The 72089-nt window shown below is 34.7% G+C and overlaps 3 protein-coding genes and 1 long non-coding RNA gene across 10 annotated transcripts in view; 2 read left to right on the forward strand and 2 right to left on the reverse strand.

Annotated features, from left to right (window-relative positions):
* Nucleotides 1–3980: 3980 nt before the first annotated feature.
* Nucleotides 3981–14494, reverse strand: LOC136210942 (probable disease resistance protein At4g27220). Of its 4 annotated transcripts, XM_066002418.1 has the most exons (6): nucleotides 12643–14494; nucleotides 12205–12549; nucleotides 11841–11916; nucleotides 9967–10045; nucleotides 4466–4665; nucleotides 3981–4176 (listed from the first exon to the last, which is right to left on the reverse strand). In XM_066002418.1, the coding sequence occupies exons 1-4, from the start codon at nucleotides 14442–14444 to the stop codon at nucleotides 9989–9991; spliced, it is 2280 nt and encodes a 759-aa protein (XP_065858490.1). In that variant the 5' UTR covers nucleotides 14445–14494; the 3' UTR covers nucleotides 3981–4176; nucleotides 4466–4665; nucleotides 9967–9988. The 4 variants fall into 4 exon arrangements, with proteins under 4 accessions (XP_065858490.1, XP_065858488.1, XP_065858487.1 ...); XM_066002416.1 differs by having other exon boundaries at nucleotides 4466–4547; nucleotides 12205–14494; XM_066002415.1 differs by having other exon boundaries at nucleotides 12205–14494.
* A 3820-nt stretch (nucleotides 14495–18314) lies between these two features.
* Nucleotides 18315–21779, forward strand: LOC136210944 (uncharacterized). The gene is made up of 7 exons (XM_066002420.1): nucleotides 18315–18538; nucleotides 18617–18823; nucleotides 18913–18992; nucleotides 19792–19867; nucleotides 20263–20394; nucleotides 20483–20667; nucleotides 21497–21779. The coding sequence occupies exons 1-6, from the start codon at nucleotides 18419–18421 to the stop codon at nucleotides 20627–20629; spliced, it is 762 nt and encodes a 253-aa protein (XP_065858492.1). The 5' UTR covers nucleotides 18315–18418; the 3' UTR covers nucleotides 20630–20667; nucleotides 21497–21779.
* Nucleotides 21097–23394, reverse strand: LOC136210943 (uncharacterized). The gene is made up of 3 exons (XM_066002419.1): nucleotides 22937–23394; nucleotides 21771–22146; nucleotides 21097–21661 (listed from the first exon to the last, which is right to left on the reverse strand). The coding sequence occupies exons 1-3, from the start codon at nucleotides 23336–23338 to the stop codon at nucleotides 21474–21476; spliced, it is 966 nt and encodes a 321-aa protein (XP_065858491.1). The 5' UTR covers nucleotides 23339–23394; the 3' UTR covers nucleotides 21097–21473.
* A 48455-nt stretch (nucleotides 23395–71849) lies between these two features.
* The window catches only part of LOC136210945 (uncharacterized), a 6641-nt gene continuing 6401 nt past the window's right edge, over nucleotides 71850–72089 (forward strand). For 3 of the 4 annotated variants that reach the window (XR_010678254.1, XR_010678257.1, XR_010678256.1), the window contains exon 1: nucleotides 71850–72060. This is a non-coding gene — a long non-coding RNA (uncharacterized lncRNA). The other variant, XR_010678255.1, reaches the window with a different exon arrangement.

Consider the following 72089-nt stretch of genomic DNA (forward strand, 5'->3'; position numbering starts at 1 on the left):
AAATAGGTCTTTAATTGTGTACATAAACAAGCTCACAAACAAAATTTGCGAATAAATAAACAAGATGCTTACAAATAGTTCGTCTATTACTCATTTATTATGTTTGTAAACGAACTCGTCTAATAGTAAATGAAATAATATTAAGTTTTAGATATCTGTTAACTTATACAAAACTATATAGTTTTCTACAAATCTAAAATTTATTCATAATTAAAGTTAACACCGATGGGGCAGCAGGCTTGACGGGAGCAGGCGCCGGCGGAATTTTTCGGACTTGCCATGGTTTTCCTTTAGCTTGTTTTGCGCATCCTTTGGGACAATAACAAGCTTTTATGACTGAGTTGAAAGCGATGACCATTGCTATCTTCAAAGCAGCTGAGCGGAATTGGTTTCCTTTGTGTATTGAGAGTGACTCAATCTATGCGATTAAGTTACTGAAATCGAGATCGAGAAATGTTCATTGGAGCCTTCTCTCGGATTGGTTGATTTGTCTTGACATTATTCGTACTCGTGCAGTTCGAATTTCTCATGTGTTTAGGGAGGGAATGTAGTTGCAGATTGTCTTTCCAAGTTTGCTGTCACAGTTACCTCTGACTATTGGTGGAACTCTTTTCTTTATTTTTGCTCTAATACTATGCTTAGAGATGTAAATAGGACATATTATTTTCGCTTTGTCAAGTAGGCATTTGCCTTGATTGTATTGTACTTTTCTTTTTCCTTTTAATAAAGTTTTTTGGTTTCTTGGTCGGGGTTCAGTTGATTGGTTGGTGCCAACCTAGTTGAGATTAACCTTCTTCATTCCCTCCTTGAAACTTAGTTTCACTCAAAAAAAATTGTTCATAAATTTTCTAATCGTTTTCAAGTCGAGTTTTAGACTGCTCAAGCTCAGCTTGTTTACGAACCGAGCTAGTAAATCGTGCTCACGAACGGTTTGTTTACAAATCGAACCAAGTCAAGTCGAGTTTTTATCGAGCCGATCACCGAACCGTTCATGAACGGCTCGGGTCATTTACAGCCCTAGCTTTAATCCTTGTATTTTAATAATATAATACATTGTTAGTTTTAATTTTATTCAACGTTTTAATCCATTATAAAGAAAACTGTTAAAAAAAAACTGTTTAATTTAAGTACTTGAAAAATTAAACTATTGAATATAAAAGAAATTATGATTAAATAATTTTATTTAAAATAATTTTATTAGATAAAAATATAAGGACGAATAAACTTGCAAGTCTCTAATCATTTGTTTTTTATAATATTATGTTTATTCTCGTGACATATCAATTGTAAATTAAAATGCGTAGTTATATTTTTTTAATATATTAAGTGGTGCTCACGTAACGTTGAGATGTCACACCAATTTCAATAAAAAAATGACTGAAAAATATTCAAAGTGATATTGAAATAAAAACAAACTTAAATGATTTTATTGAGACAGACCTTTTGAAAATATTATCCAAACTTTTATAACCATCGAGACTAATTAGACTTCCTTATTTTATTGTGTTATCCCTAAAATAAATATGGGATGATTGAAACTTAAATTTTTTATTCAGGTCTCATCCTTTTTATCCTCTATACCAAATACCCAGTAAATATAGTTCTTTTTTAAATAAATGTGTGAATATAGTTAGGATCGTTAAATTTGAATGTATATTTTATATTTGATATAGTTAATGTGCGAGACGCAGTAATAGAATGCATGACAGATTTTCGTGGAGACTCCGACTAGCGGAGATGGAGAATCTCAATTTACACACATGCACGGATACGGAAATTTTCTGAAATATTCAGGAACAGAAACAGAAGAACCATTTCCAGTCCCCCGCCTCACCTCATTCACAATCATAACCAATCAATTCACACAATATTTTGCAGCTAAAATATCATTTCTAAATTACGAGGCTCGCATATTATTATGTCTAAGTGTCTTGAAGCGACGCAAGTAACTTGTGCCGAACAAACACACGACGCAAATGAATATTTTCTGATTTTCGGATGAATGGTGATACAATTGAAGGTCGAAGTGTCAAAATATGCAGAGGTGTTTTTGGTTGCGGTAGGTTTATGAAGATGATGGTTTGCAATTACTTTGAGTAAATTGATCCATAACCTTTGCAAAAAATGAAGTTACATACAAGTGATAAAGTTCCACCAAACATCAATTATGTTTAAGATATTTAATGTGTTACTAACACGGTTACAAAAAATTCTACTAAATGTTAACAATTAGGTCAGTCTCATATAAGTTGATCACAATTTTTTTTGTCAAAATGTCTAAAATGTTTAATGTGTTACTAATATAATATAGATACAATAGTCAATAAAAAATATATTAAACTACTCAAATTTATCGACAAACTTATTTGAAAGGCTCGATGTGACAGTTAAATAACAGTCAAATCAGCCTTTTCAAATTTTCGGTAATATAGGACTAAAGTTGGGTCGCTTGGAAACATTAGGATTAAATTTATAATATTTCATATGTTAAGACTAAATCTGCACTTCTTCCAAAACGTTAGGATGAAATTTGGTCTTTATCCCTAGTTCATTTCCTGGGTGATGATAGGCATGAAATGAAGGATCTTTATCCCAAGGATTTGAAGCTGGTTAGTGGCAGGCTTATCTCCTTCGCTGCGAAGGAATCCCATGCAGTATGGTCTGTACAACACGTCGTATGGCTAAGCAGAAAGAGCTAGGGGGCAGTGGCTTTGGAGTTGTTTATAAAGGGGAGCTTAATGATGAAAAAAAAAAGGATAAGATACCAAAATAGGTCTATGGTTTTTAGGGAAGTATTAATTTAGGCTCTACTTATAAAATAACACTAATATAGGCTTAACGTTTAAAAAAGGTATCGATTTAGGCCTCGATAACAGATTGGACACATCATTTCTATTACTCCGTTAAATTCTGGTTTCTCTCTCCACGTACAATTGACAGAACTTAACGATATCAATAGCGTGTCTCGTTCCGTTACCGAGGCCTAAATTGCTACCTTTTTTAAACGTTAAGCCTATTTTGGTTTATTTTATACGTGAAAATTAAATTGATATTTCTCCAAAAATTGGTACCTTATCTTCTGAACAAAAATAGCAGTAAAAAGAATGGAGGCTGGTGTGATTTGCAGCAAAGCCGTGGATGGATTTGAAGTTGAGATTGATGTTCTTTCTTGGAAGAGGATGCTAAATAGTGTAGAGGAATGGATTATCTAGCTCATAGAAGCTTCATTCACAGAGATATTAAATCATCAAATATCTTGCTTGGACTTTTGGATACTTGGCTGCAGAATATGCAGTTTTCTCATTCTCTTCTGAGATTCCTTATAAAGGAGTGGCAATTTTGGCACTTGATGAGGACAGGCCAGAGGAAAATCAATACTTAGCTTCATGGTTCAGGCATGCGAAAGACAAGACGAAACATTTGAGAGTATTTTCACCATTGCTGAATTAGCTGGGCTATGCACAACAAGATAGCCTAACCAAAGGCCAGATATGAGCCATACCACTCGTGTAGAAATGTGAGGGTTAAATGCAACATTGGTGACCCAACTTAAATACGCGGATGTCACATTTCATTTCGGTCAGAGATATGAGTTGGCTCACGTTAACGTGTCACTCATGTCATTATTTTGATGAATTTTAATCATTGAAATCAACGGAGTGATCTAATTGAGACCAAACTCATAGTTGAGTGATCATTTTGCGATAAGCATGTAAGTTCAGTCACCAATGGTGCATTTAACCCTCACATTTCTACACGAGTGGTATGGCTCATATCCGGCCTTTGGTTAGGCTATCTTCTTGTGCATAGCCCAACTAATTCAGCAATGGTGAAAATACTCTCAAATATTTCGTCTTTCGCATGCCGGAACCATGAAGCTAAGTATTGATTTTCCTCTGGTAGCGATATTATGGCAGCGATTGTAGTCAGAAAACAGCTTTAGCAGGATGATACAACAATTAATTATATACAGCCAGCTATTTTACCACTTAAATTTTTATTTAAGAAGAAGAAAAGAATGATCAAAACCATCCAAAACAATAGGATTTTAATTCAAAATGCAAAAAGAACAGATTACCAAACTAAAAAGCTCACTGTTTAATACCAAAATAACGTGGGTTCATCCGCGTTCATACAGCACTATCATTTCGCATCGCAAAAATGTATCAGCAACTTCTGCAAGAAAATGAACAAAGAATTAATTCATAACAAAATGAATCCTTAAATGCATTAATCTACCGGAAGAAAAGTAATGGTTTGGGTTCTGAAGATCTAATAAATTCAAAGTAATTCCAAATTCCTAAAGAGGTTTCGGTCACACTTTAATTCTTTTTCCAAAGTTTTAAAGCGTAGATTAATGTATTAAAATCAACAAATAAAAATCAATCAATAACAATATAAATAATCATGAAACCCAATGAGTTAGAATTTTAATTAAAAACAAAAGGATAACTAAAAGTCTCACCATTGGACTTTCGAGAGACTATTTTGGCAGGACATGGATAGGAAATAGCCGCTTGATACTTGGACAACCTTGTATGAGAAACCTGGTAAGATTTGAGAAACAGGACCCATAAGGTACATTTCCTTCTATGCTGAAAAGCACATTCAAGTTTTTCAACTTGAATAACTCCATGTACCCGAGGTTTTCAAGTATACATTGGCCTGCCAAAGATAATTGACATAACATCTTAATCCATCACATTCCCTAATCGACAAGTACTTGAGTTTAGATGGAAAAAAATTGCACAAGCTTCTCGCTTCATTGCATTTCACAATTGTTATGTTTTGGAAGTAGCTCGGTATATCCGCTTCATTTATATTGCAATTATAAACCATACTCGAATCTTCCGCTTCTTCCACAGCAAATAAATCAGGATCCTCACACAACAATTCATTAACAAATCCAGCGTAAAGCATAATGCCTTGTCCTACTTCAAAATAAACTTCATTAACTGTGTTCGCATGACGTTGTTGTCGTGTGACCAGAGGTCACGGGTTCGAGTCTTAGGAGCGGCCTCTTACCAATTAAATTGGCAAGGGAAGGCTTGCCCCCAATACACCCTTGTGGTGGGACCCCTCCCCGGACACTCGCTCTGCGGGGACGCGTAATGCGACCGGGCCGCCCTTTTTTTAACTGTGTTCGCATGACGTGAACTACCAGTACTCCGATGAAACAAAAAGCCAATAACATAAGTTTATGTCAAAATGAAATTTAGAAAGTTTGAATACGATAATCCCCGATGACATGTTTCCTCGAGCTGTAACAAACAGAATTCCATTTTGGATCATTTTTCATTTCACTTATTCAAAACACTCTCATTTAATTTATTTTCCCCTTCTTTTTGAGTAATTTGCAGAGGACAACAAGGTGATGTCATCAATATTCCATGACACACCAGAGATGAAGTTTAACTAACCATTAATAATGACAATACTGTATGAGTAACAATTAAGATAAATTATTGGAAGTTTGACTTAATACTATTAATTAATTACTTACAATTCTATCATATGGTATTTATCTATTTATCTATCTATCTTTATTAGCAGGAAACTATCAGAGCAACAGAAATTTGACTAAAGTCTAGGAATTCAGTGTGTTGTTATAACAGACTATTTCAAAGTCAGAATATCCGAAAAGTCTTGCTATTTCTCTAGTGAAAGCTGTCAAGTAGCAGCATCTACTTTTCAATTCAATGAGAAAAGGAAAAAGGAAAAGAAAGAAATTATCCTTATATAAGGCTAAGCCTTAACTAGTTTATATTATCAAATAGTTGCTAATCAAATTATGATTTTTAAGCTAGGGTTTTACATAAGGATTCATCTTGAAGAGGTGACGCCGGGAGGAAAGGTTTGAGCAAAAAATGATCCTAAACATGTTGATAGTAGATGAAATGAACTGAATTCAACATGAAAAATGGAGAGAATGTCACTCTGTTATATTATGTAGATGTGAATGGGGTTTCAAGGAACTTAACTTGGGCTTAGGCGAATAATATTTACATATTGGACCAACAACTATTACAATTAGTATCAGAGTCTACTCTCCACATAGACGAACTAGGCAAAAGCTAGTGGGCATGTGATGACTCAATCATGGTAGGGTGACGCTTAGATGAAAGCCTGAGCAAGAAACGGTCTTGAAGGATAACAATAGGAGCAAGAATAAAATTGATCCCATGTCCGAAATTTAGTTGGATTAATCGCTATATTATATATTAAGATAGATTTCCAATACATGCATACACGTTTTAAAGTCACAAGCGATAAAGAATGAAACTTGGATAAAAACGTACAATATCTAGTAAATATATTATTTAAAGACGCTCCTTGCTCAAACCGTTCACCTAGCACCATCCTCACCGGAAATATCTCTAATCACTTCAGTCAAGTTTTAGTTTTAGTTGCAAATTTCAATTACTTGATGAATGACTAATCAACATTGAACTGGTCTAAAATATTTCAATTAACTTAAGTTCAATTTGTCTATCCTAATTTACAAAATAGAATAGTCTTCCTCTTAAATTTCCCAAATTTGCAAGATATTCTATATAGATATAGAGTGAATAGAAGCCACATCATATTAGAGTTACTTGTTATAGCTTGAGTAGAATTGGGAACACTAGAAATTGTTGAAATGAAAACCCATCAAGTCAAAATGAACATTTGTTTGTTTGATAGGTTTTAGTCTCTAACTCTTAATTAGGTGGGATATTTTTGGGGCAAATAAGGCTTCCACGAAAGCTCATATAAAGCACAAAACCTAGCAAGTTAACATTAAGTTTCCTTGAGCCAGCCATGTGGCCTACTGAGGAAGTTGTGACTCTTTAGGATAAAAGAGAAAAATGCTTTGATATAATGGAGCCACAGGCAGCAGAGAGCATAGTGTATAGTACTGAAGATATATGATATGCTACCAGTCAAAGAAGCAAGAGAACAAATATCCCAAAACATGTTTCTTTTTAAGAGGAAGATACACAAAATATTTAATGATTAAGAAAGCTAAAGACCCTGGTGTTAATATATGTGTTTTCATTTTCATTTTAAGCATTCAAAATAATCCCAAAATTAACCAAAATTCCCTCCCATAGGGATACCAATTCTAGACAAGAGCAGATGAATAGGGTAATTTCAATATCAGTAATAAGGCCTGCCTCCTATGATCTTTACGCATGGGTTCCAGGGTTTATTGGAGATTACAAGTACCACACTGTCCTTCACATATCCCCAGGCACTAATTATTGTATTGGAGATGTTGTATATGAGCCTCCAAGGAATGGTTCCACACTTTGGGAAATTGGAATACCTGATCGAACTGCAGCTGAATTCTATGTTCCCAATCCTAACCCTCTTTATGTTAACAAACTCTATCTTAATCACACTGACAGATACGGAATTATTGCCTCATCATTTTATCCTATATATTGGACTAATAATAATATATATTATCCTAATTACAGATTTAGACAGTATTGATTATGGGAAACATATTCTGAATTATATCCTCATGGAGATTTGAATTTCACTGTTGGCACGAGTGACTATACACAAGATTGGTTTTTCGCTCAAGTTCCCAGGTATATATGCATAAATCACCCTTATCTATCAGTCAATCTTCATATATGAAGAATGATGCGGGAAGAACAGTAACAACAATAGTAGATATGAAGGAACAACATGGTAAATAAAGTTCAACTGGAAATTTTGTAAAGGACAATACAATAGCTCGACATGGAATTCATGGGATATACAGACTACAGAATCAAGTGCAGTGGCAAAGGGCAGAGCACCTCTAATAGGAAGTTCTAGCAATGAAAAAGGAGGATATAATAAGGCAATGACCATACTTTGACTTTATTTTGAGGTTAGGTTAGGTGTCTTAATTACTACACTCTCTTAATTATAATGGGAATAAGTGATGAAACTCTTCTTTCTCCTCTCACTTTTTCAGCTTTAAGCTAGTTATGATGATCCCCCTATTACAAGCATTACACATGTATTGTCAAGAAATATATCAAACAACTACATCCCAATTTACACAAGTTGAGTCACATCTTCCATACTTCACTTTTGGCCTTCACAAAAGAGAGTTAAATTATACAATATTAAAGAGATACAACTCAATTCCCCCTATAGATCCCAAATTAACTAATTGCGCACATGTCTATGGAGTATCACAACAGTAAGACCCCTTTGCTAACCCTATAAACTACTGTTGTTTGCAACTCCATCTGGCACGTCTACCACATTATTCTCATTTTCCTCAAGCTCCACTTTTGTCTTTCTCCTCAATGATGACAACCTTTTTTTTTTGTCTCAAACACTTCTTCCTTATCCCCATCTCTTCTAGGTCTCGAATCTCTTCTTCTTCATATACTACCTTAAAATCATCATCCTCGTAAGAAATCCAAAAGAGGGATTTGGTAAGATGAAAGTAAGCCGAAGTGAATTCATTTTAGTGAAAGCAGAATCACAACTGAACTTTACTCAAGGAGAAAAAAGACAGATAGAGTTTGACCTCCCTGACTTCCAAAGGTGCCTAGAGGACGGGCAGATGCAGCAGAGCAACAACTAGGAGTATGAAAGCTTTTATTTGATGAAAATGATCCAAATTTAAAAAGTATCGGTGCTTGGTAGGGCTGGACATGTATTTGGTTGAGTAATTTTACACGTAAGCCCGTGAGAGTGGGCCCGGTCTGACCTGACCCATTAACAAATCTACTTATAGTATAAGACTAGTAAGGAAAATAGAGAGAATTGCATTTTCAATGTTTGATACAACAACAACAACAACAGAGCCTTAGTCCCAAAATGATTCGGGGTCGGCTAACATGAACCATCATATAAAACCGTGAAATCAAGTCGTGTCAGCGACACAAATTCGCTCCCTCCACTCCGTCCTATCCACTACCATATTTTCCTCAATTCCCAGTAAACTCATATCACTCTCGATCACCCTCCTCCAAGTTTGCTTAGGTCTTCCCCTACCCCTCACCACTACATCCCTTTGCCACTCTTCGGTTCTCCTGACCGGCGCATCAAGCGCTCTACGTCTCACATGGCCAAACCACCTTAGTCGATTTTCTCTCATTTTATTCTCAATAGATGTGACCCCTACTTTTGTCCTAATTATTTCATTACGCACCCGATCCTTTCTCGTATGACCACACATCCATCTCAACATACGCATCTCCGCCACCGACATCTTATGGATGTGGCCGTGTTTCACTGCCCAACACTCCGTACCATATAACAATGCTGGTCTAATTGCCGTCCGGTAGAATTTTCCCTTCAATCTATTAGACATGCCGGGGTCACAAAGGAAACCCGTAGCACTCTTCCACTTCGACCAACCAGCTTTAATCCTATGAGCCACATCTCCATCTACTTCTCCATCTGTTTGGATAATAGATCCTAAATACCGGAAACAATCCGAGGCCTGAACAACTCTCCCATCTAGGGTGATTGTCCCTGCCTCCCTACTCCTATGACCGCTAAACTTACACTCCAAATATTCTGTCTTACTTCGGCTCAACTTAAAGCCTCTAGATTCTAGAGTTTGTCTCCATAGTTCCAACTTCCTCTCCACTCCTTCTTTCGTCTCATCCACCAACACAATATCATCTGCAAACAGCATGCACCATGGTATACCATCTTGAAGTGAACTTGTTAGTTCATCCATAACGATGGCAAAAAGAAATGGGCTTAGTGCGGAACCTTGATGCACTCCAATCGTAATAGGAAACTCTTCAGTCGTCCCAACACTAGTACGTACACTCGTGCATTTTCAATGTTTGATAACAACAAAAAAGAAAAAACTTTGTGATGCAGGATTAAAAGTTCTAGTGTTGCAGAAAATACAGTTCAAGCCTCTCCTTCAAAATTTAAGTTTTCTTTCAAATTCTACATGTACACATAAATACTAATAAGAGATTCAGGCTTGGAGAAAGAAGAAAATATTACCAGTAGAACTTTAATTCAAGCTTTACTTTGAAACTGGATTTGCCACCGGATTCTGATCAGCTAGTGACAACTTCACTTTCTGTGGACAAAATGGTAACATAGAACACCAAATCGATGTTAAAAAATGCTGGAGAAAGTAGCACTAAAACATAATCAGAACAAATAACTGATAACCGATAACCAAACTGAACCAAATAGATGCTCACCCTATCATACATGATATTTAACCACACAACAGAAAAAAGAACGGCAGAGGCATGTCAATCTTTTCCATTAGTGTTAAATTTTTACAGCCACGGTTTACCTATTGAAATCTGCATATTACTATTAAGGAGATAAATTACAAAAAGGCCCATATTTTTGTCAGTTAATAGCAATTTTACTCCTAATTCTTAACACTATAAATGGTATAACTAAGAGCCTGCCGTTGACAAGATGTGTCAATTTCAATATCATTAACAGAGCTCTCTTCTCAGTTATAAATTTTGTTATTCCACTATACTTGTGTATCATGCTATAACTCATCAGAAACGTGTCAAAGACACGTGTACACATGTTGTATTGTGTAGATCTCAGCTTGTTTGAATTCTTATCACGGGTTGGGGAAGTGTTGAAAAAAACACATATTTTGTTGAGCTTAAAGACTTTCCATTTTCTTTCAGAAAAAAAAAAACAAAAAGACTTTCCATCCCAAAAATGTACACGTGTGTTTCACAGTTTCACCTATTATGGATGCATGACTGAGGAGAGGGTTTCATTGATGATGTATGAAACTGATTCAACTTACCAGTGTTAGGCTCTTAATAACACCGTTTATGACGTTAGGAATAAAGTTGCTCTACACTGATAGTAATAGGGGTAATTTTACACCCTTAAAGTCTCTTTTAAGACTTGATTTTCAGAGAGCTGTATGACTTCTTCCACATTTATACAACCTTTGAAGCAAGAATTCATCAACGAAATCTAAAACATTAGGATTCTTTGGGTCAACCCTAGTTATTTACTATAGTCTACAGATTAACTTTCCTTAACCCAAATTTTGAGCACAAAGTAAGTTTACGTCAAGAATGCACCATGCTGCCACCACAGACTTTTGAAATCTCATAGCCACTTACAGACCATAAGGACCCCTAAAGTTGTCCGTTTAGGTCACTTTGACCTTATATCTAATAATGCCAGTCTTACAATAATAATATTTCATCTGTCCCATGTGAGAGGAATTGCAAGGAATAGCCAAGAACAGAGAATTTCAGAAATCACAACTGCTTAAACTGTGTCTACTAGCTATAAAAGAACACAGATACATACAGAGAGTTGGAGACATTGGATCCAATAATCCGAAACAACTCATGAAACAAATCAAGTAGAAGTCAGTATTAACAGCAAATAGTATAGAGAAAGGGCCATGCATTGCATAAGCAAGAGGCATAATATGATCAAATTAATATTTGGGATTTTCAGAGATGAGAGAAAGGCATTCCAAATGCAGAAAGAAAAGAAAAAAACAAGACAAGAAAACCAAGCAGTTTTGATGTTTTAGGCCTAATACATTCTTAGGCTCCCAAATTTGTCCAGAAAAATCAAATGACCAACTTCGAAAACAACCGTTAGTTCCTTGAAGTTACTTAAAGTGACATGATTAACCGTTAGTCTTGCGCGGGTGAAAATTTAAACAACTTGGAACATGTAACTCGTTAAATAAGTCTACAAGACACTAGGTCACTTTAAACATATACAAGAGACCAATAGGTCGTTTTCAGAAGTCAATCGACTTTTATGGCTAACCTGGACGGGCCGTGTATGTATTAGGTTGATGTCTTATACGCCTCAAACTTCAAATAATCTAAGAGTCTATAATTTGTAAATTTTCTTACAGTTTCGCTGGGACATCGATTTAGGAACTTGAAACACTGGCACACTGCATGTTTTTTCTCAAACACGAAGCAACTTCTGCAACAAAATGAACAAAGAATTAATTCATAACAAAAGGAATCTTCATATGCATTAATCTACCGGGAGAAAAGAAATGGTTTGGTTCTGAATATCTAATCAATTCAAAGTAATTCCAAATTCCTAAAATGGTTTGGGCCACACTTTGATTCTTTTTCCGAAGTTTTAAAGGGCAGATTAATGTATTAAAATCAACAAATAAATCAATCAATAACAATATAAACAATCATGAAAACCCAATGAATTAGACTTTTTAATTAAAAACAAAAGGATAACTAAAAGTCTCACAGTTGGACTTTTGAGAGACTATTGCAGCACACTGCCACGCCATCGAGCCTAAGTTTTGGAGTATTACTATTTCTCGAGAAGCAGCTTACGGGAATACCACAAGTTGTTCGGCCGCCACAAAATCTCTTCAACTCAGGTAGATCACATAACATCAAAATACGCAACCGGGAGAGACACGGTGTTTCTTTCGTTTCAGCCATACTGCTTTCTTCTTCTTCTTCTTCAAATATTATCTCCTCCAGTAGGAGACAATCAAACACATACAACCGTTGAAGATTTTTCAGGTTTGGCAGGACATGGATAGGAAATAGCCGTTTGATACTTGGACAACCTTGTATGAGAAACCTGGTAAGATTTGAGAAACAGGACCCATAAGGTACATTTCCTTCTATGCTGAAAAGCACACTCAAGTTTTTCAATTTGTATAACTCCATGTACCCGAGGTTTTCAAGTATACATTGACCTGCCAAAGACAATTGACATAACATCTCTAATCCATCACATTCCCTAATCGACAAGTGCTTGAGTTTAGATGGAAAAAAATTGCACAAGCTTCTCGCTTCATTGCATTTCACAATTGTTATGTCTTGGAAGTAGCTCGGTATATCCGCTTCATTTATATTGCAGTTATAAAAACAAACCATACTCGAATCTTCTGCTTCTTCCACAGCAACTAAATCAGGATCCTCACACAACAAATCATTAACAAATCCAGCGTAAAACGTAATGTCTTGTCCTACTTCAAAATAAAGTTGTGGTTCCCTTCCTTTAAGCCCTTTCAGATAGTTGTTAAGCTCAACTACATCAGAAACGGTGCAAGTCAAAGTTTCCAGTTTGGTCAAGCATGCAAGCTCCTCTCCCTTAACTGGTGGTGAGTGAGGGAGTCTAAGGAATTGCAGATGGGAGAGTTTTGCTAACATCCTGGAGTCTAACCCCTTAGCTTCAGTGCCAAAGAGATCCAGATATGTGAGTTTTGACAGCATTGCAATATCTTGAGGCACTTCTTCTACTGCAGACAAACTGAGATCCAACTTCTTCAATGCCCTCAGTTTTTCCACTGACCCAATTTTTCTCAACTCTCTGCACCCTGAGAGTAGTAAGGTAGTAAGATTGACAAGGTCATAGACAGAACATGGCAAACTCTCAATATGTGAAAATGAAAGATCTAGAATCTTAAGTCCAGGCATTCCCTTAAAAAAAGAGTCTCCAATGTATCTCAGATCACGATTTTCACTCAACAATAGTGTTGTAAGCTTAGAACAGCTTGGTGAAAAACCTAAAGGAATATTCTTGATTTGATTGCCTTTTTGTGACACTCTCAGAAGATCCTCAGTCCAACTCTCATCATCTGGTAAGTCTGTTAAAGACATGTCATTTTCAATCATAACCCGTTGGTTATTTTCTTGCATTATTTGAAGGGCCATGCTCCGAATCACCTCATTCATTTTTACAACTTTGTCAAGCAGTAACGTGTTACTATGAATTTCAAGCAAGCCCACATCACGGAGAAAATTCAGCATTGTGTGAGCCTCGTCTAACTCTTCCATCCTACTATTCATTCTCTTTATGATCCCCTCATCGACTAAAAACTCTACCAATCTGTTTTTTCCGAACGAATTCGGTTGAAGTATTGATGGGCAGTATAGAAAACAACGTTGCAATGTTGTATCTTTCAAGTAATCATAACTAAATTTCAATTTCTGGAATATCTCCACATCAGCTTTCTTCTGGATATGCCCTCTCAATGCATTTCTCCATTGGTGTATATCAGTTACGCCCTTTATATTTCTGGTCATGATTGTGATAGCAAGTGGCAGACCTACACACCTGTCTGCAACTAATCTTGAGATCGTTTCAACCTCGCTTGACAGTGTTGTTTCCTTCCCGAGATTTTTCTTGAACAATTCATAGCTTTCATCTGGCGGGAGACATCTGATTTCAATTTTCCTTTGGCAACCTAATTGTCTGCACACTGCCAAGGCTCGTGTTGTAAAGAGGACAGTACATCGATCCACACCTACAGGAATTCCAACCTCTTGAAGAGAAATATAATCCCATACATCATCCAAAATCAAAACAGATTTCTTCTTTCCAGCCAACCCTTTTGACAATTGTGCTGCTCTTTTGTTCTCATCATCTTCATATGATAGTTCTACCCCCACTGCCTTTGAAATAGAACTTTGCATATCACGAACTCTAGGAGGTGGAGACACAGTCGGCCGGTTCCAATCGGGAGACATATTAGCCCAGAAAACATGATGAAACTTGTTGGGATTTTGAAGGAGCTTATTATTAACGTGAGCGGCTAAATACCGCACTCAAATTAGGGTTAAGATGTAAAATCCAAAATTATTTTTATTTCTTATTTTTGTCGAGCACATTAACATAATTTTTGTTGAACAAATATCCTAAAATCCATGATGGCATTTTAGGTTTGATTTTCACCAAGGATGATCTCAAGTATAGTCTTTGTTTTACTTTGCAGAAAACTAACCCAATTAGTTGTTTTTATAGAATTGGAAAAATAGAAACATGGAAAGAGATCAAAATTTGGCCGAAATTGATGTTCAGAAAGAAGTCCATGCAACAATTGAGCAATGTCCTAGCAGAAAACGAGGATCCACGTCAACTGCTCGGTGTCAATGTCCAAGCAGAAAACGTATATCCGTGTCAAATCCAACAAATATTGTTAAGACTATAGGCGTTCATTTATTTGCAACTGAAATTGTGGGTAAACAGTTTGATGAATATATCAAAGAGATTTGGTCTTGTTTGATGGATGATGATGTATTTAGAATTGGCATTCATGGGATAGGGGGAGTTGGAAAAACTGAAGTTGCCAAGTATATTAATAAGGGTATTGTTATTTACCGCCCTTAAATTCCTTACTACCGCCATCTTTTGACAATTTTACCCTTTGCATAATTTTTGATTCAAAATTTGAGAAAAAAATTTGAGAGAAAAATTTAAAATTTGGCCTAAACGGATGCGGCATCCATTCGGTCCATGGTGGGGGCGGACGCGGCACTCCGACCGACCCATGGCAAGAACGGATGGCGCATCCGCCCCCACCATGGGCCGAACGGATGCCGCATCCGTTTAGGCCAAATTTTAAATGTGCAAAATCGTAAAATTTTTAGTGACGAAAAATACTAAATCGTTCAATTTTTTATGACGAAAAATGCAAAATTCCCCAATTTTTTGTGACAAAAAATACAAAATCGTCATGAAAAATATGTATTATTTTCATGAGTTCTTTGATAAAAAAACATAAATTTTAATGTTTCCGACTCGTAATCGTCCATTTTCGTGGTTCAGGTTGTTACACATCAATTATTTTCATAATTTCAATTATTGTTTTTCGGGTTTATGATTTTGGAGAGAGAATTTTTAGTTTTTGATCAAAATTATGAGAAGGGCAAAAAAGTCCAAATGAAGGCGGTGATAGTAATTTGAGTGCGGTATTTAGCCGCTCACTTATCACAACTCACATTCATATAATCATACTTATTTTGTAGCTCAAAATCAAACCATGCCATCATACATAATTTCATCCTACAGTAGAATATAATATAATAGAAAAAGAAAAATTGCAGAGGAGAGATCATTTACAGATTGAAGGCGAGACGAAACTATGGTTGGAGCTTTTGCATTTCTGGCGGAAGAAGTTGGAATGGATCTGGAAATGGAAGGAGGTGAAATTGCAGATTAAATCAACCAGATCTCAAAATTTTAGCTTAACCAGATCTCACTAAAACTACGATTCTTTTGATAAAACGAATGTGGCGGTATTGTAGCCATCTTTCCCTGCAATAGAAATTGATTTCAAGTAGAATTTGTTATCATTCAAATCTTTTTTTTAATTATTAAAAAATAAAAATATAGCTTATCTAATTTTTTTGCTTTATCTAATTATTTAAAAGGAAAAATTGCCCTCTTTTAATGAACCTTATCAAGCCTTTGAGGATGGATTGAAATTTATAGATTTCTTTTTTTGAATTAAGTATCCGTGATAATTCTGAATACGAATGGAGTCTTTATGTTTAAGATGGAAATTTCCGTGAGGGACGACAGATTTTTCAAGGGCAATTGGCTTATACTAAAGTTAACCAACTGAGAATTTCAAATTGTTATAATTGAGGAATTATTTGAATTCAGTCAGTTTGAAAACTGTATAGACAAATTGCATGTTTAATATTATTTATAAACTGAAAATGACAGTGTTTTCTACTGGTTTATGGTTTAACTTTTTTATATTTCGTTTGTGGCCACATTGAATGGGCTAATTACTAATCTATCTCATTTGAAGGGGTCTATTAACATATTTGATCCATTTTGCTTTCATCTTACCAAATTATACACTTTCATCTATTTTGGACAAGAATACCCTTATTTCAATTCACCTTCTTCCTCAGACTCTCAACGTCTTCTTCGCCATCCTAAACCGACAAAAGCGGCATTACTGTCAAGTCTTGAGAGAGAAAAGACTGTGGTTTATAGAGAGAGAATAGATTATGTTTGTAGAAAGAGAAAAGACGGTGGTTTATAGAGAGAATGGATTATTTTTCGTTCAACCTTTGAAGAATTAGTTATGACAAGAGGATTAGGATGGAAAACTCCAAAAATGAGCAAGAAAAAAAATCTAATAATTGAACTGTTACAATGTCGCATTTGTGACGAATTCGTCACAAATGCGACAACAGTTGTCGTATTTGTGATGAAATGCAACAAATGTTATCTATTGACCACCTGAATTTGTTTAAAAATACCTATTAGCCTCTCGATGTTGCTTAGAGTGATATATTCGCCTCCTAAACTTGCATAAAATGGTATACTTTTTAATTTATCAAAATATACCCTCATTCTACCATGTGGACATAAGGAGTTAATCATATCATTTTATTTAGGGGGTTTTATTTAGGGGGTTAATGACTATAAGTTTAGAGAGTCAATTTATTTTTTGGGACAAGTTTAGGAAGTTCCTCACGTGTTAAAGAAAATGCCAAAAAGTAGAACTAAAGTTGAAACTATATAATTTACATTTTTTATATGACCTTTTTAATCCATTTTGACATATGATTGTCAAAACCGGATAGGTTTAAAGGATCCTAAAAAAAACTAATACTTTTAACGTGGCAAAATATCAATACAAATGTATACTAACAATTATGATAATATTCTTTAATATCTAAAAATTTAAAATTTTTTCTTAAATCCTTGATCGATTGATTGATAGTATATATTGAGATATGTCATAAAATTTGAAAGTCGTCAAGAAATGAAGAGAATAATTTATAAGTAAAAACTACAAAACTAATCTTAGAATACATATTGTTAGGCTGCAAATAGGATATACGAAAGAGAAAATAAAAACTAATCTGGAAATTATAAGTGTAGAATCAAAAATTAGAAATTATAAGTATAGAATTAGAAATTAGAAAGCAAAAAATGGTAATATCTTTGTATCAATATAGGAAAACCGAAAGATTAACTAAGTAATAAAGTTATTGACTGATTGCGGTACATAAATTCACAATTTTCCACAAAACTTATGTAGTAATTAATTTATTAATGAGTCATATTGATCCGTGAAACTCGTTAATCCATAAACAGTTTTTCGATTTAATATGGTTGAACCTGGACGGTTCAATGGATTTTATATGAATTTAAGTGATATTACGTCTTCAAGTATTTCCAAGGATTCTCGCAAGTGGAAGTCCAATCGGACTGTCTCAATGTGGTCCAAGCAATTCAACATTAGGACTATGATCTTTTTTTTATTTATCACATATTGTTCAGGATTGTTGTTTTCTTTTACGAGATTTGAACTTTGTTTCAATCTCTTATATTCGTTGATCAGCAAACCTCGCAGCATTTTTGTTTGAAAAGTCTGTTAGTTCTAGTTATGATCTCGGTGAATGGGCGTGTCCTCCACCATTCCTTTCCGATGTATTCGCTTCTGATTTAAGTTAATTCATTCATTCTTTAAAAAAAAATATCTCTAAACTCGTTTGCTTGTTGGGTCCGGTTTAATTGGGTTGATCCGACCGAACGGCCGGGGCCTTATAATATTTTTTTGACAGATTTTGTACCTATAAACATCAACAATATCAAGCCCATCCTTTCCAATAAGCGCGAAACTCAAGATTCTACCAACCTCCTCTGTCTCTCTGATCTCTCTCCGAGCTAACCGTGGCACCCCCGCTTTGTAGATATGCTAATTATCTGCTTCAGTTCAGTCTCCTCGTCTTCTACTCTGATATCTTTTAAGCCTCGTAGCTTCTCCACTTCACTGCCCAAACTTAATCACTATAATGGCCAAATCCCTAACAAGGTAATTGATTATTTGGTAGTCAGTAATTTGGTTCATTTCTTCTTCTTCTTAGCTGTTTTTACTTATTTTCTGGTACAGAGGAAGATAATTAAGAAATACGGAATATGCCGGGCGGAACTCTCCCGTGATGCGCCGTTTGCGGCGGCTATCGGTGCGTGTATGCTTAGTTCGCTGCTTTTGCCCAATACTTCTAGCGTAGATGAGGAGGATTCCTCCAGTGATTTTGCTGATGCGAGATTGACTGCGATGGCGATCATCAGTTTCATTCCGTATTTCAATTGGCTGGTGACCTCTTCTTCTTCTTCTTAGTTTTAATTCCTGTTTTCTATCTTTTGATCTGTTCAATTAATTTGGAATGTTATGAATTTTGATAGAGCTGGGTATTTGCTTGGCTTGATACGGGGAAACGGCGCTATGCAGTTTATGCTTTAGTCTACTTGGCTCCTTACGTCAGGTTTGATTTTCTGAGTGAATAATGTACTTGTGCTTTGTTTTTTTATATAGAGAATGGCAGAAATTGACTTGAAAATAGACTATAATTATCTTACAGTGGGAATTTTGCTGAATTTGATTGTAGTATCTGAGACTTGCCAATTTTTGAGCTTTGGTGCTTAGATTAGATGCAATACTTTGTTTCATAACGTGTCTATGGAAAACATGATGGTCGGCATTAATGTGTCTGATTAGTTGGTTTATGAAGCGATGTAAAATTCAAGCATACTAAAATGTAGGAAATGAACTTTTTGCATATCTTTATCTTAACATGAAGTGTTCTCCTTGACTCATGGCTTTTTGTGTATATTTGTCCACCTATATAAGAATTATTCAATGGCTGAACTAAATTTGCAAATTTTTGCTTCATGTGAAAATAAGCCTCGGGGGGGTGATAGTTTTAGACATAATTAGACCTGTTGCCTTTCACCTGCTAAATATGACTTGGAAATTTGAAGGTGGCATAGTCTAAGAAGCAATGACCATGATACCATAGGTTCTGCTATAGGTTAACGGATTGGACGAAGGAAGAGAAAGAAACGAAAAACTGGTGCGATGCTATCATACTTGAAGGGTGGGCATATTAGCAGCCATGGTGTTTGTCTAAATCTGGGAAATATTAGAAAAGTTACATTGTAATGGGGTTAAATAGTTTTGTTCTTTTTCATTTGAATGCCAAATTGACTTCATATCATTCAAATTTGTTATGTGAGATGGTAAAAGAATTTGAAGGGGTATTTTTTTTTTTCCTGAGCTAATAGGTCAAATATGTCATTGTCCCCTGAGGAGAGCTGGTTGCCTATTGCTAGCATTGTTTTGGGAATCATTCATGTGCAGGTACAACTCTTATAATTTACTGTTTGTCGCAGTTTTCTCAATGAGCTGTTACATGTTTGAAGTGATTATTTGAAGTTCATTGTTTGCATATTTAACATAGAGGAAAAACCTAGGATGTGATGTGATGTAACCAGCTATGTTGCACAGGCACTCCACTTCAGTAACGTTTCCGTATCTGTTTCAGTTTCCGTTTGAAAGGTATGTTTTAGAAATAATGCTTCCCGGTGTCCGTTCTAGTTTCCGTGCCTGTGCTGTGCAACATAGGTAGCCAGAATGAATTCAGTTCGCTGAGGCGCCCAGAGTTTAAATGGGTTTGAGCATGCATTTGAACATCATTGCCGGAGTGATGCTATATGGTATCTATGTGTATAACTAATGGTGTGTTTCCTTTACAGATTGAAACAAGTATTAAAAATGGAGATCTCGAGGGATTTCGGTTATTTGGGGAAGCTTCTAATTTTCTTTCATCCGTGATAAAACAAAAAGAGATTCATTCGGAAGATTATCAAGGTTCTTCATCTGAGGAGGTATCAATCAATAAATGCATAGCATTCTCATTTCATTCTTTAGAATCCTTATCTTTATATTTTATAGTATTTGAACTTCTGATATCAGGATGGACAAGAGCACATGAATTTTCCATCTTCTAAAGACCGGTTAAAAAATGAGATTGGGGAGTGGGAAGTCCCTACAAAGCCTCGAAAACATCCTGAGCACTCAAATGGTGATTGGGAGGATGATGATCTAAGGAAGAAACTATAGGAATCAACTTCTTAAATGATGTGTCTGAGTTGCAATAGGTAAATTTCCATTGTCAATCGAAAACTCGTAATCGCTCTTAAAACGATGTTTCTTCACACCCTTTTAAAGGTGCATACAAGTGTCTGGCAAAAATTTAACAACAGCATACATAAATTATGCTCAGTTGTAGGCAAGGTTGTAAAAACGTTATGTGCTAGTCGGGCGGACAGGGCCCTCGAGGATTAGTCGGGGATTAATCGGATTTGTCTTTTTTATTTGTTAATAAACAAATTATCATATAAATTCAATTAAAAATATGTATTATACTATGTAAAATAATAATATAAAATGGGTAGAGGCTAATATAGAAAAACATGTATATTTGTATATTTGTGACACATATCTTTAAAAATATGTCAACAGCAACATTTAAACAACTCAATCAAACAAGTAAAATATAATATGTATAAGTAATATCATGCAAACAAATAGGGAACACAATTAATCAAAATTATTTGAAAATAATAAACACAATTTACTCAAAACTATGAGACGGAACTTAAATGAATTATAACAAAGCAAAAAGAATATTTTTTGTTTGGACTGCCGCTGAAGAGACATTTAGGCGGACTCTAGGCATCCTAAGCGGTCAAAAAACAGTATGTGGACCAAACAAAGGCTAAGGGGCCTAGGTGGAAAAGTCTGAACAAAATTCGATTTTGATTGCCTAGTCGGCGGCCTTGTTTTTTAACACTGATTGTAGGAGTTTATGAACAATTTAACTAATACCAAGATTTCTTGAATGTTTGTCATTTGATAATGATCATTGGGACATTTAATTGTTGCTAGTACCATTATTGATTTGTCATAAATTTGTTTTCTTCACAGGGAAAGGGCTTAAAAGCCTCATCTGAAAGCAGAAATCCAAACTAACAGCAGCGAAGGCGAAGATCAAGAAATTCTCGGAAACATACACCGCCCCATCTATAGTGTGGGACAGTAAGCTTCCTGGAGTCAGCTCCAACGGCGATCCACCAGCCAGCATACCAAGACCTGCATTTTGAATCACGAGTCAGGATCAGTTTGCTATCTTATGTTATTCTTACTGTGATAAAAGACTTGATGGTTACATTTGCTTTTGAATTTGATCAAAGATGCATACCTTTAACAACTGCAAAAGCAGCAATTGTTCCTGTTTTCAGATGAAAATCTTTTAAATCCCTTCTAACTGCATATCGAAATGTTACTCCATATAATGCACAGCTAATGAAGGTGACTGCAGACGGAAGTATTAGGTCGGAAGTGGCAGTTGCCTGAGCAAGAGATACCGGGAGCGAAGCTAGAGTGCCTATAATTGCAGATATAGATGCTGCCTTTATAGACTCCAATCTGTCTTCATCTTTGTTAATCCCCTTTTGTTCTGAACTATTTTCCATTTCATCTCCATAGATATTTCCATCTATATTCTTTGATAAGTAGCTTTCTGCTTCTTCAAGCTTGGCTCTTGCCTCTAAGATCTCTTGCTGGCATTCTGCAATCTTCATTTTGAACCCAAAGAAAAACAAATATCAACCCTCCAAAAACATGAGATAAAATCTTTTGTGCACCATCCAATTGGATATCACTCATTACTAGGCAAGTGTTAGTTTACCTCTAATACAATTAAGAGCCTCTTGGTAAATTTGATCAATTTCAAATAATGTTGACGGAGTCCTTTCTTTAGTCATGAATTTTGTTATTTTACCTCATCTCTTACGCCGTGAATAGTACAATTAAGAGCCTACCAATAGTAAATATGATCAATTTCAAATATGGTTGAGGGAGTTTTTTCCTCATTCATGAATTCTTCAGTTATTTCACTTCTATAACTGTGTCATATTATCAGTCACTTATTGTCGTGTGGATTTCATTTTGACCGGATTTTTATTCCGTTCACAAGTTGGAAAAAGAACACCCCAAATTATGTTAAGCTTAAAAGAATTTTAATTTTAAACTTATTTTGAAATTGCTAAATATTTAGATATTTTAATCCCGTTATTAGAAATGGCTTAAAAGATTTTTGGTAAGTGTTAATTTAGCTTAAACATATAAAATAACATCATATCCTTTTCAATTTTTCTGAATTGGTACTAATTTAACCTCTTGCGAAAGAATTTAGGACCGAATTGGTATAATTTCAGAAACGTTGAGCTGTCAATTTCCGTTATTCAGTACTAAATTAGTACCATTTAAGAAACATTCTCATTAAAATAGTGATATTTTGTAAGTTGTGATTAGCTTTTTCAAAATCTTGACATCATTTGAAACTTAATGGGGGAAGAAACAAACCTCAGAAGCTCTAGTTTCAAGCTGGTTAACATAACTCCTCAATTTCTGAGCCTCGACCTCCTCTCTTTCAATCTCAGCAAGTTCTCTTTTAGCCCTCTCTACTCTTTCAGTTGCTTTCCCTAATCCATCAAGCAATACTCTATTCTCTTCTCTGCTCAAAAGTTCCTCTACTTGCTTCCCCACCACACCAGACAATGAATCCTTCAAATTGTTCCCTGGATCTCCCTTTTCTGAACTACGATTGCTACTACTACTGCATCTTACGACGAAAGGTTTTGCAGAGGTGAATTTGAGAAACAATCTTAGGCAATTTGGTGATTTGACGAAACAAGGTTTTTTTCTTAGAAGAAATTTAACAGAGCTTTGATAAGAGAGAGAAGTTGTGTTGTTAATGGTCGCCATTGAAGGAGTTTTGTAATTTGTGTAACCGTTTTTTCCTATCTAGAATACTGGTGCTTCGCTATTCGATTGGATTGGATGATGATATTTCTAAGTTTCCATCTTTACCCTTGCTCTCTTTTTTACCTTAAAAATTATGGATAAATTACATTTTATAACGTTTTAAGCGAAATACACATTTAGGTCTAACAAATGAAATACTATAAGCAAGATTAATTTTAGTTTTGTGCTATCAAAATTTCAAAAAGATTTGGTTTGACTGTCACATTGTATCTCCCAAATAAATTTATAAATGTAAATAATTTTCTATATTTTTTTGTTGGTTTTTTTGTAACTATATTAATAACATAGTAAATATTTTAGATGGTGTGACCCAAAAAAAAAATTTGAGTAACTTATATATAGCAGATTTAGTTTTTAGAATTTTAACAAAAATTTTATATATTTTTTTTTTTGGTAAGATTTATACTTTTATTGGTAATACATCTTAGACATGATTAATATTTTGAAGGTCTGAAACGATAGTTAAATAACAGTCAAACTAGTTTTTCTAATTTTTGATAATGTATGGCTAAAATTGATCTTGTTTGAAAATATTAGAGTTAAATTTACATAATTTTATATTTTTAAGGTTAAATATGCATTTTGCTTAAACTATTATGGCTAAATTTGGTCTTCATCCTTAAACTATATTCCTATTTACATTATAACTAGAAGATACTCTCGCTTTACCTCGGAAAAAAAATAATTAAATAATATAATAGGAAAAAATAAATATATTTTGTAATATATTTTTTATGAATATTATCTAATAAAATAAAGAATATATTTTTATGAATATTTGTAAAATATTTGAAGTTTATAATTATTTTTTGTATCAAATACGTCATTATAACGTTAGCATACTGTCATAATTCTGCCCTAATATACGCACGTATAGAAAACGACGTCGTACAAAAAGATGGTCCATATTCAACCCTAAAAATTACACACTATATAATGTCACTTATACAGATCTAACTCCACGCATATCCACTATTTTTCTGTCTCTCTTCATCCACACCAAAGAATGACAAATCCGAAAGAACGTGAATCCATGTACGAAATCTCTTACCTCATAATCATAGAGACACTACTGCTTGTCATCCTTCCTGAGGTCGTCCTAGGTCCTCATTAACCAAGAGAATGTAATATGTTTAGCAATAACATTGTCATTTGATTATAAGTTGAAATTAGAAGTTTTGTTGTAATTTCAGTAACTGCATCGTAAAGATGTACTGGAGAAATTCAGATGTTTGATGAACTGAAGGTAATAAATTGTGATTTTGTCCGTAAACTCTAAAAACATATGGATCTGGTATTTTATCTATATTATTATCTATTTTGGGGCTTATAGAAGTGATTGAAAATACTGTACTGTGAAGCCGTATATTATCCATGAATTTATTATACGTTGCATTAACTTCATTGTTTGAAAGAGTTCAAGATAAGCTAATTTGATTAAACATCTTTTAATAAATAAATTCAGGTACAATCCATAAATAATCGTAAAGAAACAATTGGGAAAGATAGTTGAGAAGTGGTTGCAACTTCAATTGCCCTGTAAAAAAATTTAAATAGTTATGATGAAAATAAACCAAACTTGTAATTGGAAAAGATATTTTAAAAAAAACTAACTTCAATAATCGTTTTTGATCTATTGTTTACTTCTGTTTTTCATGAAGTTGAGGTCACCCTGAGAAAGCATATTAATATCAAGATAGAGATTCGGAGATCAGAGAGGAGGTAAGACTATAAGGCTACAAACAAAACCATTCTCGGCAGCTGGGAGAAGAGGATCTTCTCTGAGGAGTAGGCCTTGCCATTCGCAGGCAGTTACGGGGGCTTTGCTTTTAGCTCTTAGCCCTTGCTAGCCAACAAAGGTTGAACTTTATTACTTCTTTATTGAAAGGGGATAACTAACTGGCTATCCCAATGCCCTAGGAACATGACTCGAGAAAGAAGGTATAGCATGTCTTTACCTTCCCCTTTCACCCTCATTGGTTGGCTCAGGTCGAGAAATTTCCTACCAAATACGTCGCGGTTGCCATGCATTGCTATGCATCTGAGCCCTTAGTAACTCCATTTCATTACTAATTAAATGTAATTAATTGAAATTTCTTGAAATATTCAAGTATGTTCTCGAAGTCAAGGTAAGGAAGTTACGGGGAAGACGTGTGATTCACAAAACAAAATTAATTATTACTTATGTACTTACTCATTACGCTTTCTTCTGTTTTGAACCTCTGTTGATGATTGATGAACATCTGATTGGTTTTCAACAATCAGTAACTTTCTTTTTGCTACTGGAGACAAAGAACATCGAGATATGGGTGACTTCAAATGAGTGGAAGGTGTTGAATTTGGACTTAGAACTTCTTTTTTAGGTGTTATCAGAGTGTCCTTAAAAATATAAATTACTTTAAATGATATGTTTGATGGATCATCAACTAAATGACTGACTTGAATCTGAAATACAGTTTTGACACCGTAAATCCTTGTCATTACAAGTGGAACCTCATATCTTTCTTTAAAACTATTTGCAAGAGTAGTTGCAGGAATGTCAATTAAATCTACTGTCATATGCCCAAAAACTATAAATGTGTTTGTACCTGTAGCATCTTCAACAACCAATTTCACTCTATAGCTGTAATATTTATTATAGAATAAGAATCAATAATTTTAGCAGGAAATAATTTAAATATGTATAAATAGTATAAAGAATTCAAAATTTTACCATGGCAGTGGTAGATCATCAATGAAAATTTTTACACCACAATTTGTCTTCAAAGTTTTGAATACCACTTTTACATCTAGGACATGCCCGATACCACCAACCATCAATGAGGTCAATTTCTTTGATTTTTGCCTTGCATGTAAATTTGATTTCCTTAGGGAAAATGAAATTGAGATTGGTAGTGTTAATTTTTATTCTTAAACTCATATATATAAATTGATCAAATATAATCTTAAACAAAATCTTGTCTGTGTGAATATATATTTGTAGTAACTCAGCAATTGTCTTTCGATTTGCTTCTTTCTCTTCCTCTATAATCATGACTTTTGGGAAGTTCAACGTGCTTTTTTCCAGCAAAGGGTAAGGTTTTTCAACAGTAAAATGGATATAATAAATGTTAGCAACTAAAATATTATATTTATATAGTGTACGTGTATTGTAATTATAAGTAGATAAACAAAAGTTATTTTTCCAAAAAAGAAAATTTAACATTTATATATATATATATATATATATATATATATATATATATATATATATATATATATATTAAAATAATACCATTGAAAGCCTTAGGTATCATGGACACAAAGGCTGCTGCAATTGGCTTGTCTTGAGCAATAGAAAAAATTAAATCTTCAGGAAAAGTGATGGCTTCTTTATCCCACAAAACAACGTTCATTTCTTGTCCACTTATTTACAAATAAAAATGACAAATTTTATTATTTCATTCCAATATAGAAATCATGCGCTTAATTTATATATTAATTTAAAACTTACTTGGAGTCTTTGAGACTTATGTCATGTTTCTTCTTAATTTGGTCATTAACTCGGATATCTTCTACATTTCCAACCATTGTAATTAAACCTAAGGTATCTAATATGCGTAATTTATGTTAGTTGAAACAATTTACAAAAATTTGAATTAAGGAAAAAATTATAAACCATTGTTATTATATAAAAAAACCGTACCGATTAGATAGTCCAACAAACCAGTACGCTCTACAAGCACCTCAAAAGGAAGGAAATTAAATATGTCATATGGAATGTCCGTTGTAGTAGTTTCGAGTTTCCTAACGTAGGTGTTGTAAGGGAAACATAGACGAAAAGGATGGTTGGAAATTCGATACTTCGACTGGGAAGTAATAACTTGGAATCCTGAAATGTGATACACACTAGCTTCTAGAAGAAGTGTTATGAACTTTTCAAAAATATCATTTGAAATTGTCGCCTGAATTGTGTCACCTTGATATCGTTAACCTATGTGAGTCCATAATTATTTTCAAAATATAATAACACAAAATGGACATTACATGTTCATCCATAAGCAGTAGGTCAAAGTTGTAGATTTGTTTAACATTTCTATGATTCACAAAGTCTCAAGCCCTAGCAATTCGAACTTTGATTCTGACATTTTTAGTGTCCTTGTTAATGTTGGACAGTGCGACGTAAGACATATTGTACATGCATGAAAAATACACTATTAAAAAATATTTATAACATGTATTACATGTTTTATAGTAAGATTCCATTTAATTTTATGTTATATCTTTGAATATTTTAGTATAAACGACATTTTTTGTCATATAACATTTATGTATTTCGTTTTCTTCATTTGTTTGTTCTTTTTGAGTTATATTTGACTGTAAAACTATTTTAAGATTCACAGTGTTTATTACACGTGATAAAGCAACGTAAAGCTGACTATGTGTGAAAACTGGTTCATCGAGAAATAAACCTACTTGTTTAAGTGTTTGCACTTGACTTTTATTGATTATCATACTGTAACAAAATTTAACAGGAAATTATCTACGCTGTAAAGTAAATGGTTTTTTTTTTTTTGCAGTGTAATTTAGTGTAACACGTGGTATGAAAACTCTGTTACCAATAAAAGAACTTGTTAAAATACATGCTTCTATGATTCTTTATCCTAATTGCATAATAAGTAATCTAATTCTGTTACAAAGTCCAATAGCTCGATTAAGATTTCTCAAAAGCATAACCGGTGTGTTAATTTTAAGTGACAGTTCATGAGTAGGAAACCCAAAAGGATTGATAGAATTTAAAAACTCTACTGGATATAAAACCTCAAATTACTCAAGATTTGAAGATGTTTTGCTTATAGAATCACAACTATAATATGTTTTCACGCATCCAGGCACCATATTTAACATATAATCATTTATAATATTTGCTACATGGTTTCGAGGTGTTATAATTGCCCTTTCTTGCAAACAATTAAAAGACTTATAATTACATTTGAAATTTGGATATGTTTCATTTATAATTGATAAAATAGGATCACGTGTGGTTGCTGAAACCAATTGTTTTGGTATTGTAATCCAATTATTTTCTGCATCAATTGCAGAATTTGTTTGTCTTGCAATTTGACCGTCCCCAACAACAAAAAGCCATTTAGCAAAAGAATTATAGTTTTCATGTGCAAAGTCAGATGTGATTTCCTTTAATCTCATGTTTGTTTTTAATATAAAAACTCTAAAATGTTTCCACAAATAAGAGTTCGTAATCCATGCATCTAAAATATCCTCTTTTGATCCATTAGGAATTATCGGTAATATTTGCCTGAAATCCCCTCCAAAAATAATTGGTTTACCTCCAAAAGGAACTTCTCGATTTTCCGAATCTTTAGAAAGTAAAATATCTTTAGAAGACATGTCAACCGTTTCAAAGCAATATTGATGAGTCATTGGGGTTTCATCCCAAATAACTAATGAGCATTTTTCGATAAGTTCAGCAAGATTTGTTCCTTTTTTAATGTTGCATGTAGAAAATGATGTTGGTTCTAATGGTATTTTAAAATGTGAGTAGGTTGTTCTACCGCCTGGTAAAAGTAGGGTAGAAATACCTGAAGATGCAACAACTAACACTATTTTGGATTCTGATCTTAATTTTGCAATGATCGTTTCGTATAAATACGTTTTATCTGTACCTCCTTCACCGTATAAAAAAAACATAATAGATTGATTATTTTTAATATCGAAAATAACCAAATCGTAAAATATTTTTTGCTTGTTATTAAGCGAACCCATCATTTTTTATATTTTAGTCCTAAATCTATAATATCATATGAGAGTTCTTTTTGTATTAATCTATTTTCAATCGAAGATTCTTCACTTTGAAATGACATAGGTAAATTGTAATCAGTTAGTAAATATCCATTGCAATTAAAAATCTTTTCGAGTTCTATAAGAACTTTATTTTTTACATGTATTGTTACAGGTAAATTTGGTGGTAAATTAAGTTGTTTACGAATGTCATGTTCTATATCTTCAAACAAATTTGTTAAAAAAATCATTGAAAAGCTTATTTGGATCTGTTACACCGCAAAAAATAATAATAATTACAAACAGATTACGAATTTGCTTTGCAGAACCTGTGAAGGCACATTCTTTTAAAGCTTCACTCCATTCTTTATCGTCACCTAATAAACCATAAGCATTACATGTTTCTTGAAAATTTTGATATTTAACACCATTTATAGTTCGAATTTCTTTAAAAAAAAGTGGGGCCTTTAACAAAATTAAGAAGCGTCCGGAGGTAATATAACTCGCTGGAATTTGGATGAACAAAACAAATTCTTCCTAAAGACATACACTTTTTGCGGGATAACCAAATTTTTATTTTTAAAATCTCTAACCCATTTAGCAGGAAATTCGACATATGTAAGGTCTCGGGCATGCATATGTAAACCATTTGTAACCATCCATTCGGTAAGCATTGTTTTATAAGATTGGCTATGATAAAGTATATTGTTCAAAGATCTATTTTCCTGGTATAAAACTACATTTTGGTTAGGTAAGTGGATAGATAAGCGTTCAACATATGGTTCTCTATGATGAATATAAAATTCAAATAAGTGCCAACATGCTTCTGTAGGAGAAATGTATCGACAATCAAGATAATTTTTAATTTCAGGTATATTATTGTTTTCGGTTCCATCATTTGAAGGTTGTTCTAGAATAACTGCATGAATTCTATCTATTCCTTTTGTTATATATTTGAAGAGATATTTAACTATAGTAGAATAACAACATGCTTCAACCTTTAGGTATGCTTGATATCTGACTATCAAATCTCGATTATAAGGTACCACAAACTTATTATCGATATTAAAACCATTTTTCTCAAAATAAATATTATTTTCTCTTCTTTTGTAAGTGACAAATCCTTGATCATCAATGGTAGTTTGGGGTTGAAATTTTTTGGGGTAGAATTTTGAACATTTATTATTCTTCATGCATGGGCACTTAGGATTAATAACACCACACGGACCATGTATCATGAATTTAGAAACACATTTAAAACCAACAGGATCAAACTTAGGGCATGGTAGTTCAGCACTAATGAAAGAGTCTATTTCGTTTGTGGATAAATTTTTTTCAAATCTTTGCAACCATACTAAACAATGTATATATGGTAGACCTATTTTTTGAAATTCAACTGTATACAAAAGAGTGTTTGTGTTACCAAAAAAAATTATTCTTAATATCATCGATAAGGCCATCAATTTTCATTTTAAATACCCTTGTTATAATGTCATGTCTATTTTCTGGTTTTTGATTAGGTGTCATTTTTAACGTTTTGATGATCTCTGACCATAGTGGATTACATGTGAAAGTAATAAACAAATTTGGATTTCTATAAAATCTACAAATAGCCATATCGTCTTGATAATGTTTTAACATATATCTAGGACCACCCGTGTAAGTAGAAAGTAAAATAATTTTTTTACCAATACTCAAACCATCTTGATCTCCTTTAAAAAAGCATCACGTAATTCTGAATATATTTCCGATCGAAGACTCGTTTGGTTGTGTCTTAAGAAATCTAAACGTGCTTGTTCTACACACGAATATGCGTCAACCACAAATTGTTGAAATAATCAGCCTGATTTAAATGCCGTTTTTGTCTCTCCATTTTTAGAAAATAGATGGTAAGCATAATATTCCCTCATTGTAACATTTTTTCGTTTCATTTGGACATGAGAAACGGAATATTTAATATTGTCGTGAAAACCATCTTCTCTGAATGGAAAAATTATTGGATATTGCATAGAATTAAGCTATGATGCAAAATGCTTATTCATTTTAATGTGTTGCATTGAGTTTCAACAATGATGTCTCTACTTTCATCATAATGGTCAAATTCACCAACAATTAAACTTGCAATTCGGATGATTGCAGAGCATCATATTGTCTGTTATCTGTTTCATGTCTACCAAGCAAACGTAATGTCACGTCCGTGCCCTTAAATTTTATTTATTATACCCCAAACCCTAAGTTATATTATATTCGTTGTAGGATTAGTTGATTAATTGGGTGTTACGGGTATTGTTTGAGGGTAATTGCACATTTTTATAATAATTATAAGTTTAGGGTAAGTTTTAAAAGAAATTAGATGTTTGGAGGACCAAAAGGAATAATTAAACACTTAATTCAATGCCTATATATAGCCTTATTTCAGAAATGAAAATAATTTTATGATCAAACCAATCCTTCATCATTGTTCTTCCTCCATCCTTCTCCTCCATTCTCTCTCCACCTTCAACCACCACCAAAAACAGGGCAGCTCCACCGTTTTGGGATTTGCCGGAGATCTAACCGTCCAAATCACCTCAAATTTTAACTGGAGACTCTATACACATAGAAGAAACTTCTTACTGGAGGGACTTTGATTTGGAGTAGTGTACAGAGAATACGGGCTAGGCAGATTTGGGACAGAATTAGGGTTTTGGTGGTGTTGTTCTCAAATTTAGACTAAGGTAAGTAACTATCAACTAGTTTTGGTTTGCATGTATAAATATATGTATATTGAGCTATAAATTTCATGAATTTGTCTCCTAAGGGTTTTCTTAGAAATAATTTGAGTATTGGTTGTTGATTTGAGTTTGTGTTCAAGGTTGAAGGAAATGATTTCACAATGGTAATGTTTGGGCTATTTTGATTCATACCTTGATGTTGAATTGGTTTTCTTAAGAGTTTGATTATTATTTAGTTCAATTGATGTTGAATTGGTTTTCCTAAGGGTTTAAGTGCTATTTGGGTTCAATTGATGTTGATTTGGATTTCTTTAAGGGTTTTAATGTGATTTTGGTTCAACTAGTGTTCAATTGGATTTCTTTAAGGGTTTTAATGTTATTTTAGTTCAATTAGTGTTCAATTGGATTTCTTTAAGGGTTTTAATGATATTTTGGTCAATTGGTGTTAAATTGAATTTCTTCAGGGGTTCAATTTCTATTTTGGTTCAGTAAATGTTGGATTTCGATTTACTGATGATTGTAGTAAAGTTTGATCCATTTGATGAGAAAATGTATACAATTGAATTTTGGTTGGATTTTGGGTAAAGTTTGTATCCATCAAGAGTAGTCCGGACGGGTGGTTTGATATTTGAAGACCATGTTCAGTGAGGAACATGGCATGTGTACACAGTCTAAAGACCTAGTCGGGTATTGGCAGCGAAGTGTTGGGTAAGACCAATACGGGATTAGGTATGGTTAAAGAGACGTCTCGATTATGTTTGCGTGTTATGAATTGATTTACGAGGGGATACTCGGTGATGGATACGATGTTGAATTTGATTCGAACTTTGGTTTTTAGTAAATGTTTATATAAGAATCGTTGTGTTTTGATTAAGTTTGATTTGAGGTTATTGATTAAAATTATGTTTTAATAGGATGTTGTTTACAAGTTAATAAGTTTAAGGTTTGGTTTGGTTAAATGTTTTCACAAATGTATACATATAGCTATTTTACGTAAAAACTAGTTTCTATAGTTGATAGTTGCTTACTGAGATTTTTGTCTCATATTTTCAAATGTCTTAATGTTTTTAGGCGAAGAAGTACGAGGTACTGAGGGAAGTGTTCGACATTAGGGCGAGGATTGGATACAGCCACGATTGTCCAAGTCGTCTTCTAGGGTATTGCATACCATTTTGTACATGTAGATATAGGCATTTTTTTGTGCTTGTGAATATGTAGGAACTTACGTCGCCCATTTTGAATCGAATATAAAGTTGTGGTACGCCGGATTTTGGTTTGGATGTCCAAGTATGGTGTTAATTTGTGAGATTAGGCAAATTAAAAGTTAACAAGTTAGAATTGGAGTAATTTTCTATGTTTCGAACTTGTTTTGGTAAAACACACAAGAAAAGGATTCGTAATTGGAAATTATAAACGATTTCGACCTTTTACAAATGTAAAAGTATATGTAGAAAATGTTTTTAAGTTCAAACATGATTTGTAATTCTTAACATTTGATTGTGAGATGTTACTTCCGACTCGTTCACGTCTGTGGTAACGTCTCACTGTCATATCTGATTCTATTTTGGATCGGGTTTGACATTTTGGTATCAGAGCAATAGGTTGGTCCATAAGTATATATATATATATATATATATATATATATATATATATATATATAGGTATATCTGTGTCAAGTATATAACTTACTAAAGTGTATTGAGAAGTTGAATAAATATTATTCATGCATATCACATATATAAATTGTAATAGTTTGTTCATCATATAGATGCATCCAAGACGACAACGTGGCCGACCACCTCTAAATGGGCGTAGAGGTAGAAATGCAGAAAGAAGAGAATTGGGATGGGGTCCCGTGAGCACAGAGGATAGTGTAGCCTCTGATGCTAGAGTTCCACCTGTTTCCCAAACTCAAAGATAACCACCAGAAAATCAACCAGTGAATCCTCCACCAATACCACCTGAACCTGAACATCGCGTCCTACTTGTGGCTCCACAAGCCGCAATGCCACAAGTTGCACAAATTCTACAGCTTGAACCCCGAACATTAGTTGAAGCTTTAGTAACTATGATAGAAACATGTGAGGCACATCGAAGACCTAGTGAGTTAATTGATGATGCCAAAAACTGTGGGGCATTTGATTTTAGGGGTACAATTGAACCTGAGGAAGCTGATAATTGGCTAAAGGCTACAAAAAAAGCCTATTGGTACTATGCAGTTAAGTAATAAAGATAAAGTAAAAACCGTGTTTGGTTTATTACATGGGCCAGCAGATACATGGTTAACTAGAGTTAGGGGTTTGTATCCTGAAGGTTTAAACTAGGATGTTTTCAAACGTGAATTCATGAAAGAATATATGACTGAATCATTTCAAAAATCGAAGAGGAATGAGTTCTTTAATTTGAAACAGGGAACTATGACTGTGAGGGAGTATGTGGATAAGTTCGATGATTTATACCGTAATGCAAGTCAGTGGTTTTCCACTGAGGAAGTTAAATGTTAAAGGTTCAAAGATGGTCTGAGTGCATTTTATCAGAATGAACTGAGTTTGTATGAAGGTACACATTACCGAGGCTGGGTGGAAAAAGTATTGCAGAAAGAAAAGTTGAAAGGCAAGTTAGAATCTGAGAACAGTCAGAAGCAGTTAGGGGATATTGGGAGATCCAAGTTTGTGAAAGGGGGATCATCTCAGTTTCGAGGTGGTCAAACTCGGAGTTAGAACACAAGAGGAGCACATGTGAGCCGTACTAATTTTTGAGCATCTGATATTATTAGCCAAGCTTCGTATAGTCCTTCCATTGCTAGTAGTGGTGATGGTCCAAAATGTGTTCAGTGTGGGAAATTTCACTATAGAGAATGCAGGAAAAGATCTCTGGGATGTTTTCAACGTGGAGGAAGGGGTTACTTGAAAAAGGATTGCCCATCATCAGGGAGGATAACATAATCTAAAAGAAGAATTTCATGTTATGAGTGTGGTGAAGAAGGGAATGTACGTACTAATTGTCCTAAATTGAACACTGTTGGGAGAGGTTGAGGATCACAAGGTGACAGAACAAGTGGAGGTAATTCAGTTGGAAGAGGAAATGGTCGTGGTAATGGTAGAGGTACCAATATGGCCAGAGGAGCTAGTAATACTTCTCAGGGAGCTAGAAATCAGGGTACTCAGTCGGATAGAGCTGCAACTCAATCTCGAGTTTTTGCTATGACTCCACAAGAAGTTGTTGCATCTGCAGAAGTTATCACTGGTACGATTTCTTTATTTGGAAAAGATGCTTATGTGCTTATTGATCCTGGTGCTACGCATTCCTTTGTGTCGCCTTTATTTATGTCTGATGTAATATGGGAGTCGAAATTGATGCCTGGATGTTTAATTGTTAGCATGCCTATGGGAGAATCTTTAGTATGTACACATGTCTATCCTAATTGTGAAGTAAAATTAGGAGAGTCATTTATACATGCGGGTTTGGTACCTTTAATGGTTCAAACATTTGATGTGATATTAGGCATGGATTCATTATCTAAGTGTCAAGCCTTGGTAGACTGTTGTAGGAAGAAAGTTAATCTGTTATTTGCTAATGTGGAAAAATATGTGTTTCAAGGCGAGAGAGGTGTACATAGAAATATAGTCTGTGTTATGACAGCTTTGAAAATGTTAAGGAAGGGGTGTGAATCTTTCTTAGCATATGTGATAGACAGCAGGGAAAAACCTCCTAAATTAGAAGATGTGCCAATTGTGAATGAATATCCAGATTTGTTCCCAGATGAGATACCAGGGTTACCACCAGAAAGAGAAGTCGAGTTTGCAATTGACTTACAGCCGGGTACTGCTCCTATATCCCTAGCACCATATAGAATGGCACCGGCAGAAATGAAAGAATTAAAAATACAGTTGCAAGAGTTGTTAGATAAGGGATATATATGACCTAGTGTGTCACCCTGGGGAGCTCTGGTGTTGTTTGTGAAGAAAAAAGATGGAACAATGCGGTTGTGTATAGATTATCGTTAGTTGAATAAGGTTACAATCCGTAACAAGTATCTGTTGCCTAGAATCGATGATTTGTTTGATCAGCTGCAAGGGGCAATAATATTTTCAAAAATTGATCTGAGAACCGGATATCATCAGTTGAAGATCAGAGAAGGAGATGTTCATAAAACAACTTTCAGAACTCGATATGGGCATTATGATTTTTTGGTAATGCCATTCGGGTTTAACTAATGCACCTGCTGCATTTATGGATCTGATGAATTGAATATTTAAACCTTACTTAGATACATTTGTAATTGTGTTTATTGATGATATTCTTGTGTATTCTAAGAGTAAGGAAGACCACATCAAGCATTTGAGGATAGTTTTGCAGATTCTGAGAGAGAAGCAGTTGTATGCCAAATTTAGTAAATGTGAGTTTTGGCTTGATGAAATTATGTTCTTGGGGCATGTGCTATCAGCTAAGGGAATTCTAGTGGATCCTAAGAAAGTTGAGTGTGTAGCTAACTGGAAAGCACCATCGAATGTACATGAAGTGCGTAGTTTTCTGGGGTTAGCAGGGTATTACAGAAGGTTTGTGAATGGATTCTCACTTATAGCTTCTCTAATGACGCGGTTTCTGAGAAAGGGAGTAAAATTCAAGTGGACACCCGAGTGTCAGAACAGTTTTGATACTTTGAAGTCAAGACTGATTAGTGCTCCAGTGTTGACACTACCTGTAGTGGGTGAAGGGTATACAATATATAGTGATGCTTCAAGGCAAGGTCTTGGAATTGTGTTGATGCGGAATGATAAAGTAATTGCTTATGCATCACGACAGTTAAGACCACATGAATTGAATTACCCAACACATGATCTTGAATTAGCTGCTGTTGTGTTCGCTTTGAAGATTTGGAGACACTATCTTTATGGTGAGAAATGTCGCATTTTCACTGATCACAAGAGTTTGAAGTAAATAATGAGTCAGAAGGAATTAAATTTGAGGCAAATAAGATGGATTGAGATACTGAAAGATTATAATCTGACAATTGAATATCATCCGGGTAAAGATAATGTTGTAGCTGATGCTTTGAGTCGCAAGAATGTTGGAAGTTTGAGTTATATTAAATCTGTAAAAATGCCTTTGTTACTTCAAATGAGGGCTTTGAATGTAGAGTTGAATTGTGAAAATGAAGGAGTGTTATGTGCAATGTTGAAAGTGAGACCAATTCTTAGGGATAGAATCAGAGAAGCTAAGAGCCAAGATAAGTTCTTGGAGCGGATTAAGGATGAAGTTGTGCAAGGAAAGTGTACTAATTAAAAGATTTCAATAGATGGTATGCTAATGTTTGGAGATAGAATGTGTGTTCCAAATATTAGTGATATTAAGAAGGAGATATTAGAAGAAGCTCATGATTCCTCCTCTGCAATGCATCCTGGGAGTATAGAGATGTACATAAACCTTCGTGATCATTTTTTATGGAAAGGGATGAAAAGAGAAATAGTTGAATATGTGAGCAGATGTTTGAGTTGCCAACAAGTTAAAGCCGAACATCAACGACCTGCTGGTACTTTGCAACTGCTTCCTATTCCGGAATGGAAGTGGGAGCAGATTACAATGGACTTTGTCAGTGGATTGCCTCGTACACAACATGGTAATGATGCTATATGGGTAATTGCAGATAGATTGATGAAATCAGCCCATTTTCTGCCAGTGAAGGTAACTTTCTCGTTAGAAAATTTGGCACAGTTGTATGTTGATAGGGGTAAAAAACCCCTATCTTTGGGTACGGTTTTAGGACGATTTTTAGCATTATTTCATGAATAAGCGAGCAATTCTCGCATTTATATGCCTTTGTGCGAGTTAGTTAGAAATTGGAAATATTTTATTTACTTTTCGTTGTTTAGGCTCGTTTTTTGGTTATTTTAGGCAAATATGGCCAAAATAGCATGTATGTTAAAATTCCATTATCTTTTATAGCTAATTGATCCGCCAAAAGTCGCACCAAACGAAGTGTCTACTCAAAATGAGCGATTGGCGGGTCAATTTAGCCTCCAAACTAATGTTATTTGGAGTTTTCGTGCATGTGCAGGCTAAAGCGGGAACGAGTTCGGGTGAAAATCGCGTCTCGGGGACCTCCGGCAGTCGCTCGGCGAATTGAGCATTGGTGAGCAGCCCAGGCGGTGCTCGGCGTGCAGCCCAGGTGCTGCTCGGCGAGCTGCCCAGGCGCTGCTCGGCGCGCAGTCCAGGCGCTGCTCGGCGCGCAGTCCAGGCGCTGCTCGGCGCGCAGTCTAGGCGTTGCTCGACGAGCTGCCCAGGCACTGCTCGGCGAGCTGCCCAGGCACTACTCGGTCGAGCAGGCCCTCAGGGGCCTGCTCGGATGAGCTGGCCTGCGGGAATTGATCAAAAATCCCAATTTTGACCCCACGACTCCACGACCGGTCCCACGACTTCCCACCTGCATAAGGACACGAAATAGGTCAAAAAGAGGGCCCAAGCCACATCTATAAATAGAACTTTTCCATTGTAAATTAGATATCTTTCATCTTTGTAATTTTCTTAGCTTTCACCTTGAGAATCCTCTCTACCTCCTCCATATCCTTCAAACCTCCATTAAAGACACCTCCGAAGCTCCGCTCACAAAGGATTGCTCAAGCTCCATCCTTAAGTCTTAGGAAGACGCCTGCATTGGTAGACAGGTTCCCTGAAAGGGATTTTTCTTCTTTTATATTCTGTCTAGCCTCTAATCCATGTTATGAATCCTAGGCTCATTGTATCTTCGTGACAATACTTTTCATCTTTGATATATATTATAGTTTTGTTTATTCAATTGTTTTATTGCTTTAATCTTTGTCTTACGCTTTGTCTGATTGATTTAACTCATTCGATAATCCCAAAATTAAGTTGGCACATATTGCGAGCTGAATCTGGCCTAGTCAGTGCCTATAGGATTGACGAACCTGTAGAAGATTAAGCCCAAATTGTTGAGCCTTAGAGCTAGTTTCGGCCTTACAAGGGAATCACGAACTAGGGACCTCATGAGGATAGGTAGGGTTAATCGCCTCGGACACAAGTGACTTAGATTAGGTTTTAATTATGTAGTTTAAATAATCTATTTTCATTATCATCGTATCCCTTCATGTTCCTTCGGATAATTACATTGGTAAAAGATCACCTAGGAGTAGTTTAACTTAATTAGGGGTAGAGTAACTTAATTAGGCATAGAATAACTCAGTTAGCATTAGATAACTTAGCTATGAGTAGTATAATTCAACCTAGGAGTAGATTAACTTAAGCAAAACCAAACTCAAAACCCCCAAAGCCTAGATAACATCTGAAACCAAGTAGCTTGATACTTGCAGAAATAAATCTTGTGGACGATACCTGTACTTTTCCAGAATTTTATTACTTGATAACGACGGGATACACTTATCCCTTAGATCGGCCTCATCGTTGAACCGCTGAGGCCGCGTCAAGTTTTTGGCGCCGTTGCCGGGGATTTATTTCTTCTGCAATATCGTACCAAAGGTTGATTTGTTAGTTTAGGCATTCTTTTGTGAATATCCTTTATTTATATCGTTTATACCTGTTTATATATAATTCTTTATAACTTCTATACTTGTTCATATCTTTTGTATTTGTTTATAACTATATACTTTTGTGCTAGAACTTCACTTTTTCTCAGGATTCTCTGATCAATGAATTGGCAAGAAAGAGTCGAGTGGCAAGCTCAAGAGTTTATTATCCCATCAAGACAATACATTCATGCCCTGGAGAATGAGGCTCCCAATCCCTCCATGGCCGACTTAAATAAGAAAATGGATATCTTGATGGCGAAACTGAGCCTCAACACCAATGAAAGTGTAAGTTTTGAGGGTAATCACCAAAGGTATAATTCTAACCCCAATTCTTACAGCTTTTATGGTAGTGATTGGAGAAGACCTCAACACTCAAATCTATCCTATGGGAACCCTAACATGTTGAGGCCTCCAAATAGGTTTGTTAATGAGCACAGGGAAAACGAATTGGGAATGTTCCCTTACGAACAAGCAAGCCAAGTTCCTCCACAACCCTCTAGCTCACGAGATAAGGTGTTGTCCCTTTTGAAAGGAATATCAGCCCGACTTACAATCAACGAGGAGGTTTGCAAGGACTTGAGCAACCAATTGGCTCAAATAAACCATGACATGCAAGAGCAATCCCGAGATGCTCTCCCATACATAAAGTAAAACATAGAAATCCCACAAAGGGAATCAGCTCAAGCCATCTCCTTGAGGAACGACAAAAAGGTAGAACCAAGCCCACTGTCACATGCATCACTCAAGGTAAGTGAGGAACCGGAAGCGGTAAGCAACCCCGATTCAAAACCTAAAATCCTAAATCATGTGATATAAATAAATGATCAGATCGAAGCTTGTGTATATAAACTACCTTTTCCTCAAAAGTTAGAAAAATTTGGATTTAATCCTTGTTCAGAAGTTTTCATTCTCTTCGACCTACCAAAAGAATCCAAAAGGGAGCAAACCAAACGTTTTCATAATCTGTTTAAATTTGGCCTCTTATTTTTATTTAACTCATTTGAGGCTCCTAATCCGTTTTGTAGGTACGGATTATTTGTTAAGGAATTCGAGTTCCTAACGCGGATAGAAGCTTATACTTAGGAAGGAACTCTATGTCGAGCTAACCGACTATAAAAGTAGCGCTTCTTGGGAGGCAACCCAAGTTTGAATACAACTTTCAGGTTTTTACTTTTTAATAAATTTTATAGATATACTTTTAGGTTTATTTAGTTTTCTTTTACGTTTTTTTAAGTGCTCAGGTTTAAAAAAAATCGTAATTTTGCCCCGGGAGGCCAAGCTTGGGCGAGCTGGGCACTGCCGCCTAGCAGCCCGCTGGGCACTGCCGCGCAGCCCGTCGGACACCCCTATTCGACCGAGATAAGCAACATTTCAGGATTTTTTCCGAACGGAGCTAAATAAATTAAAAAAATAAAAAAAAATTGGCACCGCAAATCATCAAGTTTTTGGCGATTGCGATAAAATCAGTAAGTTGTCTTCTCCACCCTAACTTTTTGCACATGCGCTTGATGGTTTTGTATGCAATGTTGGAACTTATTGTATGATTTAAGTGTGAGGAGGAGGGGTAGACAAACTTACAAAAGTTTGTATAATTTTTAAATTTTTGTTGCGTCGCTGACACGACTTGATTTCACGGTTTTATATGATGGTTCATGTTAGCCGAGCCCGAATCATTTCGGGACTAAGGCTTTGTTGTTGTTGTTGTTGCGTCGTGTCTAGTTTAGTTTAGCGTTTTCGGGTTTTATTTATGTTTTTGCATGCTTAGGACCTAAAACCGTGAACCTCCTTCGAATCTAAACTTCGTTACTTTTCCTTGAGGGCTGAGAACCAAATCTAAAATTGCATGACAACTAGTTTAAGTGTAGGACACAATCCTTGTATCTGTAAAAGCATGAGCTAAAGTTTGCATTTAGACCCTACTTTTGAAGAAATGCTAAAATCATTACTTAGGTAGATAACTTAAGAATTGAAGGCATGTGATATTAAACTCGAGTTTGGGGAGAACTAGTAAGCACAAAATTGAAACCCAAGAACTGTGAGTTGAATTTGAGCCCAAGAGCGAACATCAAAAAGCTCTTTTTCTTGACATTTTTTGTGTGAATGCTTTGACTTGTGGAAAGATTGCAGATTTTGCACCTAATACTGAGTTGAACCTACATGCAATGATTTGAGATGGTAAACGATGAATCAGCCTCATTAGAATTAACCCTTTTCTTTACCTTATTTTCTCTTTTTCATCCACTCTAGGAAGCCCCTTTAAGCCTGTATTTTTGTAGTTTGTAGATTTTTTTCTTTTGTTCTGACCCAATTTTTGCAAACCATCACTTGGTTTGTTACTTAACCCAAGTTTTTGCAAAGCTCACATTGAGCTTTTGTTTTCTTCTAAGCGCTTTATCTTTGTTTATGGCATCATAGTAGCAAGCCAAAAGGCTAAGAAGTGAATGAGCATTACTATCCAAAGAAAAAAAAAAGAGAAAAAAAAAGAAAAACAGAAAAAAAGAGAAGAAAAGAGACGAACAAAAGAAGGAGAACTCTATCTCCCAGTTCTTAAAATTAGAACGTCTCAGAAAAAAATGTGAATAAAAAGCTCAATCACTTCACAATTTGCTAAATCCATTTTTAACTTTGTTTTTTCTAGTGCTAGAACTCCTAACCCTTATTGTACCTTTAACCCTCTAACCACATTACAACCCCAATTCGAGGCTGTTTTTTATATCATCGGAGTCATATAGCATAGTAGAGGAACTCGGATGAACGTGCAAAATCAACGTAATCCTAAGCAAGAACATAAGCCGAGAGTAAAACACTTTGTTGAAACATCTTTCCACATAATTTTGATTTGACAAAATTGTTTAAGTATAATTTAAAATACATATTCTAGACACACTAAGTTTAAATGCTTTGATTTATTCTACTAATGTGTTTGTTCAATGTTGAGTTAAAACTGTTATAAGATATAAGGATTAAAAGGCCCAAGCCCAATACGGAAGTCAAGGCCCAAGTCAAACAACTCAGTACACTCGGCCCGCGTATGTCAAGATGTTGCCGTTTTGAACAAAACGCAACTCAGCAAACGGAAGGATCTAGAAGACCTTCGGGAACAACTTCGAGATGAAGCTGCTGAGTAGTCTCGACAAAGCGTACAAGACAGCAGCTGGTAAAGGAAAAATTCCAGACAAAGTTTTTCCTCTTTTGGCAAAGTTCAGACGACACAGTATGCTGTCCAGTTGACCTTACCATAAAAGGAGAGACCATCTGCTGAGCTGGCCGAGGACAAAAGATACGCAATTCTGATTGGCCGAAAGCTCTGAGCAAGTCAGGATGACAACGACATATAGCCGTTTCCCTCCAACGGTTATTTCGAAATTCGAAATGACCGATGCCCAGACGTCTCTATAAATAGTGCCATCACAAGCTTCACTCAACACAGAACTTGATCAAGTAGTTACGCTGACCAAATTTCTACACAAGTTCTGCAAGCAAGAAGCAAAGCAAATCTTACACTACAATTTCTTATATCTGTGTAAAAGTCTAGAGTGATTGTTAAATCGTCTAAAGTGTCTTAGAAAATCTTTGTATAGGACAAAACACTTATCATTTCTAGAGATAGAAAGGAGAGGCTGAGTACTCGGTTTTAGTACACAGCGAGAGATTAGGATTGAGTAGAAGTATAGAGGAAGGTACTCTTGTCATACTCAGTTGCTGATATTGTAAAAGGTTTGAGGCTCTACCTTTAAAGAGCTCAGTAGAGGATTTGAAATCTCGGAACATGTTCCGGGGACAGGACGTAGGCTTAGAAGAAGCCGAACCTGGATAAATCTGCTGAGTGAAGTATTTCTTACCTTTAACTCCTTATTTATATTGCTTGCTTTAAATAACCAAAACTGACCAAGTAAAGAGGTCAAGTTGAGTTGTGCGCGTTGAACGTCTAAGCTCAGGAATAGACTCTAAGTGCTATCTCTTGACTCAAGCTAAGAAACTGACCTAGTCACCAGTTGACTAAGCCAGTATTTTGCTGTTTACTCAGCGCCGCTGTTTAAACCTTTTTCTTTAGAAAAAAAAAGTCTGCCCTAATTGCATAAAAAGTTTAAATAGTTCCTACCCCCCCCCCCCCTTGGAACTATACTTGCAACCTAACAAGGGACCAATAACTTTAGCCACCAAAATTGTGTGAATTGAGTGAACTACCTATGGTGAGGTGTTTTACTTAGCTATCCCCTTAAGCTCGTTTAATTGAACATGTGTCCTTTTTCTTAAACATATGACCTGTGATAATTGAAATGCGGCTTTTGGATATCGTGTCTCTACTTTGTATTTCCGAATGCATGTAATTACAGATGCTCGAAATTGTGTCAAGCACCTAGTCAAACCAGGAGGTTTTCTAGCTTGCTTGTGATTGCGGGTTTAGTTTTTTTAGTTTACTTGGGGACAAGTAAAGTTTTAAGTGCGATGTTGTTTGATAGGGGTCAAAAACCCCTATCTTTGGGTACGGTTTTAGGACGGTTTTTAACATTATTTCATGAATAAGCGAGCAATTCTCGCATTTATATGCTTTTGTGTGAGTTAGTTAGAAATTGAAAATATTTTATTTACTTTTCGTTGTTTAGGCTCGTTATGTATGTTAAAATTCCATTATCTTTTATAGCTAATTGATCCGCCAAAAGTCGCACCAAACGGAGTGTCTACTCAAAATGAGCGATTGGCGGGTCAATTTAGCCTCGGAACTAATGTTATTTGGAGTTTTCGTGCATGTGCAAGCTAGAGCAGGAACGAGTTCGGGTGAAAATAGAGTCTCGGGGACCTCCGGCAGTCGCTCGGCGAATTGAGCATCGGTGAGCAGCCCAGACGGTGCTCAGAGCGCAGCCCAGGCGCTGCTCGGTGAGCTGCCCAGGCACTGCTCGACGCGCAGCCCAGGCGCTGCTCGGCGAGCTGCCCAGGCGCTGCTCGTCGTGCAGCCCAGGCGATGCTCATCGAGCTGCCCAAGCGTTGCTCGACCGAGCAGGCCCCTAGAGGCTAGCTCGCCGAGCTGGCGCCTGCTCGGGCGAGCTGGCCTGCGGAAATTGGTCAAAAATCCCAATTTTGACCCCCCGACTCCACGACCGGTCCCACGACTTCCCACCTGCGTGAGGACACGAAATAGGTCAAAAAGAGGGCCCGAGCCACATCTATGAATAGAACTTTTCCATTGTAAATTAGATATCTTTTATCTTTGTAATTTTCTTAGCTTTCACCTTGAGAAATCCTCTCCACCTCCTCCATATCCTTCAAACCTCCATTGAAGACACCTCCGAAGCTCCGCTCACCAAGGATTGCTCAAGCTCCATCCTTAAGTCCTAGGAAGACGCCTACATTGGTAGACAGGTTCCCTGAAAGGGATTTTTCTTCTTTTATATTCTGTCTAGCCTCTAATCCATGTTATGAATCCTAGGCTCATTGTATCTTCGTGACAATACTTTTCATCTTTGATATATATTATAGTTTTGTCTATTCAATTGTTTTATTGCTTTAATCTTTGTCTTACGCTTTGTCTGATTGGTTTAACTCATTCGATAATCCCAAAATTAAGTTGGCACATATTGCGAGCTGAATCTGGCCTAGTCAGTGCCTATAGGATTGACGAACCTGTAGAAGATTAAGCCCAAATTGTTGAGCCTTAGAGCTAGTTTCGGCCTTACAAGGGAATCACGAACTAGGGACCTCATGAGGATAGGTAGGGTTAATCGCCTCGGACACAAGTGACTTAGATTAGGTTTTAATTCTGTAGTTTAAATAATCTATTTTCATTATCATCGTATCCCTTCATGTTCCTTCGGATAATTACATTGGTAAAAGATCACCTAGGAGTAGTTTAACTTAATTAGGGGTAGAGCAACTTAATTAGGCGTAGAATAACTCAGTTAGCATTAGATAACTTAGCTAGGAGTAGTATAATTCAACCTATGAGTAGATTAACTTAAGCAAAACCAAACTTAAAACCCCCAAAGCCTAGATAACATCTGAAACCAAGTAGCTTGATACTTGCAGAAATAAATCCTGTAGATGATACCTGGACTTTTCCAGAATTTTATTACTTGATAACGATGGGGTACACTTATCCCTTAGATCAGCCTCATCGTTGAACCGCTGAGGCCGCGTCATATGTCAAAGAAATTGTGAGACTTCATGGTGTGCCAGTTTCTATTGTGTCTGATAGAGATCCTCGTTTTACATCAAGATTTTGGCTTAGTTTTCAAGATGCATTGGGAACTAAATTGAACTTCAGTACTGCCTTCCATCCACAATCAGATGGTCAAAGTGAACGTACAATTCAAACTTTGGAGGATATGTTAAGAGCTAGTATTCTAAATCTCTAAAGTAGCTGGGATGTGCATTTGCCTTTAATGGAGTTTGCATATAATAACAGTTATCAGTCTAGCATTGATATGCCACCTTATGAGGCATTATATGGAAGAAGGTGTAGGACTCTGTTATGTTGGTCTGAAGTGGGTGAAAGACAGCTATTGGGGCCTGAGATAGTGCAATTCACGACTGAAAAGGTATAAATTATCTAGCATAAACTGAAAGAAGCTCAAGACAGACAAAAGAGTTATGCAGATTTGAAACATAGACCGATTGAGTACAGTGTGGGAGATAAAGTATTTCTGAAAGTATCACCGTGGAAGGGTTTACTCCGATTTGGCAAGAAATGAAAGTTGAGCCCTAGATTCATTGGTCCATATGAAATTGTGGAAAGAATTGGACCTGTTGCATATCGTTTGAAGTTGCCTCAAAATCTTTCAAACATTCATGATGTTTTTCACGTGTCAATGTTATGGAGGTATAGAAGTGATCAAAATCACATTATATAGGAGCAACCAAACGAACTTTCAGAGGATTTGACTTATAAAGAAGAACCAGTAGCAATCTTGGCTAGAGAGGAAAAAGTGTTAAGGAATAAAACAGTACCACTGGTGAAAGTATTGTGGCACAGAAATTCTCGGGAGGAAGCAACCTGGGAAAGAGAAGCGGATATGAAACACCAATACCCTCATTTGTTCACTTCTTCGGGTAAGTAAAATTTCGAGGACGAAATTCTCTAAGGTGGGGAGAATTGTCACGTCCGTGCCCTTAAATTTTATTTATTATACCCCAAACCCTAAGTTATATTATATTCGTTGTAGGATTAGTTGATTAATTGGGTGTTACAGGTATTGTTTGAGGGTAATTGCACATTTTTATAATAATTATAAGTTTAGGGTAAGTTTTAAAAGAAATTAGATGTTTGGAGGACCAAAAGGAATAATTAAACACTTAATTCAAGGCCTATATATAGCCTTATTTCAGAAATGAAAATCATTTTATGATCAAACTAATTCTTCATCATTGTTCTTCCTCCATCCTTCTCCTCCATTCTCTCTCCACCTTCAACCACCACCAAAAACAGGACAGCTCCTCTGTTTTGGGCTTTGCCAGAGATCTAACCGTCCAAATCACCGTAAAATTTAACTGGAGACTCTAGACACATAGAAGCAACTTCTGACCGGAGGGATTTTGATTTGGATGGTGTACAGAGAATATGGGCTAGGCAGATTTGGGACAGAATTAGGGTTTTGGTGGTGTTGTTCTCAAATTTAGACTAAGGTAAGTAACTATCAACTAGTTTTGGTTTGTATGTATAAATATATGTATATTGAGCTATAAATTTCATGAATTTGTCTCCTAAGGGTTTTCTTAGAAATAATTTGAGTATTGGTTGTTGATTTGAGTTTGTGTTCAAGGTTGAAGGAAATGATTTCACAATGGTAATGTTTGGGCTATTTTGCTTCATACCTTGATGTTGAATTGGTTTTCTTAAGAGTTTGATTATTATTTAGTTCAATTGATGTTGAATTGGTTTTCCTAAGGGTTTAAGTGCTATTTGGGTTCAATTGATATTGATTTGGATTTCTTTAAGGGTTTTAATGTGATTTTGGTTCAACTAGCGTTCAATTGGATTTCTTTAAGGGTTTTAATGTTATTTTGGTTCAATTAGTGTTTAATTGGATTTATTTAAGGGTTTTAATGATATTTTGGTCAATTGGTGTTAAATTGAATTTCTTCAGGGGTTCAATTTCTATTTTGGTTCATTAAATGTTGGATTTCGATTTACTGATGATTGTAGTAAAGTTTGATCCATTTGATGAGAAAATGTATACAATTGAAGTTTGGTTGGATTTTGGGTAAAGTTTGTATCCATCAGGTGTAGTCCGGATGGGTGGTTTGATATTTGAAGACCATATTCAGTGAGGAACATTGCCTATGTACATAGTCTAACGACCTAGTCGGGTATTGGCAGCGAAGTGTTGGGTAAGACCAATACAGGATTAGGCATGGTTAAAGAGACGTCTCGATTATGTTTGCATGTTATGGATTGATTTACGAGGGGATACTCGGTGATGGATACGATGTTGAATTTGATTCGAACTTTGGTTTTTAGTAAATGTTTATATAAGAATCGTTGTGTTTTGATTAAGTTTGATTTGAGGTTATTGATTAAAATTATGTTTTAATAGGATGTTGTTTACAAGTTAATAAGTTTAAGGTTTGGTTTGGTTAAATGTTTTCACAAATGTATACATGTAGCTATTTTACGTAAAAACTAGTTTATATAGTTGATAGTTGCTTACTAAGATTTTTGTCTCATATTTTCAAATGTTTTAATGTTTTTAGGCGAAGAAGTACGAGGTACTGAGGGAAGTGTTCGACACTAGGGCGAGGATTGGATACGGCCACGATTGTCCAAGTCGTCTTCTAGGGTATTGCATACCATTTTGTACATGTAGATATAGGCGTTTTTTTGTGCTTGTGAATATGTAGGAACTTACATCGCCCATTTTGTATCGAATATAAAGTTGTGGTATGCCGGATTTTGGTTTGAATGTCCAAGTATGGTGTTAATTTGTGAGATTAGGCAAATTAAAAGTTAACAAGTTAGAATTGGAGTAATTTTCTATGTTTCGAACTTGTTTTGGTAAAACACACGAGAAAATGATTCGTAATTGGAAATTATAAATGATTTGTAATTCTTAACATTTGATTGTGAGATGTTACTTCCGACTCGTTCACGTCTGTGGTAACGTCTCACTGTCATATCCGATTCTATTTGGATCGGGTTTGACACGTAATTTCAAAAGTGTTAAATTGTTTTCATTAAAATGGTCTCGCATCATTCTAAATGATTTAGTAAGTTGATTATGCTCATCAAACATTTTTGTTAGGTTTCTAATTATGTCTTCATCAATAAAATTTTCATTTGATGTAGAGGTTAAATTAGAAATTCTATTTGATATCTCATTGATTGTATCATAAATGTAAATCCGAAGAAATTTAGGTTGCTGATCAGCTGGAGGCAACAAAGAACCAATCAGATGGTGGTTTTGTTCACAAATTCTAAAAACATATAAACCTGATGTTTTATTTATATTGTTATCTATTTTGGCACCTATAGAAGTGAATGAAAACATTGAATTGTAAATCTGTATGTTATCCATGAATTTGGTATAAGTTGCATTAGTTTGATTGTTTAAAAGAGTTTCAAGATAATCCGGAGGTTTGGGAAAATGAGGTAATTTGATTAAACCTTTTTTATAACATCTATTAAATGTTGGTATAGTATTATTAATTTAATAATACTATACCAACATTTAATAATACTATTAAGTGAGGTGTGTTCTTCCCTCCCGTCTAGTGATATACGCAACTGGAGGATTGCCGATGTGGTTGACTCGGAAGGGGACTGGATCTGGTCAAAGTTTGATACTTTCTTTAGCCTTAAGACTCTCCTTAGAATGCGGGGAGTGAAGGTGAGTAATCAAGAGGAAGACTTGGATAGGCACTGCTGGGCGCTGACTAACAATGGAGTTTATTCTTGCAAATCAGCCTTTGAAGCTTTCTCTCTCTTTAGATCTGATCCTCCCTCGGATGTATGGAAGTCGATTTGGACCCTTAAAGTTCCTTTCCGTATTAGGAGTTTCCTGTGGCTGGGCGTTAAGGACAGGCTTCTTACTAATTTGGATAGGCACAGAAGGCACTTGGCTGATTCTGGAGCTTGCAGTAGATGCAGAGGCCATGTTGAGACTTTGTGCCATGCTCTTAGAGATTGCTCTAATAGTAAAGAGGTTTGGAGGAAAATTCTCCCACACCATATTTTCTCTTCCTTCATGGCACATTCTGAGGTCGACTGGTTCTCTTATGGTGTTAGAGGAAAGTTGCTTCCATACATGGAGTATTGTGACATTTTCTTTGCTATTATCTGTCACCAAGTTTGGAAATGGAGAAACGAGGAGATTTTTGGAGATAAAACTGTTTTTATGACAAACTTAGCTGATTTCTTCTCGAAAAAACTTTTCTCTATTATCGATAGTTTCAAAGGAGAGTCCCTTGCCAGAGCCTCTCAGTGTTGTGATGTCCATCTCGTGGGATGGAGCAGGCCAAAAGAGGGGGTTGTGAAGCTGAATACTGATGGTTCCTGCCTCAGTAACGGTAAGATTGCGGCTGGAGGTGTGCTTAGAGATGCAGAGGGCGCCTGGCTTTCTGGGTTCTCCCAGAATTTAGGGTTGGGTTCTTCCTTTTCTGCGGAGCTCTGGGCTATTCTTACTGGAATCAATCTTGCTAAAAAGCTGGGTGTTAAGAGGCTCTCTGTGGAGTTTGATAATTTGGAAGCAATCAAAATGATTTCTGAGAATCATTCTATGGGTCTTAACAGTCGCAACCTCATCAAAGCTATTAAAAGGCTTTGCTCCTCCTTTGAGTTCAGACACATTTTTAGAGAGCAGAATCGTGTTGAGTGTGCACAACACAGGCCCATCCCGCCATGTGTTCATCCCGCCATGTGTTTTATTAATTCCACAAATTAATGAGGTTGTCGGAACTCGAACCCTCGACCGTTTGGTCATAGTGGCTCTGATACCATGTCATGGAACCGATTGAACTAAAAGCTCGAGCTGATAGTTAAGGCCCAATCATATATCTTATATTAATCTCCGACACACCCCCACACGCAAATGCCCATTGGGCTTGCAGCGTGCACAACACAGGCCCATCCCGCCATGTGTTTTATTAATTCCACAAATTAATGAGGTTGTCGGAACTCGAACCCTCGACCGTTTGGTCATAGTGGCTCTGATACCATGTCATGGAACCGATTGAACTAAAAGCTCGAGCTGATAGTTAAGGCCCAATCATATATCTTATATGAATCTCCGACACACCCCACACGCAAATGCCCATTGGGCTTGCAGCGTGCACAACACAGGCCCATCTCGCCATGTGTTCATCCCGCCACGTGTTTTATTAATTCCAATTAATGAGGCTGCCAGGACTCGAACCCTGGACCGTTTGGTTCTAGTGGCTCTGATACCATGTCATAGAACCGATTGAACTAAAAGCTCGAGCTAATAGTTAAGGCCCAATCATATATCTTATATTAATCTCCGACAGAAAAAGGCAAAGTACGAAAAAATACTCGTAATTTGCCTTATTTGCAAATAGAGGGCCACGGTTTAAAAGTTTGCAAATAAATGTATGTGATATGCTTTTTTTTAACAAAACAAAGTATTTAAAATTAAACTTTTATGTAATTGATGACAATAAGAGCTTTTTCTTATTTTTTCTTTCAATTATATTTATATATTGATAAAATACATATCCCAAAATCAAATTGCAATTATGTAAATGAACTTAAATATCAATTTAGTTCGTAAATTGTCAGATTAGTAAAAACATAAAATTCCACCATATTATTTATTGTTTCAATTTAGGAAGTTTTTTCGGGGTTGTGTTTTGCTGATATGTAAAAATAATTTTTTTAAGATAAAAATATCTTTAGTTGTAATTAGAATTTAACTGTGACTTGTAATACTTTGTTTTGTAAATAGAACATACCATGAACCTTTATTTGTAAACTTTTAAACCACATGTCTCTATTTGCAAATTGGGCAAACCACAGACATTTTTTTTGTACTTTGCCCTTTAGAAAACAAATTTGTGTACGAATTTTTAATACACTCTGCATTCTTGTAGTGATTCGATATTGTTTGGTCAATAGAAATTGGAATATCAACCAAATTAGTTTGTTGTTGCAAACCAGGATATGTAAAAGAGGAATGCTCAAAAGGATGAAGGTTTAATATGGTTGAAGAATGAGAAGAACTCGCATTGATATGTTTTGACAAACGTTTCTGTTTGGATCGACTGTGTTCTGTTCTTAAGATTCGGAGAAAAACAAATTCGTAATCATTATCTGCATTTCAATAATTAAAAAATAAATAAATTTTACAACCGTAAATGTTACTACAAAATTTTAAAAAGAAATTTAGTTAGATTACCAATGTTAAGTTGTATTGGGGTTTCTATAAAATTGTGGTCTTCAAGGCTGCATGTTGAAACTGATTCCATATATGTATTAAGACAACGGAGCTTACATATCTACATTAAAAAAATTAATTATGCAATCAAAATAATCAATAAGTTCTATATGATAACAAATCGCAACAAATTACTTATTACAATTTTTTAATAACATATAGAAAAGCTGAACATTTACATTTATGTTAGCTTGTTTATTTTATTAATAATTGGTTTAAGTTGAGACATTAAATATTTGACTGTAGACATTTTTTTTAAAGAACTATAAGCTGAAATAATGTTTGTATGAGGAATTAAAATGGTATTTTTGTATTCATGCAACACCTCCATATAAGCTTCTTCAAAATTATTGTCACTACATCCTCATATATCAATTGGCTGGGAATCAATACCTCTATAATTAAGAGAGGATACCAAAATACAACAGTAAAATAGATTACTGTCAGGATCTCGGCTAAAATTTTCAGTGTACAGAGGAAACTCATTCGAGTAAAAAATTCATTAAGCAAAGAGTCCAAAGGTATCTTTATTGATAAAACCATCTGTTCAATAAATTAAAACAATATTGTAAAACTAATATATGTATTAAATTGTTTGTTTTAAATTGTTTTAATATAGCAAATTTTAGATTTATGTTTTTCAAACAAACAATTACAATTGGATAAATGTTGACAAAGAAATTGTTTAGCCATTGTAATAAAATTAAATGTTGAACAAATTAGATAAACAAAGAAGAACAAATTAAAAAAAAAGTTGAACAAACTAACCAAATAAGAAGTATGCAAGAGCAAGTGAGGTTTGATGAATGTAAGTGTATCATGTGATGTTCTATTTATAGAAATCTTGGTCTTCATGAGAGAGAGTATGTCAAATAACATTAAATGCTAAATCATTGAAGATGTATATATTTTTATCTTGAAAATTTATTGTATGAAAAAGTGGGAACATATTAAATGACATTAAATACTAGTTTTTTTATATATATAATTATTAATAAATTTTAAAAAGTATAAATTTAAAGCTTTATTGTAAAAATAGTATTGTATAGTGTCTCATATAAATAATATTATGTTGTATTTATGTATATAAAAGTCTATTTTTTACTGGAGACAATTTTTGTAATTATACTAAATGTAACCATTACTTTTAAGATACTAAAAATAAGTAGATTTGTAAGAGCATGTATAGTGGTTGTAATTTATAATGTTACAATTGTTTGTTATCTCACTATTAGAAACACCCACAAGAAGTCATCCTACTATATTTGTTTATTACTATACTATTTAATCGGACCCACTTATAATACAATTATATTTATTATTCAATTAATAATTATTTATCTAATTATTTACCCAAAAAGAATGCATGGATTCTAAAAAAAATAAAAGATAGTGGAAGAGTGGAGTCCATTTAGTGTGTTGCTTCAGTTTGCAACTCATCACAAATTGTAACACCAATGTTACAAGGTGTCTAATGGATGAGTGTTACAAGTAACAAACTACCCATTAAAGTTGCTCTAATAAAATAGATAAAAAAAAATATATTAACAAATTAGTTTAAAACTATTAACAAAAATAAAGCAATTGATGACAAATAATTTTATAACAATTTGATACAAAGTTATATAAATTTATTATATTTATTCAACATAAAACCAATAAAAAAATCAAAAGTATATGTATAGAAACATACTCTATAGTAATAATGTATGTGAATTATCGTATGTAGATAAGGTAAAACAAAAGAAACATAACATGACAATTTGTGACACATATTAAATGGTATATGGGTTTCAAATAATAAGGAAGAAAATAGTAATGTTATTGTATGGAAAAGTGGGGATATATTAAATGACACTAAATGCTAGTTTGTTTTTATATATAATTATTAATAAAATTTAAAAAGTATAAATTTAAATTTTTCTTGTAAAAATAATATTGTATAATGTCTCATATAAATAATATTATGTTGTATTTATGTATATTAAAGTCTATTTTTACTGGAGAAATAGACTTTAATATACATAAATACAACATAATATGACAATTTTGGGACACGCATTAAATAACTTATGAGTTTCAAATAATAGGGAAGAAAATAGTAATAATGTATGTATATTAATGTATGTACATTATTGTATGTATATAATGTAAAACAATGTTAAATTTCATCAATGGTGTATAACATTTGCATCATTTCATATTTTGGTGTACAACCTTCATTTTGTCTCACTAATATGTACGAACTTATAGGTGATCGAACACTATGGTATACAACAAGTAAAAATGATCGGTCAACGCTCAGTCAATGCGCCACCTTAGATTTGATAAGTCAAAAAGTAAAAAAAATTGACAAATGACTTAGGCCATCCCCAAGGGCTCTCTGAGAGCCCTTGGATTCTAGCTCCAACGGAGCTGGAATTGCTTGCGGCATCTTTATCGCAAGCAAGATATATTATTTTTTATTATTATTATTATTTTTTAAATCCTTTTCTTCATGTAATTTAATTTTGTTTTTTTATTAATCTTAATCCTTTAATGTTTTGTTTAATTTTATATAGTATTTATTTTATATAATATATGTTTTAAATATTTTTTTCATTTTAAATATTAATTTCATGTATATTTAGTTTTTGTATATGTATATTTATTATTTAGGTATTATTTTTTAGACATATTCATGTTATTTAATTTCTAATTGTAGTGTTATTTGATTTTTTATTGTGTTGTACATTTAAATATTAAATTATAATTATAAAAATACTAAATATTACATAAATTATAAAAACATTTAAATATTACACGAATCATAAAAGCGTTATACGAATTATAAAAACATTACACGAATTAGAAAAACATTACACGAAATGGATATATTTTGATTAATAATATAAAGAATATAAATGTTATGTTTATTAAAAAAAATGAATATAATAATAATAAAAGTTTTAAAGAGTGGGTAAAATAGAGTATATGATTAGAGAACTTTCACTGTAGCAATAGCAACTCTATATTTAAAGATAGAGTAGAGAAAAATGAAGATAGAGTAGGCTAAATAGAGAACACGGTTGGAGATGACCTTATATACCGTCATTTAAAAAAAGACTCTCTCTCCTCTCTTTCTCTCTCTCTCTTTCTCAAACAAAAGAACCACCTATTAAATCATGACTGAACAAAAGCTTCAGATCCAAATCCATCTCAATTTCAAAAACACAGATTTATGTTTTACTTAAGACTTGAAATTCAAAATTTTCAAAAGAAAATTGAAAACCAGAGCAGTACACAACTATGAGCAAGTATGGAAAAAAGAAAATTGAAAACCAAAGCATGGAAATTTCTGGGATTTTTTTTTCCCAATTAAAGCCTCCACTAATGCTACTTCTTAACTGAACAAAAAGACAATCAATTATACACCGATTTAAGCCTCCACTATTTTCTCCCCAATTAAAGCCTCTGTTTTTTTTTTCAACTAAAGCTCATGTGGCGCCGCCACATTTTGGGATAAATTTCTTACAATCCTCTTGTCCCAACTCTGCTATTGATTGGTTAGCAGCGATTTCGACCTCTTTTTTTGGTGATGTTGTAAATGGTCTGGAGAAGATTTCTGCTTCTTCTACAGCAGTTCAGTGTGAACGAAAATGAGGAAGCTTGGTAGTCGAAGGGACTGTAATGATTTCTAAATTTGGTTAATGGTGGAAGGAGAGTTTGGGTATTACATCAATGATGCCAAGACGTAAAGGTGAAATTAAGAGAGAACTCTTAGGCCTGAATATTATCCAACAGCAGCAAGACTGATAGTACAATAATTCACAAATTTTTATACCGAGAGAGCTTGAAATCGATGGCAAGCAATGAGAAAAATGGAAGAAAATGAAATCAGGTTTTAGTTTAGAAAGTTGAGCTTCGAGTGAGATCCATGGCAGTTATAATAAGAGAGGAAGGTTAGAGAGAGATAAGGGAGTGAGAGAGAGAAATAAATAAAGAGAATAAGATGAAGAAGATGGTATTTTAGTAATTATATATATGGTGGGCCAATTTTTGCCTTTTTGACCGGTCAAATAGCTGATGTGGTATGTTGACTTTGCGTTGACCGGTCATTTTTACCGATTGTACACCATATTGGGAGGTCATTTATAAGGTCGTATATACTAGTGAGACAAAATAAAGGCTGTACACCAAAGTGTGAAATGGTACAAAGGTTGTATACAATTGATGAAATTTACCCTATAAAACAAAAGAAATAAAATATGAAAATTTGAGACACACATTAAATGACATATGAGTTTCAAGCGTTAGACTATGCTTACTTTTTTTTGACAAAGTAAGCCTTACTTTGTTTTTCCACCATTAGATAGTGATACACTTTGACAAAGTAAGCTCATCCAATGGTATAAAAACAAAGTAAAAATTACTTTGTCAAAAACAAAGTAAGCATAGAAGACACTCGAGTTTCAAATAATAGGAAATAAATTATATGGAATATGACAAATAACATTAATTATACTAAATTATTAAAGATGTAATTTTTTTTAATCTCAAAAAAGTTATTATATGGAAAATGAAAAAATAACTTATCCAATCATATTAAATATCATTGAATGCTAATTTTTTTATATATAATTATTAATTATTAAAAAATGAAAAAAAAAACTATAAATTTAAAACTTTCTTAAAATATATTATCATATAATGTCTCCTACAAATAATATCATTTTGTTGTATTTATATATATTAAAATTTATTTTTACTGAAGACAATTTTTTTAATTATACTAAGTGTAATCATTATTTTTAAGTACAACTGTCAAAAAAATAGATGAAAAATGTGTCAACAAATGAGATTAATAACTCTTAAAAACTTAAATCCATTAATGGTGAAAAATTTTAACTTTTTTTTTTGTATAAAGTTATATAAATTTATTATATTTATCTAACATAAAACCAATAAAAATCAAAATTATATGTGTAGGAAAAAACGAATAAAACTATATTTTAATAATTTATGTGCATTAATTGTATACAAATAATGTCAAACAAAAGAAACATATAACATGATAATTTGGGACACACATGAAATGACATATGATGCCAAAAACAATTATTTATTGGGGAAATATTAATTTAGGATCCATGTATAAAATAGCACAGTATGGGGCTAACGTTAAAAAAGGTATCAATTTAGACATTGAGAACAAAGTAGACGTGTCATTCCTATTACTCCGTTAAGTTTTGGTTTCTCCCTCAACGTACAATTGGAAGAACTTAATCGAATAATATAAACGTTGTGAATCATTCCATTATCGAGGCCTAAATTGGATCCTTTTTTAACGTTAAGCCTATATTTGTGCTATTTTGTACGTGGAGCCTAAATTAATACCTCACTAAAAAACGTAGGCCTATTTTGGTACTTTATCCTAAAAAATAATAGATTTTATGATTTGATAATAGAATTGAAGAACAAGATTTTTAATTTCATAAAAACATGTGATTTAATAAAACACATAACTCTTAAAAAAAATAAAAAAATAAAACACATAATTGTCCTAAATAACTCTATAACCTTATTCATCAATCAAATTGACAATCTTAAAACCTTTTAGAGTAAAAATTGCATATTCAATATTATATGACCTCCCATGAATGCTTTACTTCAGGAAAAATTATGAAATTTACCTATACAAAAATGGGTCGACTTGCTTATCATAGCAGCTACAGCATTTGAATTCCTTTTTTATCAAATAGTTTGCTGCTCATTTAGTAAATAATAACAATTCCAGCCAAAAGCAGTCAGAATGTATCTCTTTTAACAGAATTTCACTATCTAGCTCATCTGGTTCTGGTTGAACTGCTACTTCCTCGACGGAGCTACGCATTTGTGTCTACATTTCTAAGTAGGCTTGCATTGATTTTTCTCAACTCATACATTTCCCACTGAAGTTGCTCCATCTGCCCTCTCAAATCCGTTTCCTGAGATTGTGACCGTGTGTTATCAATTACTTCTCAAAACATGGTTGGTATATTCTCAAGTATTTGTGAAAAGAATTAGCCAAACTCACGATTAATGGATAGAGAAACACTTGCACCTCCTGATGAGAAATGGAGGTCTCAAATCGCAGAGATGGTTGTGAAACTTGTTCAAAATCATAACCACTAACTTCTTGATACCATGAACTATATGCAATTTGGGGATTTTCCAATCATTCTTCTACTGCTGGTCCATCTCGATTCAGATATTGTTCATCTTCTATACACTCTTCCTCATCATCATCTCCGTCTTCTTCATCGTCTTCTCGGTTATCAAAGTTATATACATTCTAATGTTTTTGAGGAAGAATATTAAGACATCCGTGGAATTCTAGGAAATCGATGGTACCATTTCCATCAGCGTCAACCTCATTTATCATGTCTTGTAGCTCTGCTTCAGTTGGGTTCTGACCCAATGATCACATCACAGTTTCCAGTTCCTTAGCAGTGATACAGCCTGATGAAAGGAACTACATTATTTCATGAAACAATTCCATTAAATGCGAATGGCAAAATATTCAACGAAACCAAGTACATCATCAACGTTAGAACAAAAATCCCAAACAAAACAAACCAATGAGACACAGATCCCCTCAAATCCATTAACATTTTATGAAGAACCATAAAAAATAATTGGTAGGGGGAAAAACACATACAAAGGAAATCATAAATAAATAAAAAGTGTATTAATTTTTTTACTGAATCCATATATCCAATAGGAAAACACCTCCCGTCAAAAAATTCACAAAGAAAACAAACTCTAGCAAGCTAAATCTGAAACCACAAAAAAAATAATTAAAGAAGTTGAATTGAAAGCCATAAAGTAAAAATTAGGGGAAGTTTTATTATTGTATAGCGATTATACTAACCATTGAGCGACTCTCCTTTAACTTTTTAAGTGTTTCGAATCTACATAAAGTTTTTCTTTAATGCATGGATGCCTTTAATACAGACTGAGATCTGCCAAAATAATAATAAAAAAACATTTGAATCTGATTAAGAAACCAATTATAAAGGAGTCAATTTAAACAAAAGATTCAAAAGTACATGTTCCATAACTGGAAAAAGTTTGGATCTAAGAACATAAAAGGAAAAAGAAATTAATTACTTCTTCCCTGGAAATCCATGTTAGAAAACTTTAATTTCTTAGACAGAAAGAGAAAAAATTAAGGAAACAGAGAATTTGACAAAAGTAGAGACTCACCAGAAACAAATGAAATCGACGCCTGCATTTTGAATTTAGGGATATAGTAGATGTTTGATTTTGGGAGAGAGGGAGAGAAATAGCGACATGCGTTGCTGAAAGATAAAAATCAAAGTAGAATGTAGAGATGTAAAGAAACAGATAGGGAATACGTTTAGTAGAAAATCAATAAACAAAATTAAAACCAAATCTAAAACATCGAGATGAACTAACAATAGAAACCATAGATCAGAAGAAAATTAAAAATTAAACTTATATACTTCAAGAAGGAACCTCGATTCGAACTGTCATGGGAGAATAAAGAGGCATGATGGAGGAGGGAGGAGGGAGGAGGTCCAGAAATCTGGAAATTGAATAGGGGAGCGAGAGGATGAAGAGAAAGACCATTCTTTTGGAAAAGAGGCGGAATGAGATAAGGTAAGGTTGAGGAGACAGTAGTGCAACCATAAATATGGAGAGAAAAATTACAAAACTATCCATCCTCAACGACGTTGTTTTGTAGTTTAATGTTAGTGGCTGAAACTGAATCTAGTGGATTGTTGAAACTGCCTAAAAAGACAGAAAATACAGTAGACATAAAAGGAATGAGGGATTTAATTGGAAAAATTGGACAAATGAAAGCCAAAAGATAATAAAACCAACTAATTATAAAGCAGGAGAAAGATTGCAAAAGCATAATTGGAAAAATTAGGTAAAAGTATCTCAATTTCACTATTGAAAACATTCAACTTTAAAGTATTAAATAGATTTGTTAAAAAATTCTTATTCATATCACCCTAAATTAGGGTCAAATAACTAGGAGTAAAGAAAAAGAAATGTGAAAAAAAGATTATATAATGGTAAAAAATATCTAAATTTATCCAGGTTAAAAGAAATCAAGTTTAAAAATTATAATAATAATATAACTGAAGGAAATTAAGGCTAAGGTATAGCAGCGGAAATATAAAAATTTTAGTCTACTTCCTTTTAACCATAGGATCCGTTAATCGTTATTTCATATAAAGAGGAATAAGAAGAAATACCTTTCGTTGATCAATCTACCGTTGCAAACGAAGTGCCCACAACTTCAAAGGAGAGGTAAACTGTTTACCAATCTGTCCATATTCGAAACAGACCTTCCAGACCTCCGAACGACAATCCCTTCGGTGGAAACATGGAAGAATATGTCTAGAAGCTACTGTCCAAAAATCGCGACGATCCGACGGTTCAATCTCCGGGAATCCTCGAAATAGTGAACTGACCTGATGTAGGCGAAGAAAAACGAATTTCTCCCTTTTGATTGTTTTTCTTCTTTCGTGAACACGGTGAAGTTAAATTAGAATCAACCCTTATGAGATGTAACCAAAATAGATTACTTCTAATTAACCAACACAAGATCAAGGAGAAAGAGGGATGAATTAGATTAATCAATCGATGGAATGCCGAATGAATTCTTGTCCACGAACTTGAGGATGGGAATTCTTTTCTCTCTCTAACTAAGCAATTTCGAAAATCACTTTAGGGGAGGGTAGAGGCTTAGTCGAAATTCACTATAGGGTATATATATTAGCTTGTATCTAAACCCTAGTTAGATAGGAATAGGTTACTTAATAGGAATTCCATTCGGAATGGGATTCCTAATTATTATCTTATAATATATCAAATACATTTAGGATAATAATAAATAACCTAATTGGATAATAATAGGAGTATATTAATCTAATTAAAACTCCTAATTAAATTATCTCTTAATTAATTTAATTCACAATCCTAATCTAATTAGGATTAATGGAATAAAATTAATTCCTTCCTAATATATATAAATTTCGGCCCCCTCCTAGTATTTGGGCCTTACTGGGCTTAATTGGGCTTCCATCTATTAATCATATCCATCTCTCTTTTTGGTTCCAAGTCTTATGTGTGATCCATTAGGTTCTTACTACTTCTGGCCGTATGCAACCTATTAAATTAATTTCTTCAAGAATTATATTTAATCCCTTGCATAACGGAATGATGTACAGAGTATGTTATTGGCAATTCCGTAATCATTCCCCCAGAGTCCGTTAAGAAGACAGGTTGATTCTGTCGTTAACCCTTCCGTATTAGTTACGGTATAATACGATCCTTTATCAACTACATCCTTGAACTGAATCTTATGACTATGGGTAATGTCAAGTCACATATAGCGAGACGTTCATTTTACTTGTTATTGGCCGAGTCAACTCAAAAGATAGGTTAAGTGAAATACGAATTTCTACTCTTAAGCTATCACCTTGCAAGGGTTTAGAGTCGAGTCTTCCACAAGCTATCCTTGGATGTATCTCCATTCATCGGGAGTGATAAATGCTCAATCCAATGTATAACTACCCTGACATTACCTCCTATGACACCCAACCTTTGCAGTTCACACCCCAGAGTCATCTCTGTTAAGGATCGTGAGACCACGCGATCAAAGTCTCACATTCAGTAATTCAGGATGACCAATTAACATTCCTTTGAGTCTGAGGATTAGTTATACCTATTAATACCAATGAGATGAACAGGTGACAAGGATGAATCTACCCATCCTGTTATCTCAAGTCGGATCCCCAATCCTAATGAACAACGTTTCACCGGATCTATGTAACTGTCCAGATATCTATATATGTGAAGCTTGTGAGATCAGCTTTCTGTCGGACAGAAGACATTGTCACATACAAGTCTCAACTGTGATATATCAATCCTAAATATATCACTTGACTTGGGGTGGTTTTAAGTTTATTAGTTTATTATAAAGTTTTGTCTCACTTCATGCTTGTATGAACACTTTATAATCACTTTAAACAAACTTACGAATTTCCTTTTATTAGACTTTATTTAGTGCTTAAAAGGGATTGCCTTTATATAGTTATAAAACATATATCTCATTAAAACAAATGATATAAAGAATAATTCATTTACAATAAGTTTGTATCCTGCAACAATTGACTATAGGACACAAAACCCCAATATACTCTCACTTAGACTAAAGCCAATTGTTTCTAAAACTTATCCCAGTAGAAGTTAAATGACGATCATGTACTTTCTGGGTTAAAGGCTTTGTCAACGGATCTGCAACGTTGTCCTTTGTAGGTACTCTTTCTATTCTCACATCTCCTCTAGCCACAATCTCTCTAATGATGTGGTATCGCTTTAGCTAGTGCTTGGATGAATTATGAGACCGTGGTTCCTTTGCTTGCGCAATGGCTCCATTGTTATCACAGTACAGAGTAATGGGATTGACAATGTCAGGCACCACACCTAGTTTTGTAATGAACTTTCTAATCCAAACTGCTTCCGCAGCAGCGATGTACTCTGACTCGGTCGTAGAGAAAGCTACGCTTCCCTGCTTGGAACTTTTCCAACTGACCGCGCCCCCATTTAGGATAAACAGGTATCCTGATTGGGATTTAAAATCATTCTCATCTGTGAGATGACTAGCGTCTGAAAATCCTTGTATTTTCAAATCTCCTTCTCCGTACACTAGAAACATATCTTTAGTTCTTCTCAAGTACTTAAGAATGTTCTTGACGGCAATCCAATGCTCGTCATTCCCTTGGTAACGACTCGTTACAGATAACGCGAACACTACGTCGGGTCTAGTGCATAGCATAGCATACATAATCGAACCGATCGTGCTGGCGTACGGGACTACAGCCATGCGTCGTTTGTCATCATCAGTTTTAGGACATTGATGATTGTTTAACTTTACTCCATGTACCATGGGTAAGTTACCTCGTTTCGATTCAAGCATGCTAAACCGATTTAGCACCTTTTTAATGTATGTAGCCTGTGAAAGACCAAGTAGTCTACGCGATCTATCCCTATAGATCTTTATACCAAGTATATAGGCTGCTTCACCGAGGTCTTTCATTGAGAAGTTACCGGATAATCATATTTTCACTGACTGTAAAAGAGCAATGTCATTTCCCATTAACAATATATCGTCCACATATAGTATGAGAAATGCTATAGAGCTCCCACTTGCTTTCTTGTAAATGCAAGCTTCTTCGCAATTTTGTTCGAAACCAAATTGTTTTATGGTTTCGTCAAAACGCTTGTTCCAGCTTCTAGATGCTTGCTTGAGTCCATAAATGGATCTCTGAAGTTTGCAAACTTTATTTGCATCCTTTGATATGAAACCTTCAGGTTGCATCATGTATACATCCTCAAGCAGGTTTCCGTTTAGGAAAGCTGTTTTCATATCCATTTGCCAAATCTCATAATCAAAATGAGCGGCAATTGCAAGCATGATTCTGATTGATTTGGACATAGCAATGGGAGAGAAGGTTTCGTCATAATCAACACCTTGTTTTTGACGATATCCTTTCGCTACCAACCTAGCCTTCTAGGTGCTAACCTTTCCATCCATTTCAGTCTTCTTTTTGAAGATCCACCTGCACCCAATGGGTTTTATCCCCTCGGGTGGATCAACCAAAGTCCACACTTGGTTAGTATACATGGAATCCATTTCAGAATCCATGGCCTTAAGCCATGCTTTAGAATCTGGACTACTAAGAGCCTCTTCATAGTTTTCGGGTTCGTCGTCTAACACGGGAACCTCGTCATCATCTCCCACTAGAAAACCATATATAACTGGGAGTTCACGAACTCTTCGTGATCTACGAATAGGTGCCACTGGAGTCTCATCTAATGGGACTTCTTCGGGTACCTCGACCGCCTCCGTTGTTTCAGTCGATGTTTCTTCCTCCTGAACTTCATCGAGTTCAATCACGCTTCCCTTTTGTGTTTCTTTGAGAAACTCTTTCTCTAAGAAGGTTGCGTGTTTGGATACAATCACTTTCTGATCATCTGGATGATAGAAGTAATATCCCATGGTTTCCTTAGGGTATCCAATGAAGAAACATTTATCAGATTTAGAATCTAATTTGTCGGACGCAACGCGTTTTACATATGCTGAACAACCCCATACTCTCATGAAAGAGAACATGAGTTTCCTACCAATGAACAATTCATATGGCGTGGAACTGGTGGATTTAGTTGGTACTCAATTCAGGGTGAAGAGGGCAGTTTCTAAGGCATAGCCCCAGAACGTCTTTGGAAGTAAGGCCATGCTCATCATGGATCGTACCATATCTAATAGGGTACAGTTTCTCCTCTTGGATACACCATTGTGTTGTGGTGTATAGGGAGGTGTCCATTGTGAGCATATCCCACATTCAGTTAGATAATTCAGAAAATCATCAGAAAGATATTCGCCACCTCGATCAGATTGAAGTGTCTTTATTTTCTTTTCTAATTGATTTTCCACTTCATTCTTGAAGCATTTGAACTTGTCAAAAGCTTCTGATTTGTGCCTCATCAAGTAGATATAATCATAGCGAGTATGGTCATCTATGAAGCTAATGAAGTATCTGAATCCTCCTCTTGCTTGGACTGACATAGGGCCACATACATCTGAATGAATGAGTCCTAGAGTGTCTGATACACGCTTACCTTTATTGCTAAAGGGTGTCTTTATCATTTTACCTTTTAAACATGATTCGCATGTTTCCAATGATTCAGAATCGATTGGATCTATAAGCCCATCTGAATGTAGCTTTTAGTATGCATCTCTTGTTTATATGACAAGCAAGTTGAATTATCTAGCTTATGTCTTTTGGTATCAATTGCGAAAACAGAAATCTAACACATAAATCCCATTTTGTGATATTCCTGAAAAATAGAAAATCCCATCTCTATAAAAACCGCAATGTTTGTTCTTTATCGAAATATAGAACATACCAGATGTTGGAGTACCGGCTTTTTCCCTTCTTGAGGGTAGCTCGGTACAAAGAACAATTTCTCTTCCAATGCCCCATGTCACCATAATAGTGGCACTCTCTTTTGGGCTTCTTAACTTCCTTTCCCTTGGACACATATTTTTTACCTTTCTTGGGATGTTTAGGATTGGGAAAATTCCCTTTCCTTTTCTATGATCCCTCTATGACAATAGCCGGTATTGCCTTGTCTTTCTGATTATTGGGCTCAACTAACTTGAGCATATTTGCAAGCTCTTCAAGAGAGGTTTGCAAGTCATTCATCTGATAGTTCATGATGAACTATGAATAACTCTTTGGGAGGGATTGAAGAATTAAGTCTACACTTAGTTCGTTATCCATCGCGAATCCAATACTAGAAAGTTTGGTAATATAGCCTATCATCTTGACACAATGTGTCATGACAGATGTGCCCTCTTGCATCCTGCAACGATATAACAATTTTGATATCTCGTAGCGTTCGCACCTGGTTTGTTTCCCAAACAATTCCTTTAGGTGCATGATGATGGAATAGGCATTCATCTCCTCATGTTGCCTTTGTAATTCCGATGTCATCGATGCAAGTATGATGCAAGCGGCATGATCATCATCAGCCTTGTGCTTCTGATAAGCATCAATTTCCTCGATTTGGAGCATCATTATTAGGGATAGGGGTATCGATGTATCAAATACATACCCTATTTTATCGAACTTCAAAACGATTTTGAGGTTACGAAACCAGTCGGTGAAGTTTGAACTATTCAACTTGTTATCGGTAAGTATATTTTGCAGATCGGTGTTTAGTCATGATTTTAAGAGTGTTTAATTAAACTGAGAGTGAGAAAGAGTAAAGGTATATTATTCATTTGCTTTAAAGTATAACAATCTAAAATTATAGGCCTTTTAATTTATTTCAGATTGCTCCCACTATTTTACCAAATTAATAACCCTCCATATTAATTCGAAGAATTTCACAAATCCTTTAGTGAGCTAGGATCCTAACTCCTGAGATTTCGCCTTGAGTTTGCTCAACAAGCTAGTCCCATTTGTCAGGTAGATTCATGTAATCAATCACATCTTGAATGTGACTCCTATGTTATTGGGTTACTAACCACATTAGTAACTAATATGTTACTCATATTAATCCCAACCATATTGCCCATTAGTTTATGACAACATGAGTTTGCTCATCCAATTATCATAACCTAATTTAAGTATTACCCCATATTCATGAAAGAATAACTTTCGATAATTCAGGTGTTAACATAAGACCCCGAGCTTGAGTTTGCTCAACAACCTAAAGGCCCCCAGTACTGCCGGCTGAATTATAATATTAGGGAGGGGCAACCGATTTTAATAACTTGCTTATTTACTTAACTTTTTAACGAGGGATTTTATTTAAGTCTCATAATCTAACTTAGTCTTGATTTGCTTTAGCATACATCAGACATACATACATTCACATACATTGGCGTTATGGACATATCATCTAAATTATTCTGTCGAGCCAGAGACGGAATAAAAGGCCAAACCTAAGGAAATACTAACTATTACATATTTCTCTTTAGGTCATCCGTCTTCTCCTTGGCGCCTTGAAATTACATATTAATTTCTATACTACTATAAGAAAACTTCAATTGAATTGAAGGGAATCAGATGAGAGGAGAAATTATAATAGATAGTAGAAAGGCAGGACGCGCATGCCCTATTTCAAAAATACCAAAAGACTAAAAGATGGTCCAAATATGTCCATAACTTCAAACATGCATAGACTCAATTAAATAAATTTAATTGGTTGATTACATAACCGGCTTATGTAATATTTAGGTTAATCACATTAACTCATCAAATTAACTTTCATCCAATTTTACTTCTAATCGTTTTATATCTTTATATTAATCCTTAGATTAATATAACCATATAAAACGTTGATTATGCTCGTCCTATTTATTTTGATTTTAATTCATTTAACACTTTGATTACATATTGGTAAAAACAAACATTTAAACGAATTATTCATTCGATAATCAAAACAGAAAACTATTAATTTCTGAAAACATTCTAAAACAATTTTAAAACGGTTTTCAGAAATAGGATAATCTACAATAGATTTCCGTTTTATCATTTAGAATTAATAAAACTAATTTTATCAACCTAACTATAAAACTAATAGATTTTGTTATAATGATTATCAACCGAAATAATTAGGAACATATGCATAATCAGTTTTAATTAACAATTAATCAAAACTTTATTTATCTTTAGAATTAATCAATCAATACTATTTGTCAATTAATCCTAACCATAAATATTTATTCAATCCTTTTGAAAACTTCTATATTTTCATATATGAAATAACGGATTTAACGATGGCTCTGATACCACTGAAGGAAATTAAGGCTAAGGTATAGCAGCGGAAATATAAAAATTTTAGCCTACTTCCTTTTAACCATAGGATCCGTTAATCGTTATTTCATATAAAGAGGAATAAGAAGAAATACCTTTCGTTGATCAATCTACCGTTGCAAACGAAGTGCCCACAACTTCAAAGGAGAGGTAAACTGTTTACCAATCTGCCCCTATTCGAAACAGACCTTCCAGACCTCCGAACGACAATCCCTTCGGTAGAAACGTGGGAGAATATGTCTAGAAGCTACTGTCCAAAAATCGCGACGATCCGACGGTTCAATCTCCGGGAATCCTCAAAATAGTGAACTGACCTGATGTAGGCGAAGAAAAACGAATTTCTCCATTTTGATTGTTTTTCTTCTTTCGTGAACACGGTGAGGTTAAATTAGAATCAACCCTTATGAGATGTAACCAAAATAGATTATCTCTAATTAACCAACACAAGATCAAGGAGAAAGAGGGATGAATTAGATTAATCAATCGATGGAATGCCGAATGAATTCTTGTCCACGAACTTGGGGATGTGAATTCTTTTCTCTCTCTAACTAAGCAATTTCGAAAATCACTTTAGGGGAGGGTAGAGGCTTAGTCGAAATTCACTATAGGGGTATATATATTAGCTTGTATCTAAATTCTAGTTAGATAGGAATATGTTACTTAATAGGAATTTCATTCGGAATGAGATTCCTAATTATTATCTTATAATATACAAATACATTTAGGATAATAATAAATAACCTAATTGGATAATAATAGGAGTATATTAATCTAATTAAAACTCCTAATTAAATTATCTCTTAATTAATTTAATTCACAATCCTAATCTAACTAGGATTAATGGAATAAAATTAATTCCTTCCTAATATATATAAATTTCGGCCCCCTCCTAGTATTTGGGCCTTACTGGGCTTAATTGGGCTTCCATCTATTAATCATATCCATCTCTCTTTTTGGTTCCAAGTCTTATGTGTGATCCATTAGGTTCTTACTACTTCTGGCCGTATGCAACCTATTAAATTAATTTCTTCAAGAATTATATTTAATCCCTTGCATAACAGAATGATGTACAGAGTATGTTATTGGCAAGTCCGTAATCATTCCCCCAGAGTCCGTTAAGAAGACATGTTGATTATGTCGTTAACCCTTCCGTATTAGTTACGGTATAATACGATCCTTTATCAACTACATCCTTGAACTGAATCTTATGACTATGGGTAATGTCAAGTCACATATATCGAGACGTTCATTTTACTTGTTATTGGCCGAGTCAACTCAAAAGATAGGTTAAGTGAAATCTGAATTTCTACGTTTAAGCTATCACCTTGCAAGGGTTTAGAGTCGAGTCTTCCACAAGCGATCCTTAGATGTATCTCCCATTCATCGGGAGTGATAAATGCTCAATCCAATGTATAACTACCCTGACATTACCTCCTATGACACCCAACCTTTGCAGTTCACACCCTAGAGTCATCTCTGTTAAGGATCGTGGGACCACGCGATCAAAGTCTCACATTCGGTAATTCAAGATGACCAATTAACATTCATTTGAGTCTGAGGATTAGTTATACCTATTAATACCAATGAGATGAACAGGTGACAAGGATGAATCTACCCATCCTGTTATCTCAAGTCGGATCCCCAATCCTAATGAACAACGTTTCACCGGATCTATGTAACTGTCCAGATATCTATATATGTGAAGCTTGTGAGATCAGCTTTCTATCGGACAGAAGACATTGTCACATACAAGTCTCAACTGTGATATATCAATCCTAAATATATCACTTGACTTGGGGTGGTTTTAAGTTTATTAGTTTATTATAAAGCTTTGTCTCACTTCATGCTTGTATGAACACTTTATAATCACTTTAAACAAACTTACAGATTTCCTTTTATTAGATTTTATTTAGTGCTTAAAAGGGATTGCCTTTATATAGTTATAAAACATATATCTCATTAAAACAAATGATATAAAGAACAATTCATTTACAATAAGTTTGTATCCTGCAACAATTGACTATAGGACACAAAAACCCAACAATAACTATAGTTTTAGATAGGGGTGGAGCTAGGAAGGGTCACAAAGAGTCGGTCAATTATTCGGCCCGCCGGAAAATCACACAGTAAGGGTGCTCTGCCCATGGTTTTCATTAAAACCGCCATGACTGGGAGCCCCCCCATCCATAGTGATTGAGAAGGAGAAAGATGGAGGCTGAGCCTCCATCTGTACCTTCTAATTATTTTTAGGGTTCAATGTTCTAAAAATGACACCGTTTGAATTAGTAGTTCATTTTAAATTTGTTAAGAGTAACATGTTTGCCCCTTAGTTAATTAAAAAGAATGCTTTGTTGTTGCCGTTAATTAAAAAGAACTATTGTTGGATTATGCGAGAGCAAAAAGAAGGAGGAACACGAGCGAGGAAAGGCGACCATGACGTTATGGATGATTTGTAGGCTTTAGCATTCATGGACCAAGGGATTTATTGCAAGGCGGCCATGCAGTTATCGATGATTTAAACTCAACTGAACCAACTTATTTGGGAGAGAAAATATCAATTACCGCCACAAGCTATATCTTCAGCTGCACGGTTTTTGGCGGAGTGGCGTCTCTCTCATGTCAGAACAGTCGTTTGTTGTCCTTCACCACCTACCACTTCAACTGGTCCTAGACAGGCGGGTGCTGCGACTAATCTTGATGTTCTGGTTTTGGATGTGTCAGGCATCACTGTTACGCCTGGTTCACATGTTCCTGGGCACAGTCAGCCGTCACCAGGAGCGTTGGGCTCAGCTGTGATGATCACGGTTGGAGGCAGTATTGTTGGGACTTCGGCAGCAGCATACGCGCTTCATATGTAGGTTCCAGCAACCGTCACACCTCAGGTACTATCACTAGGTTTGGTTGGGCACTGTGTACAGGTCTCCGAAATGCAAGGTTTCCAAGATGAGGCTCCTGCATCTACGAGTCTGATTGCTCTGACGCATAGGTGGCAACGACCTCCTGCCGGTTTCATTAAATGCAATAGTGACGCGACTTCGATTCAGTTTACTAATCGTAGTGGCTTGGGTGCGTGAATTCGCTCTTCGGATGGCTCCTTTATGGCTTGCAGAAGTCGATTAATTCCATTTTATGATGAGGTACATACTACTGGGGCACTAGCTCCCATATAAGATATCTTTTGGTCAATCCACTTAAACCGCATCAACGTATCGTTTAAAAGTGACTCATTGTCTGTTCTCAATAACGTTAATTCTGCTGACGTAGATCTGTTAGAGTTTGGAACTATTATTTAGGATTATCAACTTCTTCTAAGTTCTCGTTACGATTTCACTGTATCTTTTACTCCGCGCCTAGCAAACAGGGGACACATATTGTTGCACGACATGTCTTGTCCTATACTAACGGGTTTATGTCTCTGTCTGCTTCGTCTTGACCGCATAAAACTATTTGTTGATCCTTGTTTAATCTAATTCTTTTGTTTTAACAAAAAAAAAAATCTATATTTCATTTCAGATTTGTCAAATATTATGGTTGTCGCCATGTTTTTTTTACTAAATAATGAATTTTGTACAATTTAATTTCCCTAATTCTTTTCTTTCCCAATTACCACCTTTCCCCCAAAAAAGTTCCTATTGGACTCCTTTTTTTTTGAACTTGCCTATTGAACTCCTTATGCTATTGATTTCGTCTAACTTTATATTTTCTTGTTTTTTTTTTAAAATATTTTATTGTTTTTTCTTTTTTCTTTTCTGCTTCCATTTTTTTTTTCTTTATAATGGTAAGTATTTTTCTTCTTCTTTATTCATACAGTCGATTTCATATTTTCGTATTATTTATTTATAGTTGTTTATTAAATTTTCATTGTTAATTGGGTATAAAACTGAAAATCTAGATCTCCTCGATTTTTTATTTATTTTGGAAATCAGTAGAATATATAAAAAGCATGTAGTGAGGGTGCAATTATTATATGAGAATTGTAGCAAGTTAATGTATTTCTATTTATTAAATTTAAAGGATATATGGAGTGAGGGCCTTTTTAAACATTTTTTAGGTCATGTGCTAAATGGAAAAAAATCTCATTCATTAAAAAAATTAATAATTTTATATAATATTTCAATAAAATAAAACATCAAAATACTTTTAACTTAGTTTTTAACATAATAAATATAATAAATATAATTAAATTAGATATTATATAATAATAATAAAAAATTAGACCTTTTAAGACTCTTAGAACGTTAATTTTTTAAATAAATTAATACTCACTTGATTTTTCATGTAATAATTAATAATAATAATTTATTTAGATTTATATAACAAAAAATTTAAAACCCCCCTAACCAAAAATATAACAAAAAATTTAAATCCTTCTAAATTCGGAGTCATGTGTAGAAGATCTCTTTTCCCCTCACGGAGTGTAATATTTTACATTAAAAAGAATTAATTATGAGGTGTGTATATTTTCTTAGCAAATGCGAAGTCTATGTAACTAACCCTGTTAAACTAAAATAAATCCTTTTATTCGGTTTATATTTAATAAGGCCCTTTACCATTTATAACTTTTTTTTAGCCCGTGAAGGCCCATTTCATCCCTTTATAAGTACCCTACTCCTAACCCTAAAAAACCGCATTTCATTTTCCATCTCCTATCTCACCACTTTGAGCAGCCGCGTACCAGATCCAGATTTCTCTCGATTCTCTCATTTGCTTCTCTTACATGGCGCGGCGCCCCCTCCGCCTTCCGCCGTTGTTGCACAATCCGGCCGGCTTCCTTCACTTTTAGAGGTCGTGAGTAACAAAGATCGGAAATCCCCTGGTTCCGTTTTCCTTCTGGTTCGTTGTTATGGGATCTAGGTACGAAGCAGTCATTCTTCCAGACTATT

The sequence above is a fragment of the Euphorbia lathyris genome, chromosome 1, assembly GCF_963576675.1.
Source record: "Euphorbia lathyris chromosome 1, ddEupLath1.1, whole genome shotgun sequence".
In the NCBI taxonomy this organism is placed as follows: Eukaryota; Viridiplantae; Streptophyta; class Magnoliopsida; order Malpighiales; family Euphorbiaceae; genus Euphorbia; species Euphorbia lathyris.

Bases quoted from the DNA above. Each gene is read 5' to 3' on its own strand.
- LOC136210942 (XM_066002417.1), bottom strand. From the start codon at position 14,444: ATGTCTCCCGATTGGAACCGGCCGACTGTGTCTCCACCTCCTAGAGTT. The intron at 11,917-12,204 runs GTGAGACTTTTA...ATTTTGTTGCAG, and splicing joins AGTCTCTCAAAAGTCCAACT to AAGTTGCTTCGTGTTTGAGA. The intron at 10,046-11,840 runs GTAAGAAAATTT...TTTTGTCCACAG, and splicing joins ATCGATGTCCCAGCGAAACT to AAAGTGAAGTTGTCACTAGC.
- LOC136210944 (XM_066002420.1), top strand. From the start codon at position 18,419: ATGCTAATTATCTGCTTCAGTTCAGTCTCCTCGTCTTCTACTCTGATA. The intron at 18,993-19,791 runs GTTTGATTTTCT...CTGAGCTAATAG, and splicing joins TACTTGGCTCCTTACGTCAG to GTCAAATATGTCATTGTCCC. The intron at 19,868-20,262 runs GTACAACTCTTA...TTTCCTTTACAG, and splicing joins TGGGAATCATTCATGTGCAG to ATTGAAACAAGTATTAAAAA.
- LOC136210943 (XM_066002419.1), bottom strand. From the start codon at position 23,338: ATGGCGACCATTAACAACACAACTTCTCTCTCTTATCAAAGCTCTGTT. The intron at 22,147-22,936 runs GTTTGTTTCTTC...TTCAAAATGAAG, and splicing joins TTGAAACTAGAGCTTCTGAG to ATTGCAGAATGCCAGCAAGA. The intron at 21,662-21,770 runs GTATGCATCTTT...TTCAAAATGCAG, and splicing joins TGCTTTTGCAGTTGTTAAAG to GTCTTGGTATGCTGGCTGGT.